A 72089-nucleotide genomic window follows, 5' to 3' on the forward strand; every position below is an offset into this window, starting at 1 on the left:
GAGAGAGAGAGAGAGAGAGAGAGAGAGAATACAAGGCCACACATGCTAGCTCTTTTTCCATGTCCTCCTCCAAGCTATGTGGCCTGAGCTGCAGCAACCAGCTCAAAACCTCTTCACACACTGAGCTTCTCTGGTAGGTGAATAAAGGCTTGATTACCTAGTGTCCCTCACAATGTGAGCTAAGCCGGGCAGAACAGCTTTCTCTCTGGCATCAACCCCTTCGTGCATTAATTAGGCTTAAGCATGTTGGCTACATCAGCCTGGTTATCCCACAAAAGTACGGTACAGATGTGACATAAGATTAAAGCTGTGCCTCTAAATTTAACTGAGTAAAAAAGTGAGTGTGTCAGCTATCGGAAGCCTAGAAAATGCTGCTTCTCTCACACAGAAACATACTACTAGTCACAACATTCCCCACACACATCCTCATTAATTTCACCCACCCAGCCCTCTCAAGGTTTCTCAAAGAATGTCACATTGGTTAAGGGGAGAAAAACAGTCCCCAGATTAGCTCTGACAAGAGAGTTATACAATTAAGGCTTCAAATTGCAGAGAGCTGTTAAAAAATATTGTCTTTGATTTATTGCACCCCTGATTCTCTGCCAGCCCTGCAAATGACCCGATTAATCAAGAATATGCTTATTCAGTCTGACAATATCTTCCACAGCCTCACTTTGGAGGGAAGTTATTAAATCTCCCTTTGTAACAGTCATGTATTTTTCAGCTATTCATGAGCTCTTAAGCATGGCTTTTATACCTATGTACTTGTAAGCTGCTTTGAACTTATCGGAGAAACAGCCCAAACATGTTCTAAATCAGTAGTTCCCAAACTTCTGCAGCCCACTGCCCCCTACCCTACCCTATAAAAAGCATTGAGAACAGCAGCTTGCACAACCCTCTAAGAAAGATAATAACACAATAAAATTCAAAATAGCAACAATTAATTGCATTTGTGTGTTTAGACCTTTAAACATCCCCCCCTTAAATAAATTCAGACAAGACTCATTTATGCCACAACTTTATTGATTACAGAAAGTGAGTGGTTTGCACAGGATCTGGTTCGACTAGCTCCCTGCACTGTTGCAGGTAGCGCTGACATCATAGGTCAGCCTAGGATGAACACCCAGAATGGCGGAAAGCCGGGGGCATGCTATGCCCACCACCCAGATGTCCCCCTGGACTCAGGCACGGGCACAACTGCTCTCAGAATTGATCAAACCATTGAGTCCCTGGATTCCTTTAAAGGAATACCCTTCACATAGGGATGGCGAGAGCGTTCTCCCATCCCTATCACCTGAACCAGTTCCTATCCGCAACCTTACAAGTTGTGATGATTTGCTATGTGGCAGGCAAAACCCAAGTGGCACCAGCCAATCAGCCAAGTGGGGGAAATTCCTGCTATGCCCCTGTCCCAATGATAGACAACACACGACGGCATAGCAAGGTCAAGCGCACAAGCCCTAAAAGTAGGGAGAGGTAGGCGGGTGTTCTGATGTACTGACCAAAAGAGGAAGCTCTGAGTCACGTGCATGGGCATATATAGGTCCCTTGATCGGTTTGGCTAGCGTCCCATTGCCCTGATTCAACCCAGCATCAAGGGACCTACCAATAGGGTGTTGTGGCTATCCAATCGTACCCACCCACAACACAGGGTGCCAGGACGCACCGCAACACATGCCCTCTTTGAGGGAGGACCCTATTTATTCCCAATCCAGTTAAAACTACAGTCATACCTTGGTTGTTGAATGGAATCCATTCCAGAAGTCCATTCGACTTCCAAAAACGTTCAACAACCAAGGCGCGGCTTCCAATTGACTACAGGAGCTTCCTGCACTCAGTCAGAAGCCCCGTCGGATGTTTGGGTTCCAAAGAACACTTGCAAGCCAGAATACTCACTTCCGGGTTTGCGGCATTCAGGAGCCAAAACGTTCGAGTCGCAGTGGCATTCGAGATCCAAGGTACAACAGTATTTCATTTAATTGATTCAACAAAATTGATGAACTTGATCCACTGATGCCAACTTTTCAAAGCCTGATAGTCATTTATCCCTCCTGTGCCCACCCCCTGCTGCCCCTTCGCCTTTTAGTGCTCCCTAGGTAATCCCCCTCAGGTGGCAGTAACACCCACTTTGGGAACCACTGTTCTAAATAAATAGTTCTGTTATGTCATGATTTTGGGAAGGGCAATTGAATATGCTGGCTCTTTAGAGCAGAGCTTTCCAAGCTGTGTGTCGGCTGCAGTGTGTAGGTGTGTTGCACGAACGCTCCCCGTGCTCCTCCCAGGGCTGGAAAGGGGTTAGTTTAACCTCTGGTTTGCTAGTAAAGCTGAATCACTGTGTCGCAAAATGATGCATGTCTAAAAAGTGTGTCACCAAAAATTTGGAAAGCTTTGCTCTAGAGAACGTGTCTCTCTCTGGCCATAGATTTCACAGCATCCATTTAAAGCACTGTGATACCACTTTAAACAGTCTTGGCTTCCCCCAAATAATTCCGGGAGCTGTAGTTTGTCAAGTGTGCTGAGGGTCGTCAAGAGACCCTTATTGCCCTCCTAGAACTACAGTTCTCAGAGTGGCTTATCAATCTATCCACCTTCATAGGAAACTCTGGAAATTGTAGCTGTCAGCACCCTTCTCAGCACCCTTAAGGAGCCACAACTCCCAGAATTCTATGAGGGAAAACATGACAGTTTAAAGTGGTGTCATAAAGGTAGTGTGCATGTGGCTTCTCTCCATATGCTCTTGTTTAGGGGATTCATTATTGCTGGTTCCCATCCACTTTTATTTTAATTCCTTTCTAGGAAAATCTGTTTTTCAGAGAAGCCTTCAGAAACACACAGAGAGCGCCAAGTCCACTACCTCCCACCCAAAGATTAAACATGTTTTCTTATGACTTGGTATTATCTTTGGTCAAAAGAACGCATCAGGGCGGGGGGGGGGGACGGGGACGACCCATCCAGATAGATCAGCTATGTGTGCGCTTAGCAGTGATTCCTGTGAACAGAACCACTTTCAAATTCTACTAAAATATTATTGTTATGTCTCCAACCCTCATAAACATCTGCAGTGGGAAACTGTAGGGTTGCAATTTATCAAGAAGTTCTATTAATATGGTTCGGAAGAGAAACAGAGGCCTTGTTTCCACATCATTGTGCAATCTCAGGCCTGGGAGCACAAAGTTCTCCAGGCTTCTCCACCTAGCTCTTGGGATCTCTCCTCAATAGCCCTCCTTTACTGTCGCCGTCCGTCCCGTCCCCCCAAGTGTTTTTTTCCTGGCTGGAATGTGTCCTTGAACACACCTTTCTGCCTGCCTGGACAGAGGACAGAGAGCAGTGTATGTGTGGAGAGAGACTTGGCCTGCTGCTGCAGGAAATAATACATGGTTCATCATAGCCTTACATCCAAACCCAGGCTCATTGTTTCTTTCCGATTATAGAGAAGAGTTGCCCCACCAGTTGATAGTCCATGAGGGAATGTGGTTCTCAGTCTGAAGGAACTTGAGCTGAGCATATCTCCAGACCCTCCAATTGTCCCTATTTTCTATTTTTCTCCTATTTAGAGAAGCCATCCCAGTTTCTGATTTGATCCTGGAATGTCCTACTTTTCCTTAGGATGTCGCTATTTTCAATAGAGAAATGTTGGAGGGTATGGAATTATCTGACCCCTGAGCCGTGAAGGCAATCCTGTATAAGGAAGATTTCTTATCTACTAGCTGGCCTGGCCATGCGTTGCTGTGGTTCTTTCTTGTGATTCCCCCCCCCCCACTGCCCAGACACATGACTTATCCTGCCCCCTCCTCCCCCCACCCCGGCTCATCCCTGTGACTGCCCCCACCCTGTCCCGACCCATGAACTATTGAGCCCCCCCCTTTCCCCACCCCTCCAGCACATGCCTGTGACTTGCCCCACCCTGTCCTGACTCATAAGCTATCAAGCCCCCTTCTCCCCCACCCCCACCCCCACCTGAGCCCTCTGTTCTCTCTGGGGAGTGTTGGCCCCTCCCCCGTTTCTCCATACCTTGGCTCCCACCCTTGGAGAAGGAACTGTCAGCTTCTGGATTCTGTTTCCCAGCATGCACTTTTGTCTAAGCCCTATGTTGTCCCCATGGATTGTTGCTCCCCCCCCTGTATTTACATACCTGGGCCCCCACCCTTGGAGAAGGAACTGTCAGCTTCTGGGTTCTATTTCTCAGCATGCACTTTTGTCTGAGTCCTCTGTTGCCCATTTGTGTAGACAGATGTCACACCTAGGCCACGTAAAACCCCAAAAACCTCGTGTTCCAGAACTCACAAATCAGATGAAAGTGCATGCTGGGAGCACAGGAGAGGTTGAAAAACAGCACCCTCCAGTGACGGCTATACTGGTACTGCACCTAGGAAAACTTCCATCTCCACAGCATCTCGGCTCGCCTTTCCAGGCTGGGCCGAGTGGAGGTGGGGACTCACCTGGGTGGGGGATGGGGGAGGGGTCGGGATAGGTAATGGGTTGGGACAGGGTGGGGCCAATCACAGGGATGAGCTGGGGTGGGGGGAGGAGGGGCTGAGATGGGTCATGGGTAGGGACAGGGTAGGGAGAGTCACAGGAATGCGCCTGCCTAAACAGAATACCCATAAAACAGGGGGACTCTGAAGGTCTGGGTAGTCTGAAGGGGGACTCTGAGGCTCCATTTAACAGACTGAGCCACAGCAATGAACACGTGGCAGGGCCAGCTGGTGTTTTTATATATGCTAGAAGCTGCACAGAGTGGCTGGGGCAACCTAGTCAGATGGGTGCAGTATGAATAGTAAAATTATCATTATGGAATGGGATGTCCCTATTTTCATCGGAGAAATGTTGGAGGGTATTTACAAGCCACACATGTTTTGACTACATCACAGAAACTCCCTTACATGCCTCGCAAGGCAATTATGAAGAGGAGTTATACAGCCTGCTACGTAGCCTTGCAAAATTGCCCATTCATCAGGGCTAGCAGGAATGGTTTCTGTGCCAAATTTTAAAACAATTCACTATGACTATGACCATTATGTTGTTATTTATTTGTTGTTATAATTATCATTTAATTGCCATGTGGCATCCCGAAGCAATTTGCAACACGTATAAAACAGTTAACATAAAACTGCATATACAAAAAAACCTGATACATATTTTTAAAAATTATGAATATAAAAACAGTTTAAAACAACAGCACACATAGATATGATAGTTTTAAAGCCAAGACAAACAAGGCCTAATATTGTTATGTGCATACACACACAAGACGGAATCACTTCTGGCCATTGAGAAACCAACCTTGTTAGCCATTAAAACAAGGAAACAACTGACTACTCCCCCTGCCTGCTCCTTAGCACCACCCACAATTCATTTGAAACTCAATTGGCTTTCATTGGAGATTGAACATCTTTCAGCTTCTTTCTGTTTGAAGCAACATAACCGCTAAAGCAGCCTGACAAATCACTTGACGAGCCCTGGAGGCAGCTGTGGTCAAGGATTTATAGTGTCTACAAGCTGTTAAATGACATTCTGCTGCATTCAAAGCAGCTTTATAAAAAAAAAGTGGAATAACAAGAGAAGACTTAATGCACTTATAAATTGCAGAGGTCACATCCAAAATGCTTCAGGGCAGCTTGGTTTCCAAAAAATACAGAACAGGGCAACAAGCTTCCTATATGAGAAAAGGCGCTGCAAAGTAGCAGTTATGCCACCACCTAAATACTAGCTAAGTGTGCGTTGAGCAATCAAGCAGATTTCTGCTCACCTGCCTATGTCCACATACGCAGACTGTCCAAATGTCCCTATTTTCCAGGGACGTCCCTGAATTAGAGAAGCCGCCCCTGTTTCTGATTTGATCCCGGAATGTCCCGCTTTTCCTTAGGATGTCCCTATTTTCATTAGATAAATGTTGGAGGGTATGAAGTTATCCAACCCCTGAGCTGTCCAAAGGCAATCCTCTATAGGGAAGGTTTTTTTTAATGTTTAATGTTTTATTGTGTTTTAATATATGTTGAAAGCCTTCCAGAGTGGCTGGGGCAACCCAGTAAGATGTGTGAGGTATAAATAGTAAAATTATCATTACGGAATGGGACGTCCCTATTTTCATTGGAGAAATGTTGGAGAGTAGATACATTCATTTCAGCCCTTTTTGATTCTAGGTTTGTAAACCAAGCAGCCCTTGGCTTTTCTCATTAGTATAAGGTATGTTGGTTGCTAGGCAAATTGACTTAGGGTAAGGGTAAGGATTTGTATGATGGCTGCTGATGTCACACAGTCTCTAAAAACTCATTAAGCAAGAAATATTCCTCGGTGCCAATGGTTGGTGAACTACAACTCCCATTATCCCTGACTGTAGGCTATGTTGGCTGAGGTTGATGGGTATTGAAGTCCAGCAACGACTGTTGGGCCACAGTTTTTCCACCACTATCCTGCACTGCTCTTATGAAGAATTTGCAGTTTGGGCGAGTTAGGATGGGATGATAATTAATTTATGATTTCTGGAATTCAGAGGCTTCATTCATGCAGGAGCAGATTTGTCTTGACAGGAACTATTTACATAGGGCAGCTGCTCTGGTTCACCAGAAGCGGCTTAGCCATGCTGGCCACATGACCAGGAAGCTGTACGCCGGCTCACTTGGCCAGTAAAGAGAGATGAGCACCGCAACCCCAGAGTCGTCCGCGACTGGACTTGACAGTCGGGGTCCCTTTACCTTTACATTACCATAGCCCGGATTCAGCAGTCAGAAACAGTGTCCGGGCGGAATTGCTTAAATGTCCTGGAAAATCCCATGTTGGAAATGTAGGTTTTGGAGAATTTCCTTTAAAATAACTCAAAAACTAATGATGTATAGATGGTATTTAACACCGGTTAAGCTTGCAAAAATATATCATACATATGATAATAAATGCTGGAAATGTATGGTGGACGTGCCCCATGGTAAAAGACTTCTGGGAAAAGATTTATAATGAACTGTGTTGAAAAACACATTTATTAAGAAGCCAGAAGCCTTTTTACTTGGTATAGTGGGGGAAGAAATCCCCAAAAAGGATGTTATTTTTTTTCTGTATGCCACAACAGCAGCAAGAATATTATTAGCAAAGTATTGGAAGAAATATGAATTACCAACTATTGAAGAATGGCAAATGAAGATGATGGACTTTATGGAACTTGCTAATAATAATAATAATAATTTATTTATACCCCGCCCATCTGGCCGGGTTCCCCCAGCCACTCTGGGCGGCTTCCAACAAAACATTAAAATACAGAAATCAAACATTAAAAGCTTCCCTAAACAGGGCTGCCTTGAGATGCCTTCTAAAGGTCTGGTAATTGTTGTTCTCTTTGACCTCTGGTGGGAGGGCATTCCACAGGATGGGTGCCACTACCGAGAAGGCCCTCTGCCTGGTTCCCTGTAACTTGCCAAACTGACTGGGAGACTCCAGGACCAGAAGGAAGAGACGGTGGAAGAAGATTGGAAGAAGTTTAAAGTTTATTTAGAAAGATATTGCAGTATTTAAATTTCAGGCTGTAGGGTTAGAAGTAGAAGATAGTTTAGAATGTAAAATGGATATATGCAAGTGTTATAATGTGAGGAATTTATAGTAATGGTTAAGTTGTGTGTTTAAGATTGTGATTATGATTTATGAACCTGATAAAGATGAGTTGGAATGAAAATCAGATGGGGGGACTTGGGGAAGTCCACATAACAATGGTTAGAGATATAGATGGAAAGATAAGAGATTATTTGTATTGTTTGTGTTTTGTCTGTTGTGTTTTTGTTTTTGTTGTATTGTATCATTTTTGTTCTTGTAAGTGTTGATATAAAATGAATTTTAAAAATTGAAAATAAAAAATAAAAATAGCTCATAAACTTATTCTTTTTTGAGATCTTGCCAACAACTTTGCCAAAAGAAAAGCTTTCCTTTTTTTGAAATATGGCAACCCTAATTTGCAAGATGAATAGAGATGAAAGAAAGAGACAGCAATGTGGTTCTCCATGCTGAGAGTTGTTGAGGAAGGAGTTAACCTAGGGGGAAAAACTGTCTTCATGTGTGTAAAGTAAGACATGCATTAATTAGAAGCTGAAGAGAAGGAAATGTATTTGCTTTTCTTCAACACTTTTTTTCCAGATGAAAGGCTGCAGGCTTCTGAAATGCCATTACCAGTAAATATCTTCCCTTCTGTCTCAACTCTCCAATGGGACCACTTTAGACCACAAAGAAGTTAAAGAGGAGGAAGTGGACAAACATTATTGTAAAATATAAAGTGTGATGTGGAAACTTTCTAACCTATTGGGGATGTTTTAAAAGGGCTAGATTGCCAGTACAGTGGTACCTTGGTTCTCAAACACCTTGGTAGCCAAACACTGCAAACTCAGAAATAAGTGTTCCAGTTTGCGAACATTTTTCAGAAACCGAACGTGCTCCGTTTTGAGTGTTACGCTTCCAATTTGAGTCTGTCTGTTTTTGCTATTTATTTTGCTTTTTTGGTTTTGCGGCTCTTTTTATTTTTGTAAATCGGGTCCTCCTTGCAAGGTTGCAGTGGGCCCGACAACCAGGACTAAGTGTTGGTGTGGGGACAATTGGAGCAGCCACAACACCCTATTGGTGGTCCATCTGCAGGGTGCAATTGGACTAAGGGCATGTCAATCAAAGAGGCAGATGGACCACCTATATTAGCCCTGCACGAGCCATAGGGAAGCTTCTTCTCCAGCTTCATGCATCGGAACATGACCTAGTAGTACTGCTGCTAGTCCAAGAGGAATCTGCGGTCCTTCGGGAGAGCCTTGGTGAATCGTTTTTACGTTTTCTGCCTTTTATTCCCCTAATTTACTTCTACTTATTTTCCTTTTTCCAAGTCCCAATTTCTTTGGTTTTTCCCTTAATACGGTATATCCTTTCCACCCTCCCTTACCCCCCCCTCCCCTCCTTACCCTTCGTTCTCCCGCCCCCCCTTTTCCCCTAGTGGGGTTCTTGGGGGGGGGAATTGAGACTTACTGTGCTAAGTCGCTTGGATGGAAGTGTACCATAATTTGCCCCTGGACCTTCCCAATTGGGTCAGGTGCTTGGCACTGGTTTTCCTACATTCCGGTCTACCTCTAAGTTACTAAGTGAAACAGTGGTTTGTAGCTTAGCGACTCCATCAGAATTATTAGCTCCGTTTGCATTCCCAGACAGCATTGCTCCCTTATTTAGCACCCGCTCTTCTTAATTCCAATAGTTTTAGCGAGTGAGTCTGCAGGGCACGTGTGGGCTGACGGCCCGATCTCTGCGGTGGCGCACGTCATTCGCGTGCTTTTGCACCATTGGAGAGACCTGTGTCGTCCTCATGGAACTAGGACTAGCTGTTTCATGAGCCGCTTTGCAGCCTGATTTGTTTTCTGTGGGTAGCGAGTTCAAGTCACCAGTTTAATTCCTGGTAGCGGGAATTTTGGCGCGAACGCCATCCTTGCCTTGTTCCCCTATTGCTGTTAGTGCATTTAAGCCAGTCACCTTGCAGCCTGCCGCCATCTTGTCTTGGCGGGAACGCCATCTTGGGCCTACCCTTGCTTTGGGCCCACTAAATTGCTTTCGGTTCAGCGGCCATTTTGTTTTGGCGGGAAGTACATATTGTAGCCTATTTCTTTATTGCATATTGCTGAGCCATCGTGGTTGCGGGCAGCCATTTGCTTTGTGTAAAAGCAATTGTATAACCTAATTCCCCCCCCCCTTTCTTCAGGGGATATTTTTAACAGGGGTGCCAATTGCACTGGCTGCCTTCTCTTAAGTACCAGCCTGTTAAGCAAATCATTATTACGTCATGCCTGGTAAACGACAAGGAGGCCCCCACTCAAAGCCGGTCATGGCATGTTGGAGGAAGGCGGCCCCTTTTGAGGCAGAAAAGGGGGTTTGGTTTCAGGATTCCAGTAGCCTGTCTGGACTGGGACAGAGGCTTGGGCTTCCTAGCCATGTGTGACTGCCCTGGATCGCCAGGTGAGGCATGCTTTGGGGAAAACTTCTCCCAATGTTGCGGGCCAAAATGTCCAAGATGGTCCAGCCCGCTGCAATGGTGATCCAGCTTGGTGAGAACGACATGCCAAGTACCCTGGGTTTACTTCTTGAATGCGATCCCGCATTCAAGAGGACTTAAATGAACTGCTTGCTTTGCCTGGTATTAAGATCTTTTGGTCGCAATTACTCCCGCGACGCATTTGGAGAGGTAGTCGTTCCCCAGCTGCCACTGAGAGGGCCAGGAGGCGCATCCAGAGCGCAGTGGCGAAATGGGTTTTGTTGATGGGTGGGATGGTCAGCTGACACCCAGACATCACCACACGCAATGCATCCCTGTGCGTCCATCTATCTTATGAGGGAAATTATTTATGGCTGTCCTCTATTGCTAAGGGATTAAGGGATTGGTTACAGGAGTGAGTGGTTGGCGGTAGCGCACGTACGCACACTCTTTGTGGCGGATAGGCTCTGGTTCACGCTGACAGGGGAGGAATGAGCCCTTACCATCCTGTCCCCGGGTATTCCTCTTAAAGGAATCCATTGGACTACTGGTTGGTATTCCCCCAAGTGGGGTATGCCGTCGCCATAGTTCTGGGCACACATGGGGGAATCAGGCCTGGCGCCAGTCAGGACCCTGTCCCAGGTGTGAACCTGGATGCTGACTCAAGGTGCACCCTGAGTCAGCACTACTCTAGGTAGCTTTGGAACCAGAGCCTATGCAACCACTCACTTGATTTGTAATCAATAAAGTTGTGGCCTAAATTCTGCCAAAAACCAAACCAAAAATATGAGTCATGTCTGGATTTATTTCTAGGCCTGGGTTACAGGGACTCCACACACAACTGTGTGGAACTCAGTTCAGCTACTGATTGATTATGTGATTGTAGTACATTGTTTATTGCTTTCATTTTATGGATCAATGGTTTCGTTAGATAGTAAAATTCATGTTAAATTGCTGTTTTAGGAGTTGTTTTTAAAAGTCTGGAACGGATTGATCCATTTTGCATTACTTTCTATGGGAAAGTGCGCCTTGGTTTTGGAATGCTTTGGTTTTGGAATGGAATTCTGGAATGGATTAAGTTTGAGAACCAAGGTACCACTGGACTCAAAGCCGTAAATAGTAAAATAGTATAAATAGTAAAATTATCATTATGGAATGGGACATCCCTATGTTCTTTGGAGGATGCCACATAAATTGAACTGGTTAGATTAATATTTAGTCCAGAACAGATTATTTTTCTATTTCTAGAAAAATAGGTTGTTACAGTAAGTGTCACACTTTTTAACAACAACAAAAAGAAGTTTCAGTACTGCGTACCCTTGAGTACCCCCTGAAGAAGAAGAAAAAAAGCACTGCTCCTAGCTAAAAAAAACATGATTGCAGTTTTAACCCCATTTACCTGGAAACAAGCCCTACATAGGTCAACAGGACTTCTAAAATGATATGGTTAATATTACATTGCAGATCAGAATACATGAGTTAGAGAGGAGACAGATACTGAGTGAACCACCAACCCCCCAAAAATCTAATTAATCCCCAAAGAGATGTTTCTGGACACACTTTTAGGCTCTCATTAAAAAGAAGATTTTGCACCTCTTCTTCCCAATTCAGAGTACAGTGGTACCTCAAGTTACAAATGCTTCAGGTTACAAATGCTTCAGGTTACAAACTCCGCTAAGCCAGAAATAGTTCCTCAGGTTAAGAACTTTGCTAGGATGAGAACAGAAATCACACTCTGGCAGCGCAATGGCAGCAGGAGGCCCCATTAGCTAAAGTGGTGCTTCAGGTTAAGAACAGTTTCAGGTTAGAATGGCATAAGGTGTTATCAAGATTTATCTGGCAGGGGAAAACACCAATAATTAAATATAAATTGTTAACTGATACTAAAGACAGAGGAGGTTTTTCCCTACCAGATTTAAAGTATATTTTGAAGCAGCAGCCTTTTGCTGGATGAAAGAATGGTTTTTACTCGATAATACTGATGAACTGTATTAGATTTGGAAGGTCATGATAATGCATTTGGCTGGCATGCATATTTGTGGTATGATAAGATTAAGGTTCACAATGGTTTCAAATGTCACATTATCAGAAAATCATTATATAATGTGTGGAACAGATATAAGGATTTGTTAGACAGGAGAACACCCAGGTGGATTTCACCTTTAGAAGCTAAGGCACATAAAAATTGAATATGAAACCAAGTGGTTAAAGTATAAAGATATATTGGTGGTTGAAGGAGAACATTTTAAGTTAAAAACATATGAACAGTTAAAGAATAATGTAAATGATTGGTTACAATATCATCAAATAAATGAAATGTTCAAAATGGATAAAAAATTAGGTTTTCAATCAAAAATGTCTAAATTGGAGATGGAATTGTTAGAGTCTAAAACAAAGAATCTTTCAAAGATGTATAATTTATTGTTGGAACGGCATACTAAAGATGAACGAACGAAATCTGTTCTGATCGATTGGGCAAAAGATGTGGGTCATAATATCATGATGGAGGATTGGGAAAGATTGTGGAAGAAGAATATAAAGTTTACCACGTGTAATGCCTTAAGAGAAAATATGATGAAAATGATGTATAGATGGTACCTTACACCAGTAAAACTAGCTAAGATTTATCATAAGCATGATAACAAATGCTGGAAATGTAAGAACGCAGAAGGAACCTTTTACCATATGTGGTGGATGTGCCCCCAAGTAAAGAACTTCTGGGAAAAGATTTATAATGAAATGAAAAAGGTGTTGAAAAACACCTTTATTAAGAAACCAGAAGTGTTTTTACTTGGAATAGTCAGAGAGGAATTACCAAAAAAAGATATTGCATTTTTTCTGTATGCCACAACAGCAGCGAGGGTTTTATTTGCTAAGAATTGGAAGAGTGAAGACCTACCTACAGTGGACGAATGGCAGATGAAGGTGATTGAATTTATGGAACTGGCTGAATTGACTGGGAGACTTCGTGATCAGAGAGAAGAGTCGGTGGAAGAAGATTGGAAGAAATTCAAAATTTGTTTAATAAATAACTGTAATATTGGAAATGTTTAATATAAGATTTGGAAGTACAGGGAGGTTGTAGAAGAGGATTTGTAGAGGTATTGTAGTATATTAAGATTTAGATATAAGTGTTAAATAAGTATTGAAATGTTGTTAAGGAATTAATAAGAGGTGAAATTTGTTAGTTAAGGTAAAAATAAGATGATTGAAGTATGATATAGAAATTACTAATGATGATATACAATGAAACGCAGCAAGGAGGGATATGAGGAAGTCAACAATGTCAGGACACATGAATGATAAATATGGTTGTTTTTCTTTTTTCTTTTTGTATTTTTATGTTTTATGTGATTTTTTTGTATTGTTGTATTCTCGTGTTTTATATGGTTTTTTTCAGTTTTATAAAACCAATAAATATTTGTTTTTTTGGGGGGGAGAACAGTTTCAGGTTAAGAATGGACGTCCGGAATGAATTAAGTTCTTAACCAGAGACACCGCTGTAATTGCAACATTTGTCTGCTCAGATGCTTGTCAGCTTGGACCTTCCACACAAACACCCTGGACATTAATAACCCAGGACTGATTTGTCAATCCATAAGGCTAATATTGTGCATTGTTTTGTGGGAGGGGAAATTTCAGTAGCTCAATTGCCTTAACTTGACATCCTATTATGGTTAGAGGCAGTGTGTTTGGAATGACCACTGCCTAAATTGCTTCGTATCTCCTTTAACAGATCTATAAGCATGATGAAATGACAACAAGCCACAAGTCAGCAGACAACAAGAGTATGGGAGGGGTTTAACATACAAATCAAAACATTCCTTCACTGAAAACTATGATCTACAATATTCTTCTTTCGGAAGGTCATTCTGGGGAGCCAACTAATTTATAACAGCTTGTAAACAGCAAGCCTAGTGTAACACACAATATATATATATATATCTGAAGGACGTGTTCTGAGGAGGCCTTTTCCTAGCACCCACCACAGACACGCTTGGCAAGGGCCTTCTTGGTGGCTGCTCCCAGATTGTGAAACTCCCATCCCATCCACAGGAGTTTCTGCTTTCTGTTCCCTTTCGGCTTTTGTTTCACCAGCAGGTACTTTTTGTATCCCAAGAGACCTTTGGCCACTTACTGGCTGTTGCAGCAGGGTCTTGTGGGGGTGGGTGTAGTGGCTTTAAGTGTTTTCAGTGCTTTTTTATAAAAAAAAATAGGGTTGCTTATATAGGTAATACTTTTTCATATCTATATTTATTGCACTTTGTTGTATCTGCTTTAATTCATGATGCCTTGGGTGCTGCACAGGGAGAAAAGTGAAGTACCTTCCGCTTTTCTTTCAAGGTCGTGTTCTACTGTTCCAAATGAAATATTCCAGATCCTACTGGATTAGGCTTTTTAAAGAAAGGCAGATCACAAACCAAGATGCTTTCAGATTTTCTCACTTCAACACTGCAGACTTCAAGAATGGCTAATGTTCAATAGTACTGCACAATTAACACCTTATGGGAGTTGGGAGCCATGCCCTATTTCAACCTGGAATTTCCCCCTCTACTGCCAACAAGAGCTGTGAGTAGCTTGTGTAACCAAAACAGCAGGACCTATGCAATTTGGATGTATCAGCATGCTCGAAGTAACCCCAAAGTTTTCAGAAGTACCGAAACAAATTAGGGGGAAAGAACCATGTGGGGGGATCCCCAAAACACACCAATGAGAACTAAGCATGCTCAGTGACCATGGAATGCTGACTGTAGTGGGACAAAATGAAAACTTGGGGAAAGTAGGGGGACAGGGAATGAAGAATGGAATAGATAGGGTGAACTCTTCCACTTGTTGGAATGCATTGTTTAACATAAAGCAGCTAGGTTCAAGCTTGCATAATTTGTTATGTGCCCACAAATGGGGTTACTAGTTCTCAAAGACCACACAGCCTTGGTCCAGCAAAGCCAAACAAGGAAGATCAGCCTACCCCCCCACCCTGCTCCCAGAATATCCAACAGTTTCCTAGCCTATGTCCACTACCATTTGTTTTTCTGTTACCGTAATTATGGTCCCTTAATTGTGCATTTGACCTTCATTTTGTAATGTTGTATTTGATGTTTTAAGTTAAGTTGTAAACCACTTTGAGATTTCCCCCCTCCCTTTAAAAAAAATAAAGCAGAGTGATAGTCATGTGAGAAAATAAAGTAAATGAGAGTCGCCCACACATGCCCTGTTACCTAAAGCTGCTTTTCACTACAACACGGTGTTCCCCCTGTTTTAAGACACCGTCTTATTTTTATTTTTCCTCAAAAAAAACCCACGGTGTCTTATTTTCAGGGGATGTCTTATTTTTTTATTACAGTTTTTAATTACCTCACGGCCTCCTCGGCCGGGCCAGGCCGCTGGCTCGGTGTGTTTACCTAAGTCGTACTTTACAAAGCAATACACAGCCTGAAACACAGATAGGGAGAAAGCTAAAATGTTCCGTGATTTGTTTTAGCTTGTTTTATTTTGACTAGCTGAAAAAAGCTCATGTGTTTTAATGATGCAACGGGCTTAGCAGTTCTAATTATTTCACCGTGGCAGGCTCACAAGCCATTCTTCTGAGGGCAGCTGGTGTGGTTGCAGCTGGTTTGGTGCCATGTTGACCCAAAAGGAATGCTTCTGGCTGACTCGAAGGACAATGATTATCTGAGAGTTACTTGCACAGAATTTCTCAGATAACACATTAAAGCTGTGTACAGGCGGGAGGTCTGTGCTTCTCTTTCCAAAACACAGATATCCCTCTAAATTAATACTTCCCTGAGCTTTGCAATGCAGTTCTCCAGCCAAGTCCAAAAATTTGCACATATGGGGTAAAGTGTGCATAAATATGCATATATTAGTAAAAGCAACATACAAAAGTACACTATATTATGGGAAAGTGTCTTTCAAAAATGAGTATGTTAGGAGGAAATAAGCACTAAAGGGCATTTTTATGACTTCCGTGTTTGCATGCAACATGTAGTTCGTCCCTTGACTGCCGGCTGCCTCCTGGACAATCCCATCTCATGCTGTGAAAAGCTTTACTTGCAAGTATCTGCACAACAAGGTACTAGAAAAGGCACAAGAGCACAAGTGTTCACCCACACTTTTAAAACGCATAAGTTTCTCACAGAGAATCCTGGGAACTGTAGTTTGTGGAAGATGCTGGGGTGGGTCAACTAACAACATCAGGAGGGCCAGAGCACCCCAACTTCTGTATTATGAGCCTGGCCAAGTCACTTATTTAAGTTAAGGGAAAGGACTGTAGTGTGCTAGAGAACATGGTTTTCATGCAGTAGGTCTGACATTCAACATCTCCACGTAGGACGTGGACGTCCAGTCTGAAACTCTGGAGAGCCATTGCCAGTGAGCATAAACCAGGGGTCCCCAAACTTACCCAGCTTTGGGCCGGTGCCCATAGCGCCAATCACACGGAGGGCAGGAGCGTGCGCCTGTGCACTTGCTAATTCCGGCACACTTCCGGGTCGGAAAAGCGCTGGAAATAGCTTGTGCGCATGCACACAGGCCTTCTCCGACCCGGAAGTGCGCCAGAAATGACGCTTGCGCATGTGCGCAAGCTATTTCCGGCGTTTTTTTCCAACCCAGAGGTGGGCAGCCATGCTGCGCTGCGCTGGTAAGAGTGGGCAGTGGGGGTCGTCGCGGGCCGCATAAATGAGCCTCGTGGGCCGCATCCGGCCCCCGGGCCGTAGTTTGGGGAACCCTGGCATAGACACTAGTGAGCTAAACAGACCAATGTTTTGATTTTGTAGCCTATGTCCCCAAATCAAAGTCCCACAACTGCTCCACTATCCATGTTTTCCACAAGAGGGAGCGTGGGTTCACTTTCCTTGCAGTTTCTATTCTCATAAACAGCATGACAATTTCATGGCAACATTGACAATCGCTGCTACTCAAAACATGCAAAAACACCACTTCCACAGCCATATAAACAACTAGACTCAACAGCACCCTAAAATCAGGTCACTAGGCTCAATGCTTTGAATTAGAGACACGATGAAGCTCTCGGCAAGTCTGGGCTAGTACAAATAAAGCAGATGTGTCCTCCATATGTTGCTATAAACTACAGCTCCCTTCAGTCCCAGTGAGCACAGCCAGTGGCCAGAGAAGATGGGAGTTGTAGTTCAGCAGCATCTGGAAGGCCAAATGTTCCCCATGCTTTATAACACATACAAAATACCGTATTTTCCAAACACATGTAAACAAGGGATGGGTGAATTGTCTCTCCCACCCCAACTATTCTGACCAAACACCACTGGAAATCTGTGAGAGAGATGTTTTGAAGAGAAGCATCTGTCGAATAATACTTCTTTGCCCTTGAAGCATTTTTAGTAGACAAATAAGTGAGATAAAAATACTGGCTAACTAGCCAGCATTCCCAGACCTGGTGCCCTCCAAATATTTTAGATTATAACTCCCAGCATGGTCATCCGGTTGGGGAAGACCTCAGTCTGAGAAGTAGCAACCCACCAGATTTAATCAGACTTAATGCTGGTCCACCATGGCTGCTGAGATGCCTTCTCAATGTCAAGCAATTTTTTTAAAAAAAAGATAAGAAAAACATCTACACCTCAAAGTCACACATTCTTTCATTTCTCACAATCATTTTATGCTTCTGTGAACTTCCAGAGGTTCATGGAGACATTTCTATCAATCTCTTTTTCTCTGGCCGGCCAGGTTTCCGCACCACTCAGTCAACCCTAATCCCAAATATAGCTATGGAAAAGAGCAGACCCTCCAAGGGTTCTGATTTTCCAGGGACGTCCCTGATTTAGAGAAGCTGCCTTTGGTTTCTGATTTGATCCCAGAATGTCCAACTATTCCTTAGGATGTCCCTATTTTCATTGGAGAAATGTTGGGAGGGTATGAAAGAGGTCCCTCCCATGTATCTGTGGCAGTGTTTCTCAACCTTTTTTCCAATCATGGCCCTCTTCCGACCTTGATTCCTTCCCGTGGCACTCCTGTTTGTAAACAGAACAGCACACCCCACACTAACAATGCTGCAGCCACACACCTTGTCCGTGACAAATGAGATGCAGATGGCTTGGTGCATGCAGCAGTGGAGTGTGGAAGTGGGAGAAGGAAGCAGACGCGACGTAGCTGCAGAGTGCACATGGCGATCCATCCACTGGGAAGCACGGTCACTTCTCTGTTCCCTCTACATCTCTGTTTTCTATTTACTTCGCTTCTGTTTTGTTTTCTCTCAGTCTCTTCTCTATTTTCTTCACTTTTCACTTCCCTCTGTGGTCCCCTGGTCTCATGCCATGGCCCCCCATTTATGCGATTTCCACCTGTGGCCCTCTTGGAATATGCCCCCCTGTTGGAAAACACTGGTCTATGGTTAGAAAAACCACGTGGCTGACATTTGATTTGCAGAAGGACTTGCTACTTCTTAGCCTGGGTTGTAAAGGTCTCATCCCTTCTGCTCCTATGGGGCCAATTGCAGCCTCAGTCTGCACCTAGTAGGCTACAGCTGCCTTCAAGTGCAATCTGAACATCTTAAGAGTTGTTTTATTGAAAGCTGCACCCACACAGCCATAACTAGGCCCCAGGACTGTGTGTGTTTTCCCTTGTCAGCCTTCCCTGAACATCTCTTTACTTATTTTTATTTGCTGGATTTCTATTTACTTCACCAAACTATCTGTTTGTGTGAGCACTAGTGGGCAATAAGTGTGTGTGTCTGTGTCTATGTGTCTAGGTTGGTGTGTCTCTGTGTGTAGCTCAATTTGATGGGAGGCAATTGCAGGAGTTGGAGTAAATTAGGGCTGCCATATGTCCAGGATTTCCCAGACATATATGGGATTTGTCCGTTGGAAATAGCGTCTGAGCAGAATTTATGGGAATTGGTGAAAAAACATCTGGGGGGATCCAGGCATATGGTAACCCAAGTCGAAGTGTTAAAAAATAGTTCTATTTTTTTGCCCCCCAGCCAAAAAAAAAAGGCTAAACTTTGCCAAAAAGTTTGCTCAACTTTTGTCCAGATTTTCACTTTTTGAAATATGGCAATCCTTGGAGTCCCTTCCAGTTCTACTGTTTGATGATTCTATGACTAATCCTGCAGCAATTCACCATCAATGAAAACATAAATTCCATGGATAATTATTTATGCTGAAAAGGAAGGCATGCTGGGCTATGTACTTGCGTGTTCAGACCAAAGACATCCCCCTTAAATAAATTCACACTTTACTCAAATTTTAGTTTGGTTTTGGCAGAATTTAGACCACAACTTTATTGATTACAGAAAGTGAGTGGTTGCATAGGCTCTGGTTCGACTAGCTCCATGAACCCTTGCAGGTAGCACTGACCCAGGGCACCAGCATAGGTCAGCCAAGGGTGAACACCTGGAATGGCGGAATGGCGGGAACAGGCTATGTGTGTGTGGACTCAGGCACGGGCATAACTCCCTCACAGGGTTGGCCAAACCATTTGAGTCCCTGGATTCCTTTAACAGAATACCCTTCACATAGGGATGGTGAGAGCGTTCTCCCATCCCTATCACCTGAACCAGTTCATATCCGCAACCTTACAAGTTGTGATGATTTGCTACGTGACAGGCAAAACCCAAATGGCACCAGCCAATCAGCCAAGTGGGGAAAATTCCTGCCGTGCACCTGTCCCAACAACAGACGACACAGGACAGCATAGCAAGGTCAAGCGCACAAAAGCCCTAAAAGTAGGGAGAGGTGGGCAGGTGTTCCGAATGCACACACCAAAAGAGGAAGCTCTGGGTCACATGCATGGGTATATATTGATCTGTTTGGACTGTGCCCCATTGGCCAGGTTGAACCCAACATCGAGGGACCTACCAATCAGGTGTGACCAATCTTACCCACCCACAACACAGGAGGTCGGTCTCCAGATCTCACCACAACACGTGCCCTCTTTGAGGGAGGACACAATATATGTATTTTGCCCATGTTAGGCAAAAAAAAAAAATCCTGCATTGCATGGAGTTGAACTAGTTTACCTTTGTGGTCCCTCCCAACTTCCAACAATTTTATGAGCCTTACACTGCAAGCCTCTGCATGTGTACTCAAAAGTAAGTCCCATTTAATTCAATGCAGCTTACTCCCAGGTAACTGGGTAAAGACTGCAGTCCTACACACTGCAATCCTAAGCATTTTTACTCAGAAGTATGTCCCATTGAGGTCAATAGGACTTACTGTTGTTGTTGTTGTTGTTGTTGTTGTTGTTGTTGTTGTTGTTGTTGTTGTTGTTGTCCATCTTTCTCCTGACAGGGACTCAATGCAGGTTACAGGTAAAATTTTATTTCATTCCATTTGTCTGTCAAAGGTGATGTACATAATAAAAACACACTGATTCCCAGCGGACCGTCCGCAGGCCAGATTGAGAAGGCGATTGGGTCAGATCCGGGCCCCGGGCCTTAGTTTGCCTACCCATGGCTAAAAGCATGTAACCTCTTGGAATTTCCAGAGGGCACTAAACACTATAACTTGATTTTTGTGTGTTTCTTTGTGTGGTGAATATTGGAGTTGTGTTTAGAAGTCTGGTTTTGTACTTTTTTTCAGGTAAAGCAAAATTTATTCCATACTAGCACATCACTAAACTGGTGGGAAATGTGATTCCATGGTTCACCTCCGGATCTAAATTGTTTTGAGCTGGCCCTGGATGATGGAAGTGGTGCTTGAAGGTTGATTTTAAGATGGGCTAATTTACTGCCTGGCGTGCTATGGTCCATGGGGTCACGAAGAGTCAGACACGACTAAACGACTAAACAACAATTTACTGATTGCTGTTGTCAGATTGGTGTGGGGAAACTTGAGTGCAGAACAACAACAAAAACCAAACTGTGGTGATTATAAGATGTACCCTTTATGCAAAGGCAGGTGACCAACCTATTTATTCAGAACAAACTAGAGCACATATTAGGCATCAGGAAAGCACCCCCCCCCCCCGAAATACAAACCCTCCAACATTTCTCCAATCAAAATAGGGATGTCCCATTCCATAATGCTAATACCTCACCCGTCTGACTGGGTTGCCCCAGCTACTCTGGGCAGCTTCCAACATATATAAAAACATAATAAAACATTAAACATTTAGAAGAAGAAAAACTTTCCCTATACAGGAGTCCCTTCAGACGATTTTTTTTGGGGGGGGGGGGGTAACTCCATACCCTCCAACATTTCTCTGATGAAAATAGGGACATCTCACCATACCCTCCAATATTTCTCCATTGAAAGTAGGGACACCCTAAGGAAAAGCAGGACATCAAATCAGAAACCAGGACGGCTTCTGTAAATCAGGGACATCCCTGGAAAACAGGAGCACTTGGAATAATCTATAAATAATCTCTCTTTAAATGTCTCAAGGTCTGCATGTGAATAATCTGAGCCTGTTCTTTCACTTATTATAACTCTGGGGAAAGAAAGGAAACAGAAGGAAGTGTGGATTCTGAGGTAGTTGGGAAGGAGTTATATAACTTGTTGAGTCCTGTTTTATGCCTCTTGTTACATTGCTGGAATAAAAATAAAATAAAAAGTTAATTTGTTTGCATCTTCCTTGTCTGGAGTGTAACATCAACTCTTGATTCTTTGGTAAAGTCCAGCCTAGAACTGGTCTAAATTCTGGCTGAATTCCCTTAACATTATTTTTATTTATTTCCTCAACCGGTACACTTAAACTGATGTAATTATGGGATCTGAACTGACCACAACTGTCTAGAAAGCAGAGTTTGGAGTCACAGTGGATAGCTCAAAGAAAGTGTCAACTCAGTGTGTGGTACCTGTCAAAAAGGCAAATTCCATGTTAGGGATAATTAGGAAAGAGGTTGAAAATAAAAATGCGAACACTATTATAATACTTGCACAGGTACAAACTGACATCTTCTTTCTGACTAAATGCAAGAACCTGGACATTGTACCTAAGGGTACAAAGGGTACATGAAATTGGACTCAGACCCCACACAAGCATACAAAAAAGAACTGAACAAGATTGTCAAGGAGCTACCCTTACACATCCAAGAACAGATCCTCACAAACACACCAGTGGAACCTCGACCAGGAACTTTCTATCTTCTACCTAAAATACACAAACCAGGAAATCCAGGACGCCCCATCATCTCAGGTATTGGCACCATTACAGTGGGTGTTTCCGGCTATATGGACTCTGTTCTGAAACCATATGCTATCAGTGCTCCCAGCTACGTACGTGACACCACAGATTTTCTGAGGAAAATACAATCTTTGAACAATCTTCCTAACAATACTATACTAGCCACTATGGATGTGGAATCTCTATACACCAACATCCTACACAATGATGGTTTACAAGCCATAAGGAACACCATTTCAGATAAAACCACAGCGGACTTTGCTACCAAACTCTGCCACTTTGTCCTTACCCACAACCACTTCAAATTTGGTGATGACCTGTTCCTCCAGATCAGCGGCACAGCCATGGGCACCCGCATGGCCCCACAGTATGCCAACATCTTCATGGCAGATTTAGAACGTTTCCTAAACTCCTACCCACTCAAACCTCTCTTGTACCTACGATACATTGACAATATTTTTATTATCTGGACACATGGACAACAGACCCTGGAAACCTTCCACCAGACATTCAATGACTTTGACCCCACCATCAACCTAACAATGAACCAATCTATGCAAGAAATATATTTTTTGGACACTACTATAAAAACACAGGATGGACGTATAGACACCACCTTATACAGAAAACCAACTAACCGACAAACATATTTACATGATTCTAGCTACCAGCCCAAACATACCAAACAATCCATCGTATACAGCCAGGCCCTACGTTACAACCGCATCTGTTCGAACTCTACAGACAGAGAATCTCACCTAAGAGATCTACAGCAAACCTTTTTAGAACTAAAATATCCACCTGATGAAGTTAAACAACAGATCAACAGAGCCAGACTTATACCTAGAGAGAACCTGCTGCAAGACAGACCCAAAAAAGAAAATAACAGAACACCACTAGTCATCACATACAGCTCCCAAGTTAAAACAGTACAACGCATCATCAGAGATCTACAGCCTCTCCTGGACAATGACAGCTCCCTTTCTCAAGCTCTGGGAGGAAGACCTTTCATTGCCTACAGACAGCCACCCAATCTTAAACAACTCCTCACCCACAATAATACAACCACCAGACTTAACATGGACACTGGTACCAGAGCCTGCAATAAACCCAGATGCCAAATTTGCTGCCACATACGGTACACCCGGACAACATCATTACTGGTCCTAACAACATCCAACATACCATCTCAGGACTATTTAATTGCTCATCTTCTAACATTGTGCATGCCATCAAATGCCAACAGTGCCCTTCAGCTCTCTATATTGGACAAACAGGTCAAACACTACGCCAAAGGATAAATGGACATAAATCTGACATCAGGAACCACAAGACAGAGAAACCAGTAGGAGAACACTTCAATCTCCCAGGACATTCTATACAAGATCTCAAAGCAGCTGTTTTATTACAGAAAATTTTTAGAAACAGACTGGAAAGAGAAGTTGCCGAATTGGAACTCATTACCAAGCTTAAAACCATGGAGCCACCTGGGATGAACAAAGACATAGAATTCTTATCTCATTATGCATGATCAAGCTTTCTTTAGCGCCTCAGCCCTTGCTTTTCCCCCACAGGACCAATTGCAGTCATCAGCAGTCGTTAACAGCCATCTTCAGGTTTACCACTCCCATCAGCCCATCACCCATTCCCACCCACCCACCACCCACCCTCTGTATATACATAAGGGTCTGACTCTTCTGTTTCAAGTGTATCTGAAGAAGTGTGCATGCACGCGAAAGCTCATACCAAAATAAAAACTTAGTTGGTCTTTAAGGTGCTACTGAAGGAATTTTTTTTATTTTATTATAATACTGTTATACACATCATAGGTGAGTTGTTCCAGCAAGTTGATTATTTGGGTTGAAATATTCCCTATAGTATCCTTTTTTGAGGTACGGTAATCACAACAGACTCAGGTGGCGCTGTGTTCTAAACCACTGAGCCTCTTGGGCTTGCCAATCAGAAGGTCAGCGGTTCAAATCCCCGCGATGGGTGGAAACGGGGTGAGCTCCCGTTGCTCAGTCCCTGCTCCTGCCAACCTAGCAGTTTGAAAGCACACAGTGCAAGTAGATAAATAGGTACTGTTCCAGCAGTGTTTCCATGTGCTGCTCTGGTTCACCAGAAGCAGCTTTGTCATGCTGGCCACATGACCAGCTGTCTGCGAACAACTGCCAGCTCCCTTGGCCAGTAAAGCGAGATGAGCGCCGCAACCCCAGAGTCGTCTGCGACTGGACTTAACTGTCAGGGGTCCTTTACCTTTTACCTTTTTAATCACAACAGAATGATTATTGCTGGAACAACTCACCTACTATGAAGAAAGAGGGGTCAGCAAACTTTTTCAGCAGGGGGCCGGTTTACTGTCGCTCAGACCTTGCGGGGGGCTGGACTATATTTTGGGGGAAAAATATGAATGAATTCCTATGCCCCACAAATAACCCAGAGATGCATTTTAAATAAAAGGACACATTCTACTCATGTAAAAACATGCTGATTCCTGGACCGTCCGTGGGCCGGATTTAGAAGGAGGTTGGGCCACATCCGGCCCCTGGGCCTTAGTTTGGGAACCGCTGATTAGAACATGGTAATACAGTAATAAAAAAATAAAGGAAAGTAAAGGTTGAAACTTCTTTGTTTTGGGGGGAAAGGTGGGTGAGTGGGGTATATAAATTAAAGGTATATAAAATAGTGAATGATGTGAAGGGGATAGAGAGATAATTCCATTCTTCTAGAATCCCCTGGTCATCCAATGAAACAGAATGGTAGAAGCATAATAGACAAAAGGAAGGAGATCTGCTTTATCAGTTGTCCTACGATGCTTCCTCCCATGTTATTGCATTGTTGCATTATAGCACAACAAAAGTAGGGAGGGGGGAAGTAAATGGGAACATTTGTGATATAAAAAGTTGCAAAGATCTCAGCAGGAAGTTACAGGACACACACTGATTGGAAATGAAGCAGCAAAAGCCAAAACCTATGCAGGGGTAAATGCTATTGAAAGTGGTATAGTGTATAACTACTCCAATACCGGTACCACAGAGTGCACAAATCATCATGAATGAGTAATAAAAAGGATTTCTGAATGGACTCTTAACTGCAGCTCTACTACCTCTGAGGAACTGACACTAGAATCTCACTTCAGAGTGAACATTTTTAGAATCAGGCTGAAAACTCGAACTCCTTAACCTGAAACCTGGAGTTCTCATTGGCAGTATGACTCCTAATAAATGTGCACTTATTAAATGTGTTTATTTATATTTCTGGTGACTCTTTTCTAGTCTTCTCTGAACATCTCACATGGGAAACTATTGATCTTTGAAAGCTTCAGGAAACAAGTTAATGCTTATCTGCTGTTTTTTGTTGTTTTATGGATAGCCACTCATTTCATTTCAATTTTAATTTGCATACCACCTTTCTATATACACACAAGGTGGTTTACAAGCGGAAGAAACAACAAAACAGACAGCAGAGATCACACACATAATAACAGTTTGGACCAATGCAAAAAGTTACAATAACTTTAAAATGAACAACTTATATCAAATAAAGCAATAGTCAATAATCCCTTAAAATATAATAGTAAACAGTAAAATAAAGTATAATTAAACAGTTTACACTTTTCAATTAAAATAAAGAACTACTATACTAAAATCAATTAAAAAATAACAGCAAGCCATTATGCATAAAACACTACAAAACATGCAAAGCTATGTAAAAGGATCAAATTAAGAAATAAGGACTCACAACTTTGTTTTTTTAAAAAAAAAAACTTCCCAGCTGCTTCTGCTGTTCTCAAAGTCATGGTCTGGGGAAAGCTCCTAAGGCTGGAGGGTGGGGCAAGGCAGGTGGGAAAAGCCACTGCCTGATTAACTGCAGAAAATCTCTTTCTCTAGAATTTTCTTTCTTTAGAAATGGGCTTCAGGGAAATCCAAAGCTCTGGGTCAGGCTTGTGTAAGCCTAATCTTCATTAGTGCTACTCTTTCAGGCCTTGGAGAGAATTCGGATTCAGGTTGCATTTAAAGGTGAACCTCCCAGATTCATATTTCCTCGGTTTGGCTTCTTCATCATAGCTGCCAGGTTTTCCCTTTTCTCACAAGGAAGCCTATTCAGCATAATGGAAAATCCCTTAAAAAAAGGGATAACTTGGCAGCTATGTTCTTCATCAGATACTTTCTTCAGCCATCTGGATATACATTTGTGGTAGAGCAGGTGGAGTGGCTGGACTTACTTCCTGGGCTGTGATAAAGCTGGTTCACTGTCTCCTCTTGTCTCTTTCCTGCACTTTGGCACTTTGAAAAATTGTGTACACATCTAACACCTTGATGCCTTAATGGAAAGGCGGGGAAATATAAATTCTGAATATTTATCCTCCCTTTCTCCCTAAAAGGTAGACCCAAGGTTTTACACACACACACAAATCTGATAAAAGCATCAAACCAAGTTCACTAATAAAATACCAATAAAAATTAAAATATAAAAGCTGCAAAAGGTAATGCCTGGGTGGAAACTACATACAACAGTAGAATAACTAATATACTAAATTACATTATAGTCAGGATCCAAAGGCAGCTCAAAAATAACCAGAGAACGATAGCCAAAAGAATTCTGGAAGACCGGAAAGGAATCCAGTAAAAAGACTTTCCACATTTCTTCCATAAGGTGCCACAAAGTTGGTGCCACTTCTGAAAAGGATGATAGAATCATAGAATCGTAGAATTGTAAAGCTGGAAGCCCCTGAAATGCAGGAATCATGCAGTGCAGGGAACATGTTCCTGAAAAGACTTGCAAAAATAAATAAATGTCTAGAGGGAACCTGGGTAATTTTGGACTCTGGTCAGCTCCTGCTTTAGCTATTTACATAAATAGTCTTGGGGCAGGGTGGAGGAGGCTCTTTAGATGGTGAGTTGTATCATTTCACTTCAAAATGTGGTCCACCCGTGTATGGACACCCTCCTACTCATTTTGGAGCAGGGCCCTGGGCTTCTGCCTGCACTACTAGGAGTGTAGCCTTATGGCTTTAAGAATCTGTTCCTTTTCAGAATTAGGCACCCATAACCCCACTTGAGAGTCCCATGGACTGCAAGAAGATCAAACCTATCCATTCTGAAGGAAATCAGCCCTGAGTGCTCACTGGAAGGACAGATCGTGAAGCTGAGGCTCCAATACTTTGGCCACCCCATGAGAAGAGAAGACTCCCTGGAAAAGACCCTGATGTTGGGAAAGATGGAGGGCACAAGGAGAAGGGGACGACAGAGGACAAGATGGTTGGGCAGTGTTCTCGAAGCTACCAACATGAGTCTGACCAAACTGCGGGAGGCGGTGCAAGACAGGAATGCCTGGCGTGCTATGGTCCATGGGGTCACGAAGAGTCGGACACGACTAAACGACTAAACAACAACAACAACAACCCCACTGAAATCAAATGGGCTGACACACCACACATAGCTGTGCATAGGATTGCCTCCATCAGTTTTTCATGTTGAAACTAGGGCAGAATTTGAGCAATAGGAAGTGTTTTCTCTAGCATCAAGGCCAGGAATGCAGATGTGTGTGGGTGTAGAGGGTGGGAGCATATTCAAGAGAGCAAAGGAGCCAACTCCTAGGGCTTAAGTCCCCCCAATAAAATATTTGAAAGGGCCAGGGTCTCCCAAAGTTTATGGGCATCGTCATTCAAATGGTGTGTGTGCACTGTGACTTGTGATTAGTTATGCAGGGTGGATTTACCTGCCCCCCCCCAAATATTTTATTCAAGTTAGCACCCTTGCAACAGAGTGAAGGGTTAGAGGGCAAAGACTGTAAGAAACCATTGTAAAGAAAGAAAAATATTTCACACTCATATCCATTTCATTAGATTTAATTTTAATTAAAGTACTAGCATCCTTGCTGTCTTGCAATTTTGCAAAGTCTGGTAATGAACTTCACAAATTGCAGGGTGTTCATTTATTTATTTAATGTACTGTTTAAATACAATCTTTACAGGGGGGGGTTATAAAAAAAAGAAAAAGAAAAAACCTTCTCAAAGCAGTTTACAAATGAAAACCTGAAGCAGTAATGGAGAAAGTTTTAAATATGAAATAATATTTCAGGTGGTGCTGAGCCTAGGGCTTGCTGATCAGAAGGTCGGCGGTTCGAATCCCTGCGACGGGATGAGCTCCCGTTGCTCGGTCCCGCTCCTGCCAACCTAGCAGTTCAAAAGCACGTCAAAGTGCAAGTAGATAAATAGGTACCACTACAGTGGGAAGGTAAATGGCATTTCCATGTGCTGCTCTGGTTTGCCAGAACTGGCTTTGTCAAGCTGGCCACATGACCTGGAAGCTGTACCGGCTCCCTCAGCCAATAACACGAGATGAGAGCGCGCAACCCCAGAGTCGGTCACAACTGGACCTAATGGTCAGGGGTCCCTTTACCTTTACCTATTATACAAAATAACTATATTAAACTATATATGTGGGAGAGAATATGATTTGGAACACCATTTTTTGCTGCTGTTGGAACTACATTGCATTACAGTACGAGATTATATTGTAAAATATAAATTACAGTAAGAAAATATAAATTACAGTAAGACCAAAAACTGTACATTTCCACACAGCTTCTCAAGCGTCCAACGTAATCCACCTCACAGTGGCTTCTTTTAGAATATAATAGCCCATTCCACCTCACTCTGTGTTTGGAAGTAAAGGGTAAAGGGACCCCTGACCATTAGGTTCAGTCTTGACCGACTCTGGGGTTGCGCGCTCATCTCGCATTATTGGTCGAGGGAGCCGGCGTATAGCTTCCAGGTCATGTGGCCAGCATGACAAAGCCGCTTCTGGCAAACCAGAGCAGCACATGGAAACGCTGTTTACCTTCCCGCTGTAGCGGTTCCTATTTATCTACTTGCATTTTGACGTGCTTTCGAACTGCTAGGTTGGCAGGAGCTGGGACCAAGCAATGGGAGCTCACCCCGTCACAGGGATTCGAACCGCCGACCTTCTGATCGGCAAGCCCTAGGCTCAGTGGTTTAACCCACAGCGCCACCTGGGTCCCTTGTTTGGAAGTAGCCGGGGATTATTCCCCTTTTCGATAGAGAGGAGCAGAATAAAATAACAAATAAAAGTCAACAAAATGGGTGTATTTTTACTTAATTGTACATTGCATGAAATGCAGTACCGGTGCTCATCTATACGCAGAAAGTCCCAGGTGGGGCTGGGAGCGAACCTTGTCCAAAAGCCCGCAGAGCTGCTGCCCTTCTGTGGGGCAACACCGAGCCGGTTTGTCCAGCCGCATTGACTCTCTCTTAAAGCAGCTTCTTCTGTAACCGTAGCCATATCAAAATGCTTTTTAATCGCTTTAGAAAACGATAGGACAGCTGCCAAGTTCGTGGAGAATAGGGATAGAGGGGTCGGAAATTCACTGTTTTTATCCTTGCTCAGGTGCACCCACCCACCCTTTCCCGAGAAAGACGGGTGCCAAGCAACAGTGGTCGAGATGCCAGAATCGGGCCGCCTGGAAAGTAGGCACCCTTTCCAGTAGTAGTTTCTCCGACAGAACTTTCGAATCTCTCAAGCCACCCTTGGGATAAGAAGCAACTCAACTAATCTGGCTGGTAGACTGCACCTCGGGCGGGATGCTACATTATCCGGAAGCGGTTGCTGCTCGCGTTCTTCTTCCCAGGGGACGCCTCGCACCCCACCCCCCTCAGATGCCAAGTACCTGCCCAGGGTCATTGCCAGGCCCGCCCATGAAATCTAATAGGGGCGCTGTCCGCTCCAATAAAACTCGGCGCCGTGCGCTGGGCGGCTACTGTAGTAGCTATGGAGAACGCTAGCTCCCCCGCTGCCCCCGCCCTGCACTTGCTCACCTCTTACTTCATCGACAGCATCCTGGACAGCCAGAGCCCCGACGCGGGACACCACGGTGAGCGACGGGAAAGGAGGAAAACGATACGGTACCGGGGGGGATTAGTGAGGGGGCGCCCTTCTTCCAACTCGCCCCGTCCATCAAGGTGGAGAAGAGGGGTTTTAGGGAGACCCCAGGAATGCCACTGGGCCCAGGAGGACTGAGTCGGGGTGTGTGTGGTTTTCTGTCCAGCGTTGCCGGCAGAGAACTCCAGGGTGGGAAGGTTGCTAGGATTCGGGGGGGGGGGGGCAAAAACTATTCGCTCATCTCCACCTGCACCTGTCTAGGCTCAGCCGTTATCGCCGCTGCCGCAGCCCTAAACGCAAATCCTAAATATCTTTGCAGCCAAGTAACTCCATCAAAGCAGGACTTTACCCCCGCGTCCCCCATACCTTACGTAAACGCAAGTGAGACTTCAGCCTTACTTTATTCGGTGCTGTCGGGGTTTGCGCAAACTTAAAACACACCAAAACTGTACTATATCCTGCCCTGACTGGCGTACATCACTTTTAGTTCCAAGCCTAAATTTTACTTTACTGGCCTATTTGCCGTGGGTGTTAACTAGCCTTTCTCCTATCCCGCGGAACTCCACGAGGCTTTACTTCCAAGTAAACAGAGCTACGGCAGGGGTGTGGGTGGCGGCGCGCGCTTTTCCAGGAGGCGATCCTGACGCCCGTTTCACTCTCGTTATTGACTCTCCAAGGGCAGGCACGGACGCGATTTCTTCCCTCGCCTCTCCCCCTCCACTTACAAAAATTATCCTTTTCCCCTCCTTACTTCTGCAAGCGGGAGACCCCGTCCAGCCGCCGAACCCACCCCAGGCCCATCTGATGGCGGAAAAAATGCCACCAGAACTCCCGGTGAGGAGCGGCGCGGACAAGGGGAAGGGAGAAGAGGAAGCTGGAGGGAGCGGCGATCCAAACATCCCGGCGCAGAACGCAGCAGGCAACGCCGTCGAGGCTCCTGGGCCCGCGCAGCCGAAGAGGAAGCAGCGCCGCTACCGGACAACCTTCAGCAACTACCAGCTGGAGGAACTGGAGCGCGCCTTCCTCAAGTCTCACTACCCAGATGTGTTCACCAGGTAGGTTAGGTGCGCTTTCGGTAGCGGGAAGGACAGGTGTGGCCCCATCTGCACTATCCGTCTAAATACCGCGTTGGAACTGTAGTTTCATCCTTAAACGAAAGTGCCCAAGATTGGGGGAGGAGAGCCACCTGCTTCAAAAGTATGCTGTGAGTCTGCTCTAAATCTGGCTTTGGGGTCAATATTGTCAACACTAACAGTCTCTGGCCAGGGTTTCAGTCTGGACGTTCCCATCTCCTACTCGGAGATGCTGGGGCAGCCCCGGATTTAGGGCAGTGTGGGCAGTTCCTCTGCACAGGGTGCCTAGTCGAGAGGGGATGCAAACAAAATAATAATAATAATAATAATTAATAATGCCTATATCTATACAGGTACCTACAGAGAAGATCCATTTAAAAAAATAAAAATAAAAACTGTACCAAAAGAAATTGTTGTGAAAATGCAAAGGTTCCAGGTTCAATTCCTGGCATTTCCAGGTAAAAGGATTTAGCGAGCATGTGATGGGGATACCAGTTAGAACTGGTTAGAGCCAAGAATAGTAGGCGAGATGGATAAATAGTCCAGCCTGGTACAGGGCAACTTCCTATGTTTTATATGTCAAGGTTGTTTATTGCATCATATGATCCCAAGCTCATCTTGCTAATGCCTCCCTGTTGCTCTCCACTTCATCTCACAGTGTACCTTGTTCAGCAATTGCTTATCAGGGGCAAGCCAGCCAACCATTACACCTGTAACAAACTGGTATTTTAGTGTGGTAGCACCTACACTTTGGAACTCCCTGTCTATTGATGTCAGGCAGGCAGTTGCCTTTGCTGTATGCTTTTTCTTTCAGCACCTGCTTAAAACATTTAGGTGAGCCTATCCAGACACAAGGATGCAAACACTGTGGCCTTAAAAATCCATAACTAAAACTGGCAATGAAACAAACAATTATATAAAGCACAACTAGGGGTGCCATCTGGGGGTGGGGGAGGGGCAGACGATGCCCCCCCCCAATATTTTCAAAGGGAGCCAACCCGCCCAAAAAAATTCACAGCGATCCTCAGGTTTCTCTTACACACAGCAGTGATTTTTAGGAAGTCTTTAGCTTGCACCAGGCATCCTACTGGGGAGACACAGTTTTCTGAGTGCATGTTTCCCTGCCCAAGCTGCTTCAGGATGTGGTAGATGTTCTCCTGGAGACACCTAGCCTGGTGGTAGATGTTCTCCTGGAGACACCTAGCCTGGTGGAAGCTGTTTCCTGGTTCTGCTGGATTTCTCAGCAGCTTTTGATACTATTGACCATGGTATCCTTCTGGACCATCTAGAGGAGTTGGGAGCTGGGGGGTACTGTTATGCAGTGATTCTGTTCCATCCTCCTTGGCTGTGTCCAGAAAGTGATATTGGGGGATGAGTGGTGCATGCTCTTGTTATCTCCCGCTTGGACTACTGCAACACACCTTACATGGGACTACCTATGAAGGTGACCTGGAAACTACAATTAATCCAGAAAGCGGCAGTTAGGCCGGTGACTGGGAGTGGCCGCCGGAACCATATAACACCAGTCCTAAAGGATCTTCACTGGCTCCCAGTATATTTCCGAGCACAATTCAAAGTGTTGACCTTTAAAGCCATAAACAGCCTTGGCCCTGTATATCTGAAGGAGTATCTCCACCCCCTGTTATTCAGCCCAGACAATGAAGTCAAGCTCTGAGGGCCTTCTGGCAGTTCCCTCACTGCAAGAAGTGAAGTTACAGGGAACCAGGCAGACGGCCTTCTCGGTAGTGGCACACTGTGGATGCCCTCCCATCAGATAAAGAACTATACAACTTTTAAAAGACACTTGAAGGCAGCCCTGTGTTGGGAATCTTTGGATTTTTGATGTTTTGTTATTATTTTATATGTATTGGAAGCTGCCCGGAGTGGCTGCGGCAACCCAGCCCAATGGGCAGTGTATAAATAAAATGATTATTGTTGTTGCTGCTGTTATTATTATGTGAGTCAGCCCATTGGTCCATCTTGGTCAGTTTTGTCATCTCTGACTGGTAGTGATTTTAGGCAAGGATCTTTACTTTCCCTAGTGAGGGATCGAACCAGGCACCATCTGCAGATGGTCTACCACAGAGCAATGGCCCTTGCCCCTCACTATACAATTCCAGTCGTGATGAAACTCCAGCCTCTGCTTTAGCAGATCTTGTAGTCATGTACACACCTTACATAAAACAACTCCAAAAGAATCCGGGGAACCGTAGTTTAACCCTCACAGAGCTGCAGTTCCCAGCACCCTTAGCAAACTATGCTTCTTAGGATTCTTGAGGGGGATCTGATGTGCTTTAAATGCCTTCCTCCACCTGTATCCCTTCCCTCGGTTGTTCCCGTGTTGAACTATACCAGGCATCCCCAAACTTCGGCCCTCCAGATGTTTTGGACTACAATTCCCATCTTCCCCGACCACTGGTCCTGTTAGCTAGGGATGATGGGAGTTGTAGGCCAAAACACCTGGAGGGCCGCAGTTTGGGGATGCCTGGACTATACTGTAGATTGTAAGCTCCTTGGGGCTGAGACATTTCCCTCATATAAAGCAGGCCCACTGGTAGCACTGTATACGGAATGCTGCAATAATCGTGTTCAAAATGCGTTTGCTTCTCCATTGGCAGGGAGGAACTTGCAGCGAGGCTGGGCCTTAATGAAGCCAGAGTTCAGGTAAGATACAGCTACTTCAGGTAAGCCTCCCAGAGTGGCTGGGGCAACCCAATCAGGTGGGGAGGATACAAATAATAAATTTATTGTTATTATGTTTCTGTGTGCGCTCTGGCACTCGTCACAGTATCCCGTTGTGCCAGAAGCGGTTTAGTCCTGCTGGCCACATCACCCAGAAAGCTGTCTGTGGACAAACGCCGGCTCCCTCGGCCTGAAAGCGAGATGAGTGCTGCAACCCCATAGTCGCCTTTGACTGGACTTAACCATCCAGGGGTCCTTTACCTTTTACCTTATTACATATCCATATTTTATAGTGCTAGGTAAATCAATGTCTGACTCCGAATGTGAGAAATAGAAAAGTGAACCAATCACTATTCCAAATCTGGATGTTACTACTCTTTTGCTTGTTTTCAGAATGGAATATGGGTGGGAACTGTAGAAATGTCTCACAGGTACAAACCAGCCTCACCTCCAGGGTTTTTTTTTTCCCAGCCGGAACTCACCAGAACTGCGTGCCATTGCCATTATAAGAGAACAAATTCATGGCGAGTTCTGGCACCTCTTTTTCTAGAAAAATAGCACTGCTTACCTCAATCCCTCATCACAGCATTGGCGCATGCTCAGCCCCCCATTCCCCCTACCTCCTTTCTCCTTTGCTGACACATCAGTGACTCCGTTACAGAAAAGTTGTTGTTAGTTCAACTAAGGCCCCATCTTCTCTGTTCACTTCAAGTGGTATCCTACCCCTATAAACCGTCATGGCTTCCCCCAAAGAATCCTGGGAGCTGTAGTTTGTCAAAGGTGTGCTGAGAATTCCTAGAACACCCCAATTCCCCTCACAGAGCTACAATTCCCAGAGTTCACTGGGAACAGAGATTGATTGCTAAAGCACTCTGAGAATAACTTGCAGAGGGAGTACCGGTATGCAGCCAAGGAGAAGCTGTGACCTGGAAATAGTTATGAGGGCCAGTCACAGGGTGTTGACACAGGGTGTTGAGGGCCACATTCAGCCCCCCAGGCCTGAAATACCCCATCCCTGATTTAGATTTAATACACTTCAAAACTGACCTTTTTTGGTTAAAACCCAAACCCAACTGAAGCCAAATCTTGATGACTTTAAATTGAACTTTCTCTTATTTCTCTGTTTTTAGGGGTTCCCATATTTCTATGACAAGGGACCCAGGTGGCGCTGTGGGCTAAACCACTGAGCCTAGGGCTTGCCGATCAGAAGGTCGGCGGTTCGAATCCCTGTGACAGGGTGAGCTCCCGTTGCTTGGTCCCAGCTCCTGCCAACCTAGCAGTTCGAAAGCACATCAAAGTGCAAGTAGATAAATAGGAACCGCTACTGCGGGAAGGTAAACGGTGTTTCCATGTGCTGCTCTGGTTTGCCAGAAGCGGCTTTGTCATGCTGGCCACATGACCTGGAAGCTGTAGGCCGGCTCCCTCGGCCAATAATGTGAGATGAGCGCGCAACCCCAGAGTCGGTCACGACTGGACCTAACGGTCAGGGGTCCCTTTACCTTTATATTTCTATGAAATCCTCCTTGAGTCCCTGTCAGGGAGAATTATTATTATTATTATTATTATTATTATTATTATTATTATTAGTCTGGGAATTTCTGAAAAATGCTGAAAATTGCCCAGGTTGTATGGCAAGTTGAGCTCCCCCCCCCTTTTTTTTCTTTTTTAAATTAAAATCAAAGAAAAGCTCCCAAATGGGAGGATGTTCCCAAATAAGATGTCTTCCTCCCCACCCCACCCCAAAAAACCTCAACGACTCTGTCTGGATATTCACTTTGAGGGATATGGCAAACCTACTATTATATCATTATGATTACGATTTCCTGTCTACTGAAGGTTCTCCTTTACTGCCAGTTCTTTCGATAGCATGGCTTATGGGGATATGAATAAGAATAAGAATAATACCCCACCCATCTGACTGGATTGCCCTCTTTCCTCTAGTTAGAGGTGCAACAATATTCATCAGTGACACTAAATAAATAATAACAACCCCCAAGCCATTCACCTGTGCTTTGTCTCTGCCCTGACCTTCACATCTTTTCCATGTGTACATGTTTCTCTGCTCCTGGGGTCATGGGCTCTGGTTTTGTTATTGATTCCCAGATAGTGGTGCATTTGCATTAACAGCATTCATAGGCAGTTCCTTGGATTCTTTGGGGTAGAGAGGAAGCTGTGTGGTCTGAATGTGATTCAACTGTATGGCATGTACGCAGCCCTAACATGGCTTTCATCGCTGGCATTATTCCAGTCTTCAGGGAACAGAAGGTAAGAAAAAGGGGGATTGCTCTAGAGCAAGGACAAGAAACCTCCAAATGTTCTTGGACTCCAGTTCCTATCATCCCTAATCATTTTCTGGCTGGGGCTGATGGAAGTTGGAGTCCAGCAACATCTGGAGGGCAACAGGTTCCCCATCTCTGGCCTTGACAGGAAATGGCAAGAACAGGAAATAAAAAGTGGGTCACCGCTCTTGGTGACGGATGGAAAAACATTGGTCCATTATAATATTCCTGGGCTTTAGGCTGCAATCCTGTACACACTTGCCTGGCAACAAGTCCCATTGGACTCAAATGAGACTTACCTCTTAACAGATATCTCAAGGATTGCACTGAGTCAATAATAATGATGGGACAATATTGGAAGTGTAAATGGAAGTGGTAACCGTTGCTAATGCACTGCAAATTTCTCTCTCTCTCTCTCTCTCTCTCTCTCTCTCTCTCTCTCTCTCTCTCTCTCTCTCTCTCTGAAGGTTTGGTTTCAAAATCGAAGGGCAAAGTGGAGGAAACGAGAGAAAACTGAAATTTTAGGGAGCATGCCAAACCTGGCCTTGACACATCCCTTGGGTGTGTACTTGGACGTGCCATTCAGTCAAACACCTTTCCTTGACTCCATGTGGAGATCAGTGCCAGTCTCACCCATGGCTATGCCAGCTTTGGCACCACCTTTAGGCCCACCAGCCTTTACTCCCTTTGGCCTCACCTGGGCATCCGTATTGCGGAATCCAGTTATGAGCCCCCAGTTTGGAAGGTAAGAATCCAATCAATATGAAGGTTGCATATTGAGATTAAAATGGGAGAGTGCACATCTGACTGCCGGATCCTGCATAGAGTGAGGCATGCTTTTAAGTCTCCTGATTTCAGTGGGCTTTGCTGTGTCTTAAGCAGAGGCGCTGCAAATGAGTCTTTTGCATAGAGCCCTGGTTCTCCCACTTCTACCCTCATTTAAAATAATTATTTTGTTAATATCAGATAAGACAATAATAATTTTTTATACTTTCCTTTTCAAAGTCAGTCTAGATTTGCATCTATATGTATAGATTAGCATATGTAAATTTGTGTCCTAGGCTCTAAGGACTAAGCAACCTTGCTGGTCTTAAACTCCTTGCAGCAGTGGTTTTCAGGCAGTGTGCCATGGCGCCCTGGGGTCCCTTGAACATAGCTGCCAAGTCTCCCGTATTCCCCAGGAAATCCCTGTTTTTCCAGCTGTTCCTAGCTGAAAAAAACAGATTTTTTTGTTTTCCCCGGTTTATTCTGGCGCAGCGGCCATTTTGGAACTGGGCGGAGCATGCTCAGAAGCGACTTTTGATGCTGCTCTGCCCAGTTCCAAAATGGCTGCAGTGTGACTTCTGGCGCAGCAGCCATTTTGGAACTGGGCAAAGCAGCACCAAAAGTCACTTCTGAGCATGCTCCGCCCAGTTTCAAAATGGCGGCAGCGCTACTTCCGGTCTGCTACTTCCGCCCTGTCCCTTATTTCTCCGACAGCAACTTGGCAGATATGCCCTTGAATGATAATCATGGGTACTGTGCTTAGCTGCCAAGTATCCCGTTTTTCATGGGAAACCCCTGGATTTTAATCCGTTTTCCGCTGTTCTCCCGAATGGAGAAAAATCCCAGAAATCCCCCGGATTTCCTACCTGCCAGGGAGCCTCCATTTTGGGTACTGCTCTGCCCATGTCTGGGCACCGGAAATCAGGCAGAGCGGCACTGGAAGTCGCTTCTACACATGCCCGGTGGCCATCTTGGTGGTGGCCGCATGTTGGCGGCCGTCACCAAGATGGCCACCACCATGCGGCCACCACCAAGATGGCCACCGGGCATGCATAGAAGCGACTTCCAGTGCTGCTCTGCCCGATTTCCAGTGCCCACATATGGGCGGAGCGGCCTTAGAAGTTGCTTCTATGCAACTTCCGGGGCCGTGCCACTGCTGATCCCACATTTTTCAGCGGGAGACTTGGCAGGTATGGTACTCTGATGCCTTCCACTGTCTCTGCCTTCCCAAGGCTTGCACAGCTGTTTTTTGCAGCAGCACTGGCTATAAGCTCCCCAGGCAAATGATGCCTCTGGGGCTGGGCAGGGGGTGCTGGTTGCTAGGAGCTGCTGAGGCAGCCTCAGAGTAAGCAAGCAAGTGGGCTACCCAGCCAGTCCGCCAGCCTTTGCTGTTGGGGAATGGACAGAAAAGAGGGAGTATGGGCAGGCAGGCACTGCACTGACCTTTCTTGTGCTTACTGTGTGCAAGGCCTGCCTGGGAGCCGAGTGCCTGGTGCTGAAGGGGAGCCTTTCCACCATGCAGGCCTGGCAGCACCCGCTGCTGCCGCTTCTGCCTCCCAAGGTAAGGTGCTGGCCTCATGTTCACCTTTGGCCTGTCTTTATTGGCCGCTAAGACTGCAAGCATCCTCTTCCCAGGCCCCTGAGGGGCAGTGTGAGGAGGCACCTCTCTCTGGGGCAGGGGTGGCGGCAGCGGTTGCCTGGAGGACTCCCAAGGAGAGGGGAGAGGAGGCTGGGGAAACTCTACAAGGGAGGCTGCCAGCTCTGCAGGCAAGGGGTGACATACTGGGCTCCTGAGCCCCTCAGGGATGAAGCAGAAAGAATGTAGTTGGTCAAGGGAACCGTGGACACAAAAAGGTTGAAAACCTCTGCTTGAGAGGATCAGGCTGTTATGCATGCAGAAGGTCACAGGTTCAATCCTTGCAATCCCCAGGTAGGGCTGGTAAAGATTCCCTGTCTGAAACATTGGAGAAATTCAGTGCAGGCAAAACTGAGCTAGATGGACCAACGGTCCTATTCTGTCTAAGGCAGTTTTCTATGTCCATAAGAAGTACATCATTAGAAATAACAGTTTCTCTTAACAGTTTCTTAAGAGAATTGTTATCAGTTCAGTAAAAAGCAGGCAGGCAGGCGGGCGGGCGGGCGGGAGGGAGGGAGGGAGGGAGGGAGGGAGGAAGTTCAGCTACTTACAACTAATGTTAAACATTAAAAACCCAGCAAGATAATGCCATAAGTCTAAATACGAACCAGAAAGATAAGTAACAAAGAGTGTTGTAGCATCGTAAAGACCTAATAAATTTATTGTGGCATAAGCTTTCATGGGCTCCAGTTGCCATCTTAGGCAACAAAGTTCTTCAAAATTGGGTGCCCTATGCTATGCGGAGCACCAAAGGGTAGCAGTGTAAACTTGTGGAGGTACTTGTATTAGTCCACTGGAAAACTTTGAACAGCTTGAAGGTTGCCTCCAAACCACCCTGTTTCAAAAGCAGGTTGCCATGCAGTAGAGAAAAGCAGTGCTTTTGAAAAAAAGAGCCCCATTTGGCTTCCTGAACCTTTTTTAAAAAAATTCTTTTGATCAAGAGCCTAACCCATCATGTCATTTTATTTATTTACTTGCCAATCATGCCAGACAGCTTAGAGTAGTATCCTTTAACTCGTTTCATTTGTCTGTGGTACAATGGCCATTACGAAACAGGATGTACAAGTATCTACAATCACAAATTGGTAGCAGATCTGAACTCCTGTCAGGACAAACATGAGGAAAGCAGGGACCGAAATTGGCACTTCTGTAATATATAATGTCAACAATATATATAACACTAATTGTTATAGAAACAAACCGAGATTAACAACAACATAAAAAAATACTGTTTTGGATGGTCCTTTTACAGCAGACATCCTTAGACAACGGCAGTGTGGTTTTTGAGCTGCTTCTGCAAAGATTCTATAATCCTTAGAGCAGGCATCCCCAAACTTTGGCCCTCCAGATGTTTTGGACTACAATTCCCATCTTCCACGACCACTGGTCCTGTTAGCTAGGGATCATGTGAGTTGTAGGCCAAAACATCTGGAGGGCCGCAGTTTGGGGATGCCTGCCTTAGAGCATCAATAAAATATTCTAACAGAGAAAAAGGTATTTAAAGTAGTTTTTTCCAAATAAAAGACATAAAATTAACAGTGTAATCCTATATCTCAGAAGTAATCCCTATCAGATTGAAATGGACTTCACCATCAAAAAAATGTGCGTGCGCGTGTATGTTCCCACCATGGGAGAATGTTAAAAGCTCTTTTGAGGAAGGAGTCAAGTGACACGGAGCACACAAAAGTGGGCTTGGTACCCAAGGAAGTAATAAGCCAGGCTGGCACTAAGGATCAACATCACTGGGCAGTAGCCAAGACTCACATCCCAGCCAAGGAGCCACTACCAGCTCAAAGAGCCCGTCCCCCCCCCCTCACATGCACACCCTGCTGTTCCTTCACATCGGCTATTTGCTGCTGTTTCTGTTCCCTCGTAGCCAATGATCCATGTTAGGCAGGAGCAAGGGGAAGGAGCAGTTTTCATTCCGTTCATCATGCCTCTTTTCCCACTAGGTGGCTCTGCAAATTGGAGCCAAACGGGAGAGATTGGGTGAAGAGACAGTGGCAGAAATAAATGCCAGGAATGGGGGAAATCCAGACTGGGAGAATAGCATGGGGAATATTTGGCTTTAACTCTTCCTTACCCTGTTGAAGTCACCCCTCTATCCCTGGTATTTGTACAAAGAGAGAGAGAGAGAGAGAGAGAGAGAGAGAGAGAGAGAGAGAGAGAGAGAGAGAGAGAGAGCGCAAATTGAAGGGGTTTGTTTTTTGTTGTTTTTTTTGCAAATAGCGTAGCTCAGGGAGCCCAGTCCAGATTGGGATCACAGCAGAAAGCAATGGGTTAAATTTCATTACTACCCACACCAGAATCCCAACCCAGACCAGGCCCTCTCTTGCCTACATTTTACTGTTCACGCAATTGCCAGCGTATCTATCGGTGCCCAGGAAGATGAGGCACCATGCATGCGACTGATCTGCTGAGCACCAGAGGGGGTGGGGGTGGGCAGGGAACCAAGCACACTCCCAGACCTGTAACTCCCCCCCCCCAACTATGGTCCATGTGATTATTCAAAGAAAATACACTATCCTCATACAAATTATAACTTGGTCACAAACTGGAAATTAAAATAAGGCTGTAGTTCAAAGCTTGCTACCTGAAAAGTTAACTCAAATCAAAACCAATAGGATTTGGTTCAGAAATACTGTAAGCATATGTAAAGCTGGAGTTTTGGAGTAAAATACACTGCTATTCCTTTTCCAAGTTACAGGTAGGTAGCCGTGTGGGTCTGAGTCGAAGCAGAATAAAAATATTCCTTCAGTAGCACCTTAAAGACCATCTAAGTTTTTATTTTGGTATGAGCTTTCGTGTGTATCTGAAGAAGTGTGCATGCACACGAAAGCTCATACCAAAATAAAAACTTAGTTGGTCTTTAAGGTGCTACTGAAGGAATTTTTTTTATTCCTTTTCCAAAACTCCTAACATGTGAGACAAACTTCTCCCAAACCACACACAAAAAAGTTCCTTGTTTCTTCAATGAACCCCTATTTTTCTGGCACCACCGCTGTTTATGATAGCTTTTAAAATAAACTTTTTATTAAATCATCATCCCCATCATCTGTAGCACCATGGACTTAACTTGGCCTGCAAACTCCACTCTTGGAAATGAGCCTAACAGCCACAACAGTTTAGTACTTTGTTCCTTGTCTCCTCAATATGAGTAACATCTTGCTTGACAAGGAGCTATGAAAGAGTCTAAAGCTTACTCATTATTTCATGACACTTTGGTTCATCGTGACAAAGGTATTGCCTAACTGCAGATTTTGGAGTTTGGCATATATATCAAATTATTTGCTCATAATAAGCCACCCCAGCCAAAGCAGGATGGAACACTCTTAAAAGAAAGGAGATTTGGAGCAAATCTACCTTTTGTCTGGTGCCCTTCTGTCTTCCTTTGTTTCTGGAGGAATCAAATGTTGTCCCTTAAAGTAATTGATATTGACCTCCTCTTTCTTCCCCAATGAATATAGGTTTTTGGGTGGGTTAACCCCCCTTGGGACAACTGCTTTGGCTTCAATGAAAGCACCCGAACCCCCAGCGGATTCCGTTGTGATGGCCGTCGCTGATCCCGCCTCAGCTGAAATGAAAGCTTCAAGCATTGCAGATCTGAGACTTAGAGCAAAAGAACACTCCGAAAAAATCCCTGGGCCCACTTTCGCTAGCGCCAACAAGGATCTTTGTTAGTCGCCTTCATTTGGCGGACTTGCACTCTGTTCTGAGCCTAAAGGGATCCAGCTGCAGGGCACACCTCATGATAGGTGATATTTGCTGTCAAAATGCATTTTCCTGCCTGTATAAAATCAGAATGCTGATATGTTGTTATAACTTAATATGTTGCATCTATTGTTGCATCTGGAGCATTTAAAAAAATAAATCCTTAGATATAACACCTACTTGTTACATACAATGGACAATTATTATAGAATCCTAAAAGCAGAATGGATGTACAGTAGCTTGGATTTATTTATTTTTTAACTATGGGTCCTCTGTTTCAGAGTTCATATGCATGCACCCATAGCACAGGGGAGCCTTCTCTGCCCTCTAGATATTAGGCTACAGCTCCCATCATCTCTTAAAGTTGGCCATGCTGGTTGGAGGTCATTGGACTGGGAAAGGTGCAGGGGCTAAGGGATGCAATTCTATGCCTGCTTACTGCCCTTTAGATGTTGTTAGAATCACATGGGCCACAGTCAGCAGGGCGAATGGTGGGAGCTGTAATTCAATGGTTTCCAAAAGGCACCCTGTTCCCAAAGGCTACCCCTGTACTAGTAGCCTAGCTATGGCTCTGTGCACTCTTAGCTGGGAGTAAACACCAAGGTATACAATTAGGAATCACTTCATTCATAGGAATGCACTGTGGGTTTCCTTCCCCAAATAGAAACAGATTTCTGCTGAACTTTTTTTTAAAGTTATAATAGAAACAAAAAAAAACAGAACAGTAACAAAATACAACATAACATGAACCATCTCAGGATACCATCTCAGATACCAAAGCAAGCACTGAGCCAGGAGAAGAAAAAATTTAATTAGCTACATGAGTTTGTCCAAGGACCTAGGTGACTTTGTGGAGTCAGTCCAGAAAGGAAGCTGACCCAGTGGCAGCTGACGTGTCTTCCCCTCATTTTGGCATGGGAAACAAACCAGAACCAAACTTCCGGGGGGGGAAATGTATTTTCAGGTTTCCCCTCTGGTCCATCTGCATTCTTGAGTAAAGTTATCATCAGCCAAATCCTTGCACTCCACGCCTTGACAGAGAAATTCCAAGATTTAAGACTATTCATTAATAGGATTGGTTGCAAGTGTGCACTATGATTCTGAAGGTCAGATCCCACAAATGCCATGAACACACTATGAAAGCCATTCCTTCTTGGGCTTAGCTCCCTGTCTGCAATAGAGGCATATTTTATGTTGTTGTTTAGTCGTTTAGTCGTGTCCGACTCTTCGTGACCCCATGGACCATAGCACGCCAGGCACTCCTGTCTTCCACTGCCTCCCGCAGTTTGGTCAAACTCATGTTCGTAGCTTCGAGAACACTGTCCAACCATCTCGTCCTCTGTTGTCCCCTTCTCCTAGTGCCCTCCATCTTTCCCAACATCAAGGTCATTTCCAGGGAGTCTTCTCTTCTCATGAGGTGGCCAAAGTATTGGAGCCTCAGCTTCACGATCTGTCCTTCCAGGGAGCACTCAGGGCTGATTTCCTTAAGAATGGATAGGTTTGATCTTCTTGCAGTCCATGGGATATTTTATAGGGCTGTGATAAGGATAACTGGGTAGTGGAGGAGAAGCATTTTGAGTGTCAGATAAGGCAAGCCCCCTAGAAAGCAGCAGTTTGGGGTGAAATCCTCTAGCAGGAACTGACATAGCTGCAACCAATTTGAAGACCTTCCTTAACAAAACCAAGCCACTTACTGCTCTGTTTTTCCCCATTGCTGATTTTCAACTTTGCTTTTCAATGATTTGTTCTCTGTTCCCAATGCCTTTTAAGAGGAAAACTTTTTCACTACTAATGCTTTGGAATTGATAAGCCATAGAAGGGAAGATGATACAATTGCCCAGAACATCCTGTTATCACTTTTAACTTGTTGAAGACACAGTTTACATGGTTGGGGTACTCTGTGACACATCTCAGAGAAAATTAACCCCAGTCAGTCTATCCTCTTGGATTTTAGGCTGCTATGAGCTCTGAGTCATTTACCCAGCCCAAATAGAATAAGCAGGACAAAGGAAAGGCTTCACCCCCAAGGTCTAACCATCACATGCTTCTTCAAGCTTACCAAAACTTGACCAGTGGGAAAGTACCAATGGTGGGATGGGAAGTCTGACAGGATGGCTGTTGCCTTATGAAGGCTTTCATTTTTCTCAGTGTCCAAAGAAGAAAACCAAAGGACAAAGGTGCCTTCTGACTGTTGCTGGACTACAGTTCTCACTGGCCCACCAATATGGTCAATAGGGATAATGGGAGTTGTAGTTCAGCAACATCAGAAAGGTCAGGAGTTTCCAAGCCCTGTGCTATATAAATCATCAAGTGACTTCTGTTTGATTAAAAAATAATAAAAACCAAAGTGCCCACAATGAGTAACCCAAGTTGGCAGATGGGTCAGGAACAGGGGCATACCATCGGGAGGCACCAGGGGGGGGTGCCCTGGGTGCAAAATTGTTTGGGGGCTATATCTGAAAGACTCACTCTTTCCTGCAGACCCTCTCAAGCGTTAAGATCAGCAGGTGGGGCACTCTTGATAGTCCCACATCCTGAGAATTGTGGGGAATGATGGTCATTTTTGGAATGATGGTCATTTCTGATAGGAATTCCCTCCACACAGCATCATCATTGTGTCACTTCCACCATGTGCTGAAGACATTTATGCTGACATTTTGATGTAGTTCAACTGCAGCTCCTATCACCCCTGACCATTGCCAGTGCTGGCAGGCCTGATGGGAGTTGTAGTCCAGCAACATCGGGAGAATATCATGTCAGCTACCAGTGGTTTAGGAGACTGTGACAAAAAGTCATACTGACGGGATGACTAAGCTTTTCTGGTTCTGGTTCAAAGAGCCCATTGCCATGTTGCAATCCTTCCCAGTCATAGTCACCCCAGTCTCACATGCACCAAAGTGCACACACACACACACACACACACACACACACACACACACACACACCCCAATCCAAATAGCGGAGGGTTAGGCATGGAGGAGAAATCAGATTCTGTTTGCAATTAATGTTGAATTTATCAGATTTGCACTTTATGAAATGATATGAGAACCATAACATAGCCATACTTCGAAATTTGCACTGCCGGTAATCTAAACTTAAAATTCAGTTCTTCCCCTATGTTCAGAGAAATGCATATACATTAAGGTTAGTGTGCATAAGAATGAACAGCCTTGTGAAAATAACATACAAAAAGGTATTATATTTGGGGGTGTTGCTTGAAACAAGGTGTACAATAGTAAAAAAAACAACAACCCTGCATATTAAAATGTGCTTAATTAGGAGAAATTCACACTAAAGTGCTGAAGACTTTTCATGACTTCACAAATTGCTGCAGAAATATGGATGGATGAATTTAAGACATGAGAAATTAGAAAGTGAGAGAATAAAAACTGATGGATCCACAGGCAAACACCTGCTCTGCACCTGTGACCGCACCTGCTCTGGGCCTAAATGTTTGCCACTCTTAACTATATAAAGGGATTGATGAATCTGTCCGTTTCGGTTCTCTAAGTTTCTCATTTTTCTATTCTTAAATTCAGTTTACATTCCACTCTTAAATTCTCAAAATTTCTGCAGCAATTTACAGAAGAAGAAGAAGAAGAAGAAGAAGAAGAAGAAGAAGAAGAAGAAGAAGAAGAAGAAGAAGAAGAAGAAGAAGAAGAAGAAGAAGAAGAAGAAGAAGAAAAGGAGGAGGAGGAGGAGGAGGAGGAGGAGGAGGAGGAGGTTTTTTAAGGGGAGGTGGTGTTGGTACTCACCATGAAGTTGTTACAGTAAATGCCACACTTTAAACATTTGGGGGGAAAGACGTACCCTGAGTACCCTCAGAAAATCATCATCATCATCATCATCTTGCATTGCAGAGGGTTGGGCTAGATGACACTTGGAGTCCCTCTACAGTTCTATGATTCTATGAAAATTATTCCACATCTTAGTGCCAATTTCTTGTATGCAGTCTCGACTAATATATACATTTTGCAGGCATTTTATCCTAATATTATGCTTTTTATGTTGCTCTCACTAATATATTCATTCTAATGCACACTTTCCAATAATATATTATTATTTGCAAAAAAAATTGTTGCAGAACAGCATTGCAAAATTTGCATGAGTGCAAAATTCAAATGGTTGTGTTTCCATTCTCACGTTGTTCTAAAAAGTGCAGATTTTATAGATTTGGCTTTAAATGTGAATGGAACTGGATTTCCCACTCATCCCTACTCCATTCCTAACCATGTGAAAACACTGGCATGACGTTATGGTTTGTGGCTGCACTTGCTCGGCAACCCTTTAGGTTCAGCTGGAGAAATGGGCGACTGCAGGATGCACGTGTTTGATCCTTTCCCAGAAACCAATCACCCCCATACGCCTGAACACATATTATTTCCAAAAGGTAAATTATGAAATAATGGCATGTAAGGAGAAAGGGAGGTGCATGGCAAAGGGAGGTGGAAGGGAGAGAAAGAAAGATGGAAGAGGGAGAACGAGAGAATGTGTGAATAATAAGCCAGGTGTTTGAAGAGGAGACAAAAGCAGGAGCACAGTAGGGTGTTCAAACTCACAAATCTGCATTGAGAAAGGAAGTATTCATGAAGAAAATTAATTTAAGAAGTATGTCGCTCAGGTTCTGAGCCCGTTAAGTCCCTTTAAAAAACAGATTAGCAATTCAAACTTCTTCTTTTTTATTCTAGCAATCTCTTAAACAATTAGTCCAGTAATTGGAAAAGGGACTCTTAAGATCAGATACAGATGGAGATAAAAGACTTTCCACCAAGGGCTTTTTGTCTTCGGTGCAGGGATGCACCTGCCTTTAAAAATCCGTGGGACCAAAGCACTGAAGGAGGACACTGAATAGGGGCAGGGGCAGACTGAGCCACAACGGCATACAAAATTACTTAATTCACTTAAAGTTGCCATAATTGTTTTGATAAGGAATGCACGAGGAATCATTTCAATGTGGGTTGCTGTTACATGTAAGTGACCACCTTGAAAAGTGGTCTGCCCAAAATGAATTTTGGGTGGGTGTGGTTTCCCTTTCTTTCGCATTCAACCCCCCCCCCCAAAAAAAAGATATATGGGCTTTTAATTTAATACTCCTTTAGCTATAATGTGTCCTAGTCCAACCTGTTGAAAGGATTGCCAATTGCGCAGCTTCACATCCAGGCGCTTTTAAAAGCTCCCCAGGAGGAGGAGGAAGAAGAAGAGGGACGCAGCAGCTGCGCCAACAGCGGGCAAGAGAGTAACGCCTCTCCATGCAGGGCGGGACTCTGGGGAGGAGAAAGCGGCTAGGGTGGAGGCGGCAGCAGCGCCCAGCTTTGAAAATTATTTATTATTTCATAACAGGTAGATAGTTAAGAGCTTAGGCAGCTTCAGCGGTGGGCATCTGGCACCCTCAGAATTCAACACCTGGGTGCCCCACACCCCTTGCACCCCCAGGTAAAGACGGCCCTAGTTGTTGTTTTAAAAAAAGTGACGCTAAATAAACTTCAATGAAAAAAATGAGCTTTTCTGACAACAATTTTACCCCCCCCCCTTTTCCAACCAACTTTCGACACATCCATCTCACCAAAGAAAATCCCGCTTATTCAATCCTTACTTTCATGTAAAGATGTGAGCAAAAAAAAATCGATATAATGAAAAGTGGTGAGGTCAAAATCACAAGTCTGCTCAGCAGTGAACCAAGCATCAAAATACTGGCATTAGAAACATACACTGAAGGTAAGGAAGAAAAATCCATTTTTAAAAAAAGTTGTCTCAACAGTCACGATCTTTAGAAAATGAGGACAAAAGTACTTGATATAGCCGATAAAAATAGGGGTTGGGGTTGGGGGGGGGGACAAAACACACACACACAACTTAACAGTGTTTGGAGTGAGCAGGCTAGTGACATTATTGTGAACTAAAGCAGAAGGCTGTGAGACAGCTTGAATTACAGTTTCATCTAGTTTTAAAAAAAGGCTTGTTGGTAAAATGTATTTAGGTAATCTTCTAAAGAAAAGTAATATATTGCATTTTTGTAAGCATCCAGTTGCAGCGAGAGACTTTTTGACAAAAGTTGACTTTCACACACAATTAAACTGAATAATTTCAGTTTTCTAGTTTCACAGAAGCCAATCCAGACAGTGCCTTATCTGTGGTCCTATTTGGTGCTGATCAAAATCACAGGATTAATGTTTGTGGCAGAAGACAAGAAAGGATGGCATTATTCTAGCCTCATTTTCAAGAAAACGAAGGCGTGAGGAGTGGGGCTGTGGAAGCACAGGACTCCAGGTGGAAAGCTGTACCCAAAGCCAAGCGGTCAAGAAGTGGTCAAAGAAAAAACCTGCCTTGCATTTTCTGCCCCTTACTTGAAACTGAAGAAGCAAGGGGGTTTGTGCCCTGTGCATCAATCAATTTGCATTGATACTGGGTGGGCCATAGCTCCGTGACAGAAGTTGTGTTCCCAGTTTGGACACCAACATCTCCAGGTAGGGCAGATAGAGATCCCTGACAGGTTCTGCTGGTCGGTGTAGACAATGCTGAGCTAGACGAACCAATAGTCTGACTCTGCAGCTACCTATGACCCTATGTCCCTATGTTCTATGAATCTAAGGCACAGCCACCTTTGCCAACAGGTTGCTGTCTGCAAGATTTAGGTTGCCCATCAAACTGACTTCTGTATGTGAACTTGGGAGGGAACATCTTGTCTATTCCTCAGGTGGCAACACTCTTTAACAACCAATCCCCTCTGGGAACTGTACCTCTGGGGGGGGGAATGGGGGCCTTCTAACAGCACTCCTAACAGCACAGGGACCCAGGTGGCGCTGTGGGTTAAACCACTGAGCCTAGGGCTTGCTGATCAGAAGGTCAGTGGTTTGAATCCCTGTGACGGGGTGAGCTCCCGTTGCTTGGTCCCAGCTCCTGCCAACCTAGCAGTTCGAAAGCACGTCAAAGTGCAAGTAGATAAATAGGAACCGCTACAGCGGGAAGGTAAACGGCGTTTCCATGTGCTGCTCTGGTTTGCCAGAAGCGGCTTTGTCATGCTGGCCACATGACCTGGAAGCTATATGCCGGCTCCCTCGGCCAATAATGCGAGATGAGCGCGCAACCCCAGAGTCGGTCACAACTGGACCTAATGGTCAGGGGTCCCTTTACCTTTAATTTTTAACAGCACCCATAACAAACTACAACTCCCGGTCTTCTTTTGGGGAAGTCACATTCAAAGTGGCATCATTTAAATGCATGGTGTGAGTGTGGCTTTGAAGAAAGCTGTTATGAAGCTTGCTTCCCCTTGGAAACATAGGAAGCTTCCTTATACCAAGTCAGACCACTGATTCATCTAGCTCAGTACTGTTGACACGGACTGGCAGCAGCTCTCTGGGATTTCAAGTGCAGGACATCCTGAGCTTTACTAGGACATACTGGGGATTGAACCTGGGACCTTCTACATGCAAAGCAGGTGCTCTGCCCTTCCACTATAGTGTGTTGCTTTATTGCATTTAATGTGTATTATAAGCTGCCTCAAGAACTTCTGTGGTTTGACAAGGTAGAAACACTCCAGGGGCTGCATCCAGGGTGAATGAGTCGCATTTAGTCCCCATTGGTGGGGTATAAATGCAATAAATAAATAAACTCCCGAGTCCCATCAGGAATTTGTGTGTTTGTCCTAAGCCATGGATGGAGATACGTGCAAACAGAGGAAATGCCCCCCAATACTCATTTGCTTTGTTGGAAATGTATTTTTAAAATGACACCACATTTTAATAAAAAGAACATTACCAAAATTGTCTACCCTAAAGGAGGACATGAAGGGACTGTCACTTGAAGCTATCGTTGGCTCCACATGGACATGGTTTTTCATTTTGTTTATTTATTGTTAACTTTTGTTGTTACATTCTAAGAATTAAATAAAAATGTAAACAAACAAAAATGTTATGATGGGGTGCGTTTTTAAAACAACGCATTTTTATAAAAAAAATATTACCACCATTTTGACATTGTCTTCCCAGAAAGAAGATTTGTGGAGAGGAAAGTAAGATGGTGATGATGATGATGATGATGATGATGATGATGACTGGGTCCATCTTGGGCGACCTACTAGGGATGGAAAGACCTGTCACTTTCAGTTCTCTCAGTTTCTAATCTTTTCTATCTGAAATTCAGTTCTCCACATTTCTGCAGCAATCTGCAATTATTATTATTATTATTTTAAAAAAAAACCTCATAGAAATTCTCCAGCATTTTAGTGTGAATTTTTCCTTTTTATATGCAGTTTTGACTAATGTACATATTTTTGCCAACAATTTCTCCAGTTGCCAGCATTTCACAGAATCAGAGAGTTGGAAGGGACTCTGGAGATCATTTAGTCCAACCCCCTGCAATACAGGAATATGCAGCTGTCCCACACGGGGATCGAACCTGCCACCTTGGGGTTATCAGCACCACTCTCTAACCAGTGGCGTACCTAGGGCTTTCACCGCTCAGGGCAGTCACTGACTTTGCTGCCCGTCTTGCTGTTCCTCATCCAGGAGGCCCACCAGTTGGCCGTGGACCTCCCCTCTGATCCAACTGCCCTTCTTTTTCCCTGCTTTCCAAGGGGTGGGAAGGCAGTCTGTTCCCTTTCACCTCAGACTCCTGCTCTTCTTCACTTTACTTGTACAGTCATACAGTACCTTGGTTGCTCCCGAACAATCAAAACCCAGAAATGAGTATTCCGGTTTTCAAACAATTTTTGGAAGCTGAACATCCAAGCATGGCTTCCGCAGCTTCCGATAGGCTGCAGGAGTTTCATGGAGCCAATCAGAAGTCGTACTTTGGTTTCTGAATATTTTGGAAGTCGAACAGACTTTTTTTTCCCCTCTTGCTTCAACCACAGACAAATGCTACAAAAACGACATGATGTATAGGGAAATAAAACACTATGCTTATTTTTTGAAGTAAAACTTTTAATTTCAACTGAGCTATACCAGCCTGGTCTGGTCATACTTTTTCAAAACGCGCCCCTGCTTCCCTACTGCACATCTTGACACACACATATTATGCTGGTGTGGCGATTTGATACGCTTGCATTGGGTGTTCGCTGTGACCAAATGAAGCCTCCTTTCTAGGTCTACCCCACCATGTCTCACTGATTTCTTTTTGAAAACCAAAAGCTTAAACAGTACTAATGGGGGACAGGCAAAATCATATATGCCTCCAGTTTGCTCATCTCCCATGTGCACATGGGCATCCAAAGCACACAACCATCACAAAACATGGGACATATACGTTTCAGAGTGAATCTGACACTTTTGACACGAGGATAGCAGAGAGAGGTGTCCATCGCCAGTCCTCACATCTGGATGACAACACTTGCTTACCAACCAAAGCACCAGTATCAAGAATATTTGCTGCAAAAGACTAAATAACTACAGTAAGCATTTGGGTGTAATTGCTGGTCTTCCTGTGAAACCCTGTATATTATGTCTATGTCACATGCACACAAACATGCTCATCATTTCTTTCATATGATTCACTAAGTACATCAGTCTCCTTAGAGGAACAGAGTTCCTGGAAAAGATTTAAACTATGCAGAGCATTTCTCTCCAATTTGTGCATGTGCTATGGAAGGACATAACCTTCCAAGTCCTGCTCCTTGGCCCACATTTCAAGGGAAGCAATGGGAAAGATGTACATTCCTGCCAACTCCCAATTCACCTGCCTGTGCATTATTGAAGAGGCTGCTCACCTTGCTCACCTTGTCAGGTTTGCATTACTGTATTTGGTACAGAAAGTAAACTAATTCTAATTAATTCAAGAAGGTTCTGGAAGCTGGTGCAAGCTGGAAGTTTCAAGCTGATTAGTAAATTCCTATTCTGCCTGGAAACAAGCAGAAGGTTCCTGATGTTTGAGTTATTCCTTCAGAAAAATGAACAGCTGGTTCAAACTGGTTCTGTTACCTCTTTCTTTCCCTCAAGGTCATTGTGTCCTGTAATAAAAGGTCAGGAGGAGCCTGGGTTTCATTTTCTGTCTCTCTTTCCTTCTGGAGTGGTGTTTTGTACATACAGTCGTACCTTAGTTCTCAAATATAATCTGTTCCGGGAGTCTGTTCAACTCCTGAAACTATTCAAAAACGAAGGCACAGCTTCCGTTTGCCTGCAGGAGCTTCCTGCACTCAAGCACAAGCTGTGTCAGAAGTTCGGCTTCCAAAAAATGTTCGAGAACCAGAACACTTACTTCAGGGTTTTCGGTGTCTGGGAGCAAAAATGTACGAGTACCAAAGCGTTCGAGAAACAACTGTAGTATGTTTAAGTGCTAAGATTTTAGTCTTGTTGTAAGTTTAAGTTAAGTCTGCTGCAACTGGATTCTTAAGGACTGTGCCAATCCTGAAGATGTATGGATTTGTGACCATTATGCTCATTTCCAATCAGTAGTAAAAAGCTCTGCTGAATTAAGCTGATTGCCTCGGAGTTATTTTTTGGGAACCCTGCAACGTGGTTTAACAGGGCAGTCTCAAGCAGGTAACGCGCCCTGGCGCTGAGGGGCAGAGATCGCTCTGGCGCGCCCCCCCCCCCTGCAGGGTGCAGCATGGTTTCCGGCCCGGCGCCCTGGTGCGCCGCACCACCGGGGGTGCCTCCTGCCTGAAACCCAGGAGAGCCAGTACAGTCAATGCAGACAATACTGAGCTAGATGGCTCAACGGTCAGATTAAGTTATGTAGCAGCTTCCTATGTTCCTAAAACTACTCTTGAGCTGCTTCCTTTTGATTGTGTTTTTCAAAAATTGGTGTTTTTGTTTTAATGTTCATTTGTTTTAACTGTGTTGTGCTCTGTATTGCAAACTACTTTGAGTGCTCTATAAGCAGACAAGTTGGGTAAATATGCAAAATTACTTTTTTTAAAAAAAAAAATCTAATTACTCATTTAGAGGAGGAGTCTGTAGGAAGTCATTTTCAGCCAAGTTCAAAGGGCTGGTTGTGGTATATAAAGCCTGATAAAGCTTGGGCCCAATATACCTGAAAGATCGTATTGCTCCAGTTGCATACCCTCCAACATTTCTCTGATGGAAATTGGGACGTGGGGAAGCTTCTCCCACGTTTGATCTCACCGCAAACATAGATCTCATATACTAATCTACATATGTTGTCTTGAGCCAAGTGCAACCTCTCAGCCTAACCTTCCTCATAGGATTGTTATAAAAAACCAGCAACTGAACAAAGCAACGAATATTACCTTTGTACAGTAGGCTACATTCCAGACAAGCAGAAGTCAGAAGCTTCTTCATCTACGCAAGCCAGAGGCATTGTCACGATTCAGAGACAAATTCCAGCCAGGGAAAAGCATTTGAGGAGGGTGACCAATGATCATGCGCCTGAAGAGAATCCAGAGGCCAGACAGAAAGTGCCCCCCACAGGCCTAAGGTTCCACAGCCCCTGATATATCGATAGAGGCAGCCTTCAGAAAGCTATTTTGACATAGGAAGGCCTCACACAGTGCTGCAAATCCAGTGGAGATCGCTGGAAAACACAAAGGCTGTTTTGAACGAACCAGAGGCTTTAAGGGGGGGGAAATAAATACAAGCAGCAATCTAAACAAATTTTAAAATAATTTCACGAATGGTTTCCCTTTGGGGAGGATAAAGAACTCTGGCTACTTTTGAAGTCACTTTCGATTGATAGCCCTCTTATTAGACAAAAATTAGTGTCCAATCAACTGTGAAAAAGGCAAGCCATTATACGTTAGGAGAGCCGTCAAAGTGACATGGACCACTGTACATCTTGACACTTACTACATAATCAAAGTAAACTTTACTCTCCATTGCAGATCTAATGCAGCTGTTAGTTTATCACCTTCCCCTGCTCAAATGGGCCCATCGTGTCACCTAGGCAGAGATGACAAACCAAATAAATAAATTGCAATGTTATCTCTTTGCGCTGCTCAGGTACAGCAAACAGGAGGAACAGCATTTAGTATTCCGTAATGGAGTTAGGAGTAATTTACTGAGAGATAATTTCTTTTGGACCTAAAAGTGTCCTGCCTCCCTGCCGTGCAGACAAATAGAAGTGGCTGGCAGGAAATGGGGCATGATAATACCCCCCTTTAAATAGAGTAACAAAATGGAAATTCAATAGGCATGCATTACAAAATATACAGCTACCAGTTATTCAAACCTTTGATGTGTGTTTTTTTATAGTTGTTCACAGCACACACAAGAAAAAAAATATTATATTTGCTCTTAGAGCCCATTTGAAATAGAAGGAAGGTTTAATCCACGTGCTGGGTGTGTGCTTTGGTGGGTTTTAAAAGGACTTGCTTGGAAAAATTAACTAGCAAAGGAAATTTTAGGCTCTCTGCACCATATGTTCAAAGGACTCTTAGACCACTTCAACAGTCATAGTTTCGCCCAATGAATTCCAGTAACTGTAGTTTGTTAAAGGTGCTGTGAAACTCTCAGCACCCTTAACAAATGACATTTCCCAGGATTCTTTGGTGGAAGCTATGGTTGTTTTCAAGAAGCATAAGAGCACTTTAAATGTATACTGTGCTTGTGGCATTTAGACAGCTGGGAGTTAAACAGGAGGACTCAGCTTGTTTCATGGAAAACTAAACAAATTATACATTCCCAGCCCTAGACATTTTGCTGCCTGAGGTGGAACAGCAAATGCTACCCCATAACGGCCCTTACTCATGTCGGAATGAGTAGCACTCAGGACCAGACTTTTCACAAGTGCTTCCATCTCTCCCTGGCAGTAAAACTGCAATAATCATTCAATTTTGCTGCCCTTTCATGACAACCAAAACCAGGTACTTGAGGCAATAGGCAGAAAGGCCTGCCCTGGATTCATGCTTATAATGGATGGTTGATGTATAAAGGTGGAACCAACCCAGTTAGTAGTTCAGCCTACTATGGATTTAGGAGTATAATGGATGGTTGTTGTGGCAAGGCTACCCCAATCCCATAGGCAGGTATGGGGAGAATCCTATAAGAAGCAGATGGATGCTTTAAAAGAGGTTTAGACAGGATCAATGGATACTTTCCCTGGGACTATGTTGTACCTCTGCATGCCAGTTTCTGGGGATTACTGGTGGTGAGAGAGCTGTTGCGTTCAGGTCCTGCATGTGGATTTCTCATAGACATCTGGTAGGCCACTGAGAACAGGGTGCCATTGGCCTCATGCATCAGGCTTCATAATTTCTTATGAATTAGAAGTGGCCCCCTTGCTTTCTCATTACATCTGAACTGGGCCTCAAGTGCCCCCTAATTAAACCATTAAACTGACTGCCAAAGAATGTCGCCATCACCACAAGCTTAGATTGTTTTAAAGAGGGGATTCTCTACCTCCATAGGGGCAAAGGCAACCAATGACTACTATGATGGCTCTGTGCTACCCATGATGCCTCTGAATAATACTTGAGGCATAGCTGCCAAGTTATCCCTTATTTTAAGGGATTTTCCCTTATGCTGAATAGGCTTCCTCGCGAGAAAAGGGAAAACTTGGCAGCTATGACTTGAGGTCCTACAGATGTTGCTGGACTAAAACTCCAATCAGCACTAGCAAGCATGGGTTGGAGCCCCATGTTGGGCACAAGATACCTTCATTTCAGGGAGTTATACTCAATGCTATTTTTTTCTAGAAAAAGAGTTGCTGGAACTCGCAATGAACACCTCTCTCATTCTCTTAGAATAGCAATGGTAAGAGGTGCCAGAACTGAGTTTTTGAATAGCTCTCACCAAAAAAAAATTAAAAAAAATCCCACAAATATTAATGCAAGAACCATTAAACACTTATCAAGCAGTACATCTAATGGTGTTTGTTCTATCCATTGGCTTTAGACATAAACTCACACATTCAGTGTTCAGTTAACATAATCACCCCACAGAGAAAACTGAGTGGCTGGTATAACAAGATCTTGGTTTTGGCCATTAGCATGGTGTCTCTCTTTGTTATGCCTTCAATTGCCCTCCTGTGTCTCGTGGGACCCTCAGACATTGCTGTATCCCAGATATTAGTTTCCCATATGTTCAGGGGTATTTCAGATTGGTTATTCCATTGTTGAGCTGTTGCTAATCTTGCTGTGGTCAGTAAGAATCCCACTGGCTTAGCATTTAAGTATCTGCTTATAACCACGGCATACAATTTTGGGAATAACTCCAATATTTGCATCACCACCCCACTGCCTAATAACAGCATCTTTCATAAGAACATAAGAAGTTCTAAACACCTACTTGTCCGTTTCCATCTTTCCCTTTCCCACCTCTGTTGCCCAGGGTGGATCTAGACACAGGGGGGGAAATCGCTATAAATAAGTCAGAGTGGCGCTGTGGCTTAAACCACTGAGCCTAGGGCTTGCTGATCAGAAGGTCAGCGGTTCAAATCCCTGTGATGGGGTGAGCTCCCGTTGCTCGGTCCCAGCTCCTGCCAACCTAGCAGTTTGAAAGCAGGTCAAAGTGCAAGTAGATAAATAGGTACCGCTCCGGTGGGAAGGTAAACGGTGTTTCCGTGTGCTGCTCTGGTTCGACAGAAGTGGCTTTGTCATGCTGGCCACATGACCTGGAAGCTATACGCCGGCTCCCTCGGCCAATAATGCGAGATGAGCGCGCAACCCCAGAGTCGGTCACGACTGGACCTAATGGTCAGGTCCAGCTTCACCTTTACCTTTAACTATAAAATATAAAAAAGTGAAAATCTGGAAACAAAACTTTTTTTGCCAAAGTTTTTCAGCTTTTTTTGGCAAATTCTTTTTAAAAAAATTTTTTTCAGCTATTCTTAATGGCAATTACTGCCAATTTCTACACTTCTGACATGGGCTGCCATACATCCAGATTGTCCAGGACATTTCAGCAGTTTCCACCTAGACACTGTTTCAGACGGCCAAACCCCAGCTAAGTCCAAGAAATTCTGGATATACAGCAACCCTATTTATAACAAAAGGGGGGAAATCTCTATGGAAAATCATGTTTTAAATTTTCATGCTCTCTGTCACCATCTGGTGTTGGATGTTTATAGCACGTTCAAGTCACTGTTTCTTTACTAATGTAGCTGAGTCCTTAGTCTGCTAAGGATGCCTTTCTTTCCAAGTTACTTTGATCACCGGACCAGTGCCTTCATAGGTGGTGGGATCGAAAAATGAGGCACACAACCTGGAGGCTTAGGCAGACCCGGTGGTATCTTCGACTTGTCCTCTTTGACCTGCCAACTTCCAAATTGCTTTCAAGAGTTCTACACATTTTTAAAAGTGGGTCCCCCTTGTAACATGGGGAGCTGCTGTACTGTTCACGGACCATGACCATGGGCACATTGCAGATCAAGTCACACAGTGGCCCTTTCGATTCCAGCCTTTGTTTTTAATTGAAAATATACAGAGACTTCCATCAGAATCTGTTAGATGGAACTTCAGTCTTGTCTCTCTCCCCAGATGACAAATTACTAAATTTAGGTGGAGGGGGCGGGCAAATAGGATATAAAGAGCTACTGAACCAAAAATGATTGGCATTAGCTTTAAAGCTAGTGGTTCTCTCCCCGCCCCAATCCCCTTCTTATCGATTCTAAACAGAATAAATCTGTAAATGGTAATAGAGTTCAATTTAAATTACTTACAGCAAATGCTGCTTTTCAGTTCTTGTCAGACAATCGTGCTGTCAAGTCCATTTTATTCGGACAAAGCAAATTAATGAGGATAAAAAACAGCGGTAATTTGAGGACAGTTTCTACAACTTAGCTTTTATGTAGCACTCTGCAGCCAGGATTCAGATTTCACCCTAGTGCCAGGAACATCTTTAGCCTGATTACCACTTTCAACCAGCGTATATAAAAGCTTGCCCAATAGGCAAGAATGACGGAAGTAGGATTCTAGAAACAGTTGTAAATGCAGCAGCTACCACCAATAACAACATATTGGGAAAATGCAATAAGGTTGCAGGTGGAGACATAACCACCACAAAATTTCAACGAAGACTTAGAAAAAAATAATTATGTGATTTGTGTCCAGCCCTACCCTACAGGTGCTAAGTAAATTAGTTCCAAAATTTATGCTTGTGCAATGGAACTTTCAAAAAAAAACACGGAAATTGGCCTAAAAATAGTTAAGAAAGTGAAATACCTAGGGATCTGGTTGACAGTGAGAAACCTTAACCTATTCCAGGATAAACTAAAAAAAATTCCTTCCAGCAGCACCTTAGAGACCAACTAAGTTTGTCATAGGTATGAGCTTTTGTGTGCATGCACACTTCTTCAGATACACTGAAGCAGAAGTGTATCTGAAGAAGTGTGCATGCACACAAAAGCTCAAACCTATGACAAACTTAGTTGGTCTCTAAGGTATTGCTGGAAGGATTTTTTTTATTTTGTTTTGACTACGTCAGACCAACACGGCTACCTACCTGTAACTATTCCAGGATAATTATATTAAACTGTGGAAAGAGATTAAAAAGGAGCTAGAGATTTGGGGAAGGATGAAGCTCTCCCTGTTAGGTAGAATTTCAGCTATTAAAATGAATGTGCTCCCTAAAATGTTGTTCCTACTCCAGTCAGTCCTGACTGTTGATAAACCAAGTTGCTTCAAGGAATGGAAAAAGGATATTTCTAAATTTGTCTGGCATTCTGACTGATACAAAAGTAAGAGATGGCTTTGCCCTGCCAGACCTACAATTATATTATGAGGTGTCTTGTTTGTGTTGGTTAAGGGAATGGATTATATTGGAGGATGCACATATTTTAGATCTGGAAGGCTATGATATGAAGTTTGGTTGGAATGCATGCCTTTGGTGTGGGAAAGCTAAAATATAGAAGAGTTTCATGAACCATGTTATTAGGAGAAATTTCTATAGAGTCTGGGGAAAACCTAAAAAAAAAATTGGAAAGAAAAACACCCCTATGGTTATCACCAATTGAAGCAATTACAATGACGAGGATAAATATGGATAGACAGTGGGCGACTTATAGGGATTTGTTGGACTTTTCAGGGAATGAACTCAGATTGAAACCAATGGAAGAAGTAAGGAACCAAATTACTGATTAGTTACAGTACCATCAATTATATGATATGCTTAAATTAGATAAGAAAAATGTTTTTGGACCAAAGCACAGTTTGAAAAAGAGCTATTTCTGAATAAGGAAAAATGATTGTCCAAAATGTACAAATTATTATTGGAGTGGGAAACAAAAGATGAGCTGTTTAAAGCATCAATGACCCACCTAGCAGTTCGAAAGCATGCTGGTGCAAGTAGATAATTAGGTTTGGGTGTTCTGTTGCACCACAAGCGGCTTAGTCATGCTGGCCACATGACCCGGAAAAACTGTCTGCAGACAAACACCAGCTCCCTTGGTCTGTAAAGCGAGATGAGTGCCCCAACCCCAGAGTTGCCTTTGACTGGACTTAACCATCCAGGGGTCCTTTACCTTTACCTTTTTAGGGGTGGCTCTGTGGTTGGGAGAATATTTTCCTCTCTAGGTTGAAAGGAGCTTGGCTGAGCAAAGCAGATAGGCTTGGAAGAGGGCTTTTGCAGGATAGGAGATCAACAGGCAGGGAAAGTGTTTAAGCGCCCCTTTGCTGCAAGCATTCTCTTCATCACATGTCAGCAAAGTTGGGACTATGCCATGCATATATATGCCTGGCATATATTAGGTGAAAGTTCATGTATTTTGTACAGTATTTTGACAATAAATGCAGGTCCCACAGTACACAGGACTCCAGGTGGGGTATGATCAAAGCAGAATAGAGAAGAACTATCACTTCCCTTGATTGGGACACTATGCTTCCCTGCAGCCTAGAAAAGCATCACCATTTTTGCTGCTGCGTTACACTGTTGACTCATTTTAAGCTTGTGGTCTACTAAGACCCACAGATCCTTTTCACCTGTACTACTATTGAAATTCATTTTGTTAGTTTGGACCCAGTTCCAGTGGTGTCGCAACAGGGGGCGGTGCGCCCTGGGTGCCATGTCTGCGGGGGGCTCACCCTGGCACGATGGCGTGAGCAGCCATCACGCCGCCACAGCCACATGTGGAGGGCCCTCTGTTTGCGGCTGCAGCCACAAGCAGAGGATCCCAGTGCCAGCAGCAATCCACTATGTACAGCACATGTGCAGCGTTGCAAACATGGGCTGTACATAACAACGACGCACATGCACTGTACATAGTGGTTTGCTGCTAGTGCTGCTCGGGCACCGTACGGACGGTGGTGGGATCCCTCTGTCGCCACTACAGCCGCATGTAGAGGATCCTTATTTGCAGCTGCAGCCGCAAACAGAGGATCCCGGCACCGTCCGTACGGTGCTGAAGCGCTAGCGGCGGCAAACCGCTATGTACAGCACATATGCGGCATCACTACGTACGGTAGCGACGTCCCGCCCCGGGTGTCGCAATGCCTTCGTTTGCCCCTGCCCAGTTCTCCAGTATATTAAGGTTATCTTAAACCAGATTCTGCAATGAGTGTCTGCAGTCCTTCACCACCCCACCTGAATACCCTAAGCTAACCTGCTCTACACCTACTAAGGTAGCCTGCTGCCTTCAAATTAGGGATATGAGGCATCAATTTCCACCCCATGCTGTGTCCATTGCAATCTCTGTTTCCATTATGCTACAGTTCAGTTTATGCTGAAACCTATGCTATTTATCTCACTATGCTTTAATTATCATACTTAATCATAATTAATTAATTGATGTATTTCAATGGAAGGGAAAAGCCCAAAACAATTCAAAAAACAATGTAGTTATTTGCATAACAGTTGCAGACTGGGGGGGGGGGCAGTGATAGCAAATAACATTCATATCCACTAGCATGGTTTCTGTTCCTGACCTCAAACAAACATGCAAATTATGGTGATTTCTCCTATTTACAACAGAAGTATCTAATATCCCTGTTTCATATTCAGTAGTGGGTACTGTGTGTTCAAATAAGGTCCAACTGCTAGTTAGGGAAGATTCAGTATATAGGATGGGAGTTCTCACCACAGAGAGCAAAATATCTCAGGACACTCCTGACCACTGTTTCTTTTTCATGACATTCCTTCTCTCAGAAGAACAATGCTCCATTCTACACTGATACTTGTGATATAAGGTGAAATATAAACAGTAATGCTTAATCTTCAAAGAAACCTCTTGAAGATATGTGTTGGGGACTAGACATTTACAAGACAGATTTTACTAACTTAAACAAAGTTAAAATTACACATTGTCATTTCCCACCCCCTGAAAACCTTCCATTTAGGGGAAAGCAAATAAAAATGGTAAGTCTCTTTGTCCTTCACCTCCTCGCTAGAAGCCAAACTGATGCTATAGCAAAAAAAGCATTAGTATCTAACAACTCAAGGAATTTCAGATTACTACATTGTCTTCTAAATTGCTGCAATCATGTTCGCTACATACGTTGCTGTAAGCAACTGTAAAGTCTCATGTTATTGGTTTGAATTGTTAAGAGATTACTGTTGCTCAAAATTCCTTGGATCAGCATCCACTCGGGAAGGAAAAACAAAATATTTAGAATTTTGTTCCCAAGAAAAAGCTTCAGCAGGACACGGAGAACTAAACTGTTCATTGTTTTGTTTTATTTTTTAAAGTATGTGCCAAAGCCAAAATAGCCAGAAAACAGAATACAAAGCTTTTTTTTTTTAAGTATAATTGTTAATGGCTTAAAATGGGAGCTGTTGCTTAATTAAAGACATTCTAATCTAGAGCGAAGGGACAAGTTGGATGAGGAATGTTTATTGAAACCATGCATGCATTATTAGACTGCTGTAATAAATTGTGCATGGGGCTGCCTTTGAAGATTGTTTGGACCAGTCTTCAACAACCGCCTGCTCCCCAGTTGTTTTGGACTACAACCAGCATGAGTCCCTGCCAGGTTGGAGTAGTAGTCCAAAACATTTGGATAGCATCAGGTTGGTGAGGGCTGGTTTGGAAACAGCAGTTGATTGAGAATACAACTGTTTGATTGCTGATGAGACACTTTTAATCAGTTAAAACTTTGTCAACTGCCCCAGGTCCAAGTCTGTTTTTTTTTTTTTTTGAAAAGCCTTTATTGATTTACATGAATAAAAACCATAACAGATAACAATCATTACATTTATATAAACTTAACCAAAAATCATCACAAAGATTCGTAGAATTTGCAGAAGAGAGGAGAAAGGAAAAAGGAAAAAAGAAGAAAAAGAAAAGAAAAAGAAAAAAGAAAAAAAAGGAAAGAGAAAAAGAAAAAGAAAAAAGGAGAAAGGAAAATGAATATATAAATAAAGTAAAATAAAAAATTCGGTTGTGTCTCGAATGATCTTGTCGGACTCGAGAATTGGAATTAGAAGACTTGTAAACTGACTATTTGTTATAATTACGATATTTACAAAAAGACAGGCTACATATTATGATTGTAACTGTACGAAGAAGCGGTGGAAGTAGTGACTTACCTTATTGGACTTACCTTTTTTCTTCTTTTATTTCTTGGGACTCCCCTCTTTTTCTCTTTGAGTCTCAACTCTCTTGTTAACCCCTTCCTATTTCCCCAGGTCCAAGTCTGTTTCCAGGCTCAATAGAATGTACTAATTTTGATTTTTTTAAAATCAAAACAGAGTTTGTGACAAGGATATCTGAAGGATCACTCATTAAAGGCCCTTCCATAGATTTCTCCACCATCCAAGGCACCTGGGAGCAGTGGCCCTGCCATGAATGTGAATTGTTCTCTTTAAGGACACTTAAAGAGTTCCATGCCCAGTGTCTTTTCAGCACCTGGCAAAGATCTTTTTATACTCCATTTGATCTTTTATACGCTGCCGCTAAAGATTTTAGCTTTTTTTTTAAGGGAGAAAATTACATATTTATGGGGAGATATCCAGTGTTTGCCATACAGAGTTTTCTTTTAAGTTTTTTTAACCAGCCCTGGTTAAAAGACGCCTGCTTCTTGGGAGAAAAGCAATGACAAACCTAGACAGCATCTTAAAAAGCAGAGACATCACCTTGCCGACAAAGGTCCGTATAGTTAAAGCTATGGTTTTCCCAGTAGTGATGTATGGAAGTGAGAGCTGGACCATCAAGAAGGCTGATCGCCAAAGAATTGATGCTTTTGAATTATGGCGCTGGAGGAGACTCTTGAGAGTCCCATGGACTGCTAGAAGATCAAACCTATCCATTCTTAAGGAAATCAGCCCTGAGTGCTCCCTGGAAGGACAGATCGTGAAGCTGAGGCTCCAATACTTTGGCCACCTCATGAGAAGAGAAGAATCCTTGGAAAAGACCCTGATGTTGGGAAAGATTGAGGGCACTAGGAGAAGGGGACGACAGAGGACAAGATGGTTGGACAGTGTTCTCGAAGCTACGAACATGAGTTTGACCAAACTACGGGAGGCAGTGCAAGACAGGAGTGCCTGGCGTGCTATGGTCCATGGGGTCACGAAGAGTCGGACACGACTAAACGACTAAACAACAACAACAACAACCAGCTCTGGGGCCTTATGGTGAAGGGTATGTAAGAAATCTCATAACTAAATAAAAAGACCCATTGAAAACAAGAACTTAAATCCATTTGTTTCAATGAGAATGACTTAGTTGCCAGTTTATTTTATTTTGTGTACAGTGGTACCTTGGTTCTCGAACTTAATCTGTTCCAGGAGTCCGTTCGACTCCCCAAATAGTTCGAAAACCAAAGCACAGCTTCTGATTGCCTGCAGGAGCTTCCTGCACTCAATCAGAAGCTGCAGTAGCCGCATCGGACGTTCGGCTTCCAAACATTTGCAAATTGGAACACTCACTTCTGAGTTTGCGGCATTCATGAGCCGATTTGTTCAGGAGCCAAGTCGTTCGAGAACTAAGGTACCACTGTATTTGTAACTGCGTCACCCACCTTTGAAACTCTACTGAAAAGTGGAATGTAACTATTTCCTTCTGTGAATAAGTGCTCTCTTTTTTTTCTTTTTTCTTTTGGAATGTCATGATCTTCCAACACTGGACTCCATCAGATGGCCCCAAGTTCTCACAGAACCCAAGGCAGCATACATGAGTTTCCTAGGCGGTCGTCACACATGAGACATCACTGACCAGACTCAGACACAGACCTTTGCTTCAACAAGATTGTCCTGCCATCTGGGAAGCAGAGAGTGCAATAAACTCTTTGCCCTTTTCTTTGTGAAAGCAACAACTTGCAGTCTCAGGAATGGGTTCTATCAACAGGAACACAGGAAGCAGAACGTAGGAAGCCACCTTATATATCGAGCCAGATTGCCGGGTTCAGCATAGTATACACACTAACAGTGGCTTCCCAGCTTTTCAGGCAGACCTTCTGCATGCAAAACAGATGCTCTGCCACTGAGTCTTAGCTATCTCTGTTCTTGCAAGCTTTCCAACCAATATTTCCATCTTATTCAGATGCAGTCCTGCCCAAATGGATTTCAGTGGTTCCCAATAGGATCCCCTATTTTTCAAAAGCCAAGCCACGGACTCCTCTACTTTTGCTAATGTTGATAACTCTATGGTAGTGTACTGTGCAAAGCAATTTGGGGAGGGGGGAATGTGGGGTAGCCCCTAATAAGCAAAGGATTTTAGGTATACAGTGGTACCTCAGTTTTCAAACGTAATCCACTCCGGAAGACCGTTTGACTTCCGAAATGTTCGAAAACCGAAGCATTTACTTTTATGGGAGCACCCACCCAAAGCTGTTGTGCTCTTTGTAGGGGGAGCAGCCAAAGTTGTTGAGCTTCATCAGCATCATAATCTTTATTACGGTCACAGACCAGCATTAACAACAACAACAACAACAACAACAACTTATTATTTATACCCTACCCCAGCCACTCTGGGCGGCTTCCAACAGAACAGAACATTAAAATGCAATAATCTATTAAACATTAAAATATTAAAAGCTTCCCTAAACAGGGCTGCCTTCAGATGTCTTCTAAAAGTCTGGTAGTTGTTTTCCTCTTTGACATCTGGAGGGAGGGCATTCCACAGGGCAGGTGCCACTACCGAGAAGGCCCTCTGCCTGGTTCCCTGTAACTTGGCTTCTCGCAGTGAGTGAACCGCCAGAAGGCCCTCAGCACTGGACCTCAGTGTTCGGGCAGAACGTTGGGGGTGGAGACACTCCTTCAGGTATACTGGACCGAAGCCATTTAGGGCTTTAAAGGTCAGCACCAACACTTTGAATTGTGCTCGGAAACGTGCTGGGAGCCAATGTAGGTCTTTCGAGGCTCTCCCAGTCACCAGTCTAGCTGCCGCATTCTGGAATAGTTATAGTTTTCGGGTAACCTTCAAAGGTAGCCCACGTAGAGAGCATTGCAGTAGTCCAAGCAGGAGATAACCAAAGCATGCACCACTCTGGCGAGACAGTCCGCAGGCAGGTAGGGTCTCAGCCTGCGTACCAGATGGAGCTGATAGACAGCTGCCCTGGACACAGAATTGACCTGCGCCTCCATGGACAGCTGTGAGTCCAAAATTACTCCCAGGCTGCACACCTGGTTCTTCAGGGGCAGTTACCCCATTCAGGACCAGGGAGTCCTCCACACCTACCCGCCTCCTGTCCCCAAAAAACAGTACTTCTATCTTGTCAGGATTCAACCTCAATCTGTTAGCTGCCATCCATCCTCCAACCGCCTCCAGGCACTCACACAGGACCTTCACCGCCTTCACTGGTTCTGATTTGAAAGAGAGGTAGAGCTGGGTATCATCCACATACTGATGAACACCCAGCCCAAACCCCCTGATGATCTCTCCCAGCGGCTGCATGTAGATGTTAAAAAGCATGGGGGAGAGGACAGAACCCTGAGGCACTCCACAAGTGAGAGCCCAGGGGTCTGAACTTAAATTAAAATAGAAACACACAGTAATTTGGGAAACAGAACAGATAAAACAGGTGAATGGTGCGTCTCAAAGAAGGGGGAACGCGTGAGAGAGACTTAAAATCAGCTAGAGGGTTAAGAGCAAGCAGATGCAAAAGTAACTATAGAAGGGTGCGAGAGAGGGAATGGGTCTTGCGTTTGAGCCTTCCGTTTAGTTATTTTTGCATCTGCTTCTTGCTACTTCAAGATGCAAACCCAGACATAATATACTCAGCCAGATTTTGCACTGCTGTGATGGTTTGGGTCATGCTCTAGACCTAAACGGAAGGCTCAAACACAAGACCCGTTCCCTCTCTTGCACCCTTCCATTCAGTAGTTTCTAGTTGCCCCGAGCCACGGGGGCACTTCCTCTCCTCGTATGGTACCTTGCCAAAATGGCGTTCCTGGATAGCTTGAGGGGAGGGCCTGGCACTGGGGCAAAGTGAAGGCCCTTCACTGTTTTGGTGTTTCTGGGTTGTTTATATATAGCATTTGGGAATATAGCATTTGGGAATTGACCGCCAGCACACAGGCCCAAGCAAGTAAGGTGCTGGAAGGTGCAGGAACTCAGTTCTGGGGAGTTCCGGCTGAAAAAGCCCTGACTATATCTATATCTATATCATCTATATCATATATTATATCTACTGTATATCTGCCACCATCTGACTGGGTTGCCCCAGCCACTCTGGGTGGCTCCCAACAAAATGTTAAAAACACATTAAACCTAAATGTGATGGGAGAAATAATTTCTCTTTTTGACCCAAACAATCCCTTCCATATCCGGTTCAATACTTCCTACTTTTATTCTGAAATCTGGTTCAACATGCCTGGCACCAAGGTCGAAGCGGTGGCCATCATCATTCCCACCAAGTGCTCCCTCCTGCAGCCCCTCTTCATCCCCCAAAAGAATCTGCCGGAGGCCGGCCCAACCCCTCAACATGGAAGCGGCAGCTGTGGTGGTGGTCTTAGTAAAACACGACCCCTTGCCTCTCCTCATCCCCGAGGCAAATGGGCACAGAAGCACTGTCATTTCACCTGCTACGGTTTCCCACACACAGGTTACAAAAAAGTAAAAGGAAAAAACTTTATCCCCACCCCAATACACATCTTTTCATGCTCAGGGAATTCCAAGCCAAAAGGCTGGTGCATGTTGGTGCCCACTTCATGCAGCTCAGGAAGCTATCTTAGGCCAAGCTTGGAAACTATCCTGGTTTCACCACCACCACTTGGGACAATAACTTTCCTGACTTTTAGCTTTGGACTCTGAGAAATCTGGAGGAGAGGTAATTTATGGGAAACTTTCCTGGTTTCCCCAACCACCACCACCCCAAATCTGATTCAACATCAAGCCGATTTCTGTGCTTGTTCTTCATATAACAAAATGTTGAAAAGTTTGTTCACAAAGATATGTAGAACAAAAGGGAACTAGACATTTCAAAGCTTTTTCACCTAACTTCTTATAATCAGCGAAAACCTTCACCCAGAATTGGTCCAGTCCACATTCTCTGAAAAATGATTTCAATGAACCATCACAAGTTACGTCAACAAGTGCCTCTTGCTCTTCTGCAGACAGAGCTGTTAGTTGTACATCACCACATTTCAAAAGGATTCCTTATCCATGAGTTTTCAGAATTTGGTGCAGGGAAGTAATCTCTGAAGCAAGTTGCTAAATCACACATGGTGTAATGTTTTATTTCTGTATCAATTCTTTGTCAGTGGTCTCCAGTGTTGGAATGTTAGTGAGGCTTCCACCTTCTACTCAGCTTGCCCATAACCATATTCTTTTTAATCACTGCCTCAATCTTATCTTTAGTGTAGAAAATATTCACATCACTACCTTGAAGGCTTGTGTTGAGAGTCTTCAAGTGTGTGAAAACATCTGCTAAGTAGGCTCATACACAACTACACAAAGCCATTCAACTGATAACATGGAAATTTTCAGAAAAAGTCATACTTCATCACGTTACTCAAAGAATCGCTTCAATATTTTCCCCCTTGACAGCCAACACACTTCTGTTTGTTAAAATAACTGCATATGCAAGCAAGCAGGAATTGGTCGCAAGCAGAGGCTGGGATGGTCCATGGAAGGCTTTCACTGTGCAATTAACAAGATAGGTGAGTCCCCCCAGCAGGGGATGGTGCTGCAGACCGCCAGGGTGGATTCCGCGGATCCCTAATTGGGAACCACATAATTAGATCATAAAAGGATAAATTTCTGTGCATTAAATCATGCAATAGAGATGCAAACTGAGTCCAGTTCTATGCCAAGCTCTGTAGGAACCTGCTACAAAATCTCTGAGGAATGTGCATACTTAACAGCAGATGGAAGAACTCACTCTTAGTAACAATTAAGTGCTCCTCAAGAGAGGCCTGCAGACTTCTCCCTCCTTCTTCTCTAGGATGCATGCCCTGCCCCTTCTCTGGTCAAACTTAACCATGGCTAGCATTGGTACACGTATGCATACCAAACCATGATGAAGGAAAGGGATGCACATGGGGCCAGCCCAGGATATTTTGCTTCCTAAGGTGAAGGACAAGGTGGTGCCTCCTCCCCGTTCCATGTACAAAAACCATTTGGATGGGCATATTTGAATCTTACATCAGCACAAACTGTGGAATAGCATCCTCTTCTGCACCTGAAGTAGCAGGCTAGTTTAGGAGTGAACTGCCCTACAACAGAAGGGGATGGCTAAAAAAAAAAAAAACTCAGGAGGAACAGCCAGAGGGATTACCCACCACCACTGTCCCCCAGCATCTGCAGAAAGAATTGCTTGCTTCTCTCTGCCAAATGGTAGGGCTGGCATTAAACAGATACAAGCTTATAACCCATTCCCATTCACTTAACTATAGAGAACAGACCAGCAGCGTTACATTGGTCTGTACCATGTGATTACAGTTGGACAATGGAAGGCACATTGGAAAGAAGAGGTAGGGTGTCCAATATCCACATTAACAAACACCCCAACATCCATCTTCTCACAACTGTATAGCCGAAGCATATTCACAGTCCAACATAGGCAATTTTCTGGATGCACGTAAGATAAATGGACTTAATGCAGCTAAGCAAACATGACATTTTCCTTGCACTGTGATCACAGATGAGTCATTAAGTAAAATGATTAATCACAAATCAATGTTACTAAGCTCCTTTAGAGACGATGTGGCCCTTGTCATGCAAGTAGAAGCTCTCCATTTATGAGCTAATGCATTAATTCTCGCTCTCTGGCTGTTGTTGTTGGTCTTAAACATCAGAGTCTGCCGGAAATTTGTGTGCAATTAAGCTCAAGTGATGACCTCCTTATACACATTTTGGCACTTTTTATCTGGTAGCATGTTGTGTAAATATATAAATGAATTCAAGCATTATATGGAATTGCATTAACTGTAATTTCCAGGCAGACAGATATATTTCAGAATTTTAATACATGCACCAACAAGGTATTCAGGACCATAAATTACTCATTTTATCAGTCTGCAAATAGTTTTATCGGTCAGTGAGTGGATTTGTTCTAGGGCATTATGATCGACTGTTTTGCAGCTGGACGAAACGCAGCTGGTTCCTTTCAACTGGTTCCCCGCCCAGATCTACCAGTTTGGAAAGAAGGAGGTGGATTTGTCCTAAGAATTACACAGAACATCAGTTTTGAAAGGATCATACTGACTGCCAATCTGCTACTGAGCCAAATTCAGGGTTCTTATGTTGGCTTATAAAGTCCTTAAACAACATGAAGTTTGGAAACCTAAAGGAGAGTGTCTTCTCCCTTAAATATCTGTCCATGAGATCTTGGGGGGAGGTCCTTGCAATGGGTAGTTGAAATTCACCATGTGGCAATGGGTATTCTTGGTGATAGTGGCACCCTGGCTACATGATTCTCTCTCTTCCCAAGATGCAACCAGCACCGATTCTTTTAAGGCATTAAGGTGGGTGGATATGCACACCTAAACATGGGTTTGTCCAACTGAGCCAGTATTCGTGCACATGATTCGCATGGGAAATAGGTCTCAGGTTCAATCCCTGGAATCTCCAATTAGGATGAGGCAGCAAGTGGCAGTAAAAACCCTGGAAAGCTACTCCCAGCTGCATACACAATTAAAGCACATGGCTCACCCCCAAAGAATTCTGAGAACTGTAGTTTGTTGTGGGTGCTGGGAATTATAGCTGTGTTCAGTGCAAACTACGGTTTCCAGGATTCTCTGCAGGAAGCCATGCGCTTAAAAACAGCCTCAGAGTAGACATTACTGAGATAGGTGGAGACCTGGTTTATGACAGCTTCCTATATCCACTGATCATTCTCCCTCGGTTTCCTTTGAAGGGCTGCATCTCAGTGGCAGAGTAACTGTTTCATGTCCTTATTCAACTCCTGCAGTGTCCCATCAACCCCAAGGGGATCAATAATTTGGGAGATGCTAACCTAGTGCCTAATCCTGGGCTCTTATTGCAACTCAGCCAAAACATCTGCATCTCAGCCAAAACACAGCTATAATTCCCAGCACCCACAACAAACTACAGTTCTCAGAATTCTTTGACCGCCGCTTCGTCTTACGAAGCGCAGCCATAGAAAGCGGCAAAGGAAGATCAGCTGTCAGCGCGGGAAGCTGACAGCTAATTTTCCTTTGCCAGGGGGGCAGAGCCGAAACGTGGCGGTGCGGCGGCTGCTCCTGCCTGTTTTCCCCTTGGCTCGGGGAAGGCAGGTGGGGGCAAGCAGCGCCCGCTGCGATTCGGCTCCGTCCCCCGGAGCCACCGCACCACTGGGGAAGACAATTAAAAAATTATTAAAAACCATGAGCCATTGAGCACAGTACATTACAATAGCTACAAAAGGCAATCATCATCATCATTAACCAATTTGTAAGTGGTCCAGCGGGTACGATGAGTTTGGGAACTGGTCTTAAAACAGGAGCTACTGGACACTATCAGGCAGGGTGCTGAACTAAATGGCCTCCAGATCTAGATATGTTGTCTTTCAGACTTCGTATTTGGCACGTTAATTAGATGCCACCAGTAGAGTATGATCTCATTTTGCTAGAACATGTTTTAAAACACCCTTTAGCCTTCACTTACAGAAGCTGCCCAGTATCATCTTCAAAGGATCCTTAAGCTAATACACACATCATTTGATATCTAAAGGATGGTCCACACAAGCATGTCCGGGGTGGATGCACTAGCCATCATATATACATTTTATCATCTGTTAATGTAAAGTGATTTACTTTACCTTCGACATTCTCTAAAATTCTGCTGAGTGGTTTTGCATTCCAGAAATTTTTTATCTGCACCTACTTGATACAATAACTTTTGCTTTTTAAACCAAGGGCCTACTATTTGTGTGGTTGCAGCATGCCCTCTAGTGGAAACCAAAGGTGCTTGGAAGCAAATTAAGACAAAAACTTAGTACAGTACAGCACATTTTAAAAAATTCCTTCTAGCTGCATTAAGTAGTTGGTGCTGTTGGGTAGATGTCAAGGTTGAGGACCTTGGTAGGACCCATGCTGACACACCAATGCTGTCATTTCCACCAGTCCCTGTCCCTGGGAAAGGGTGTTGCAATTAAAGACAATAGGAAGAGCACTGCAGAAACCTTGTAAAGCTGCTACCAATCCATGATGATACTGAACTTGATACGGTAAGTGAATGGTCTGACTTGATAGGAATCAGGTTGTAAGCTTCTTGAGAACAGCGATCTATCTGTGTTTCCTGACTCACTCTGCAAAGCACCATATGCAATGACTGTATAATACACATAAATAATCCATTTATCTGTAGGAGCAATCCAAGTATGACATTGAACACATGTAGTTGCATTATTATGTTTCTTTTTAATGTTATTCAAAACTATCATATCCACTAATTTAAACTACAATTAAGGGCTTAAGGGGGAGAAAAGTAAAACAGCACCCTATTGGGAAAAACCTTCACAACATCAAAAAATAAAGAATGAACAGAGTTTTCCACAAACATCATAGTGAGTAGATACAGAATGTACAGCAAACAGTTGTATGTACATGTGCATTTCAGCATACAATACACTTTTGCAGAGAACCTGGAAAATAGTCCAGATTTAATATATCTATTTGTATTTAAGACCATCTGAAGTATATTGCCAAAGGTAAACATCTTCTTTGCTTTGGTTATGAAGCACACACCCTCAGAATGCCAATGCCATTGGCCCTTACGAAGCAACTCTCAACCATGTTTCAGAACATATTTGATGCTCCCTGC

General features: G+C 43.9%; 2 protein-coding genes across 2 annotated transcripts in view; one reads left to right on the forward strand and one right to left on the reverse strand.

Annotated features, from left to right (window-relative positions):
- Window positions 1-29865: 29865 nt before the first annotated feature.
- ESX1 (ESX homeobox 1) lies at window positions 29866-37538 on the forward strand. The gene is made up of 5 exons (XM_060270579.1): window positions 29866-29968; window positions 30737-31031; window positions 33668-33713; window positions 36478-36755; window positions 37490-37538. The coding sequence occupies exons 1-5, from the start codon at window positions 29866-29868 to the stop codon at window positions 37536-37538; spliced, it is 771 nt and encodes a 256-aa protein (XP_060126562.1).
- A 34128-nt stretch (window positions 37539-71666) lies between these two features.
- LOC118084336 (protein FAM199X) overlaps window positions 71667-72089 on the reverse strand; it is an 11585-nt gene continuing 11162 nt past the window's right edge. The window contains exon 6 of the mRNA XM_035113759.3: window positions 71667-72089. This exon is cut by the window's right edge and continues 3319 nt beyond it. The gene's annotated coding sequence lies outside the window, so the exon portion shown is untranslated.

This window comes from Zootoca vivipara, chromosome Z2 (genome assembly GCF_965207765.1).
Source record: "Zootoca vivipara chromosome Z2, rZooViv2.hap1.1, whole genome shotgun sequence".
Lineage (NCBI taxonomy): Eukaryota > Metazoa > Chordata > Lepidosauria > Squamata > Lacertidae > Zootoca > Zootoca vivipara.

Bases quoted from the DNA above. Each gene is read 5' to 3' on its own strand.
- ESX1 (XM_060270579.1), top strand. From the start codon at position 29,866: ATGGAGAACGCTAGCTCCCCCGCTGCCCCCGCCCTGCACTTGCTCACC. The intron at 29,969-30,736 runs GTGAGCGACGGG...TACTTCTGCAAG, and splicing joins CCCCGACGCGGGACACCACG to CGGGAGACCCCGTCCAGCCG. The intron at 36,756-37,489 runs GTAAGAATCCAA...TTTCTCCGACAG, and splicing joins ATGAGCCCCCAGTTTGGAAG to CAACTTGGCAGATATGCCCT.